The sequence below is a fragment of the Lemur catta genome, chromosome 15 (assembly GCF_020740605.2).
Source record: "Lemur catta isolate mLemCat1 chromosome 15, mLemCat1.pri, whole genome shotgun sequence".
Taxonomy (NCBI): Eukaryota; Metazoa; Chordata; class Mammalia; order Primates; family Lemuridae; genus Lemur; species Lemur catta.
Window position 1 is genome coordinate 4,500,458 of NC_059142.1, and position 72,089 is coordinate 4,572,546.

The window sequence follows — 72,089 nt, forward strand, 5'->3', positions numbered from 1 at the left end:
CCCTGGATCAATATACTTCTATAATGTATCACTTTAAATAAACCCCTTGGCTGCGTTTGGCATAACCAGCCATACTCTAAGCTCCTAAGGGCAACACCATGCCCACCACTTTGTTCTTCTCAGTACAACCACAGTAGTCCCGTAGGAAACGAGATTAACGTCACTCCTTGCCTTAAAACCCTCCAATGGGATCAAGGTGAAACTCCCACATCCGGAACTGGCTACATAATTTGAGGCCCAGTGCAAAATGAACATGCAGGGCTCCTTGTTCAAAAATCAGTAAGAATTTCAAGATGGTAACAATAGCACATTACAGCAAGCACTGGCCTTTCCGAGTGCAGGGTCCCGCGCATCTGCACGGGTCTCACGCCCATAAAGCTGGCCCTGGGGCTCTCCCACTGCCTCCACATGACATGCTGATGTCCTACCTTCCAAATAAGGGCTTAAATGTCACAACTTCAAGAAAGCTTCCCAAGGCCCAATTCCTTTTACAAATCCTCATAATTAGTTTAGTTCTTTGTGTAATTATTTGATTAATGCCAATCTAATCCACTCAGGACATGCCGCACGAAGGCAGAGACCGTTTCCATTTTGTTTGTCATATTAATCTCTAGAGTCCAACACAGCACTCGCACATAGAAGGCACTCAATGAAAACGAGTTTACTGAGTCAATAATTGGAGGAGTTGCGATTTTCCTGATACCATATCTTCGCAGAATTGGCTGGCAGGGGACAGGAAGAGGATGGCTGGAGGAGAACATGCCACAGTTCCCAGTCCACATCCGCCTCCCAGCACATTGTCACTCAGGACACCTGACTCAGCCAGCAAGAGCAGGGAGCCAGGGCGAAGCAAAGGTGTGGGTCTATTCCCGTATTGCTGGGCCAGCCTGCTATTCCTGTTGTATCCTTCCCACCGCACTCTTCTCACTCGACACTGCATTTGACAGGCTTATGTATTGTTTCCAGAGTTTTACTGATTACACAGAACACTTCATTTGCATATTCTTCAAAGTCCTGTGCTTTGAAGGACATAGCAATGGCTTCCAAAAGGTCAAACTAAGCTGTCTTCACAACTATTAATAAAAACATGAGCGTGTCTCACCAACCTGGTAACAGGATTCACTCCAGGGAGAAAGAGGCTGTGAGTGGGGCTGGAGGTCAGAGGAGAGTCTAGCTTCATCTGTAACGCTTCGTCATTTTAAAAGGGCAATGTTCTTCTATGTCGTCATAGCATTTTAAACTATGTTAAAGTATAAAACATTTGTTTAATTTGTTTCATTGTCCTGGCCATAAAAAAAAAGGAAAACCCAAATCCTTAAAAACTAGGGTGCCCTAGCTAAATATATATATATGTGTATATATATATATATATATATATATATATATATATATATATATATAGTTTATATGTTAAAAATAAAAGCTACCTTGATTATATCATTATATCAGTTACATAACTGACTTTACCAAGCTTTTCACCATTGGATTGGTTTTGTTGCCTAGTTTAATTCTCTAGTTGTTTTAATCTCTTTACTGAGTCAAAGGGTTTCACTAACACCAATCTAGTGTCAAATTTTTATTTGATGATTCTTCATTTTCAAATTACACTTCAGCCAAGTAGTCTTCTGTAAAATCATGCAAAGGCAAAGAGTCACTAGACTGTGCCACCAAGTCCTCCACAATTACCAGTTTGGGATTTGTACAAAGTTCTTCAACTACCACGTGTAGCTCATGCCTTTGGCCCACTGTGCACCTCAAGTTTAGCATTAGAGGGTTTCAAGCTTCTTTTACTTTTTATAAGTAGAATTAAACTACACTACATACTGCTTGTGTAAACATGAATGTATGTGCGTTATACTACGGGTTAGGTCATATTTCTTGATTTCTAACAACCATATACTTTTTTTTTGAGACAGAATCTCACTCTCTCACCCAGGCTAGAGTGCTGTGGCATCTTCAAAGCTCACAGCAGCAACCTCAAACTCCTGGGCTCGAGTGATCCTCCTGCCTCAGCCTCCCCAGTAGCTGGGACTATAGGCGTGCACCACCGTGCCCAGCTAATACCATATACTTTTAAAGTTATTTTCATAGGTCTTAGTTCCTCCTGAATGGTGCACTGTAGACTAGTGCCATAGATTAAAATTATATCATACTACCTGTTCCAGCTGGTACATTCTTGCATTTCAGGAGCTCATTTTGTCTCTGGCCCCAATGTAGCCATCAATGTTACAGTTTAAAATATGAATATGATAAACCTAAGCCCCAGGACTGCATGGGGGATCCCCACCCCCACCATCATCCTTATTATCAAGTTGCTTTGTAAAATAAGCGTCTAAGGTACCACAGTGTTATTTCAGTCTTGCCTTCTCTCATCTCCCCAAGCGAGAGCCTCCTGACTCTTCCCAGGGCTTGGATAACGCCCACAGCAGGGCGCAGGAGCTCCAGCCACACCGGCACATTCCTGCATGGCAGTAACCGGCCAGAGCAGAATAATGGCTCGCTCTTCAGTGTGGACACACTCTCCAGGCCTGCGTACCCGGCACACACTCTCTACTGTTTCCCCAGCACAGAACCTCAATTCAGCAGCCACTTAGCCTCATGATTGCACTGTTGTTTTTACTACAGTAGAGTTATCCCAGGAAAGTTAAATAACCTTTACTTACATCTCCTGGTTGGCGCCATAGGCATTTGAGTTTGCCATCCCTGCTCTGTAGCCTTTAAGAATTTTGGCACTAAAGTACCTTGGGCTGTTTTGGCTCTCGTAGGCTTGGAAACACCTGTACCTCTGGGCTGGCTGTTCTACCCTTGGAAGGCCTGGCCTTGTCCTAATCCCTAAATAAGTGCAAAAGATTCCATCTTAGCCTATTTCTAGGGATGGAGTGGTCACATGCTCGATTGCCAGGCCAGCTGCCCTGCCTGCATTCTGGGCAAGTCAGGAGTCTGAATTTCACAGTGGAAAATGACCATTCAGCATGTAGTCCTTACATTCAGCCTGTTCTTGGTGGCTCTTGTATCAGTCAGGACAGGATAGATTAGGCCGCAGTAACAAACAACCCAAAATCATTAGTGCCTTAAAACTACATGAACACATTTCTTACTTAGGTTGCGAGGCTACAGTGGGTCAGCAAGTAAGTTCTGTGTATTGTAGTCTCTCAGGGAATATCTCAAAGGTTCCTGATTGTCATGTCAAAAGGAAGAGAATTTTGGAAAGTCTCATGCTGGCAATTACACACGCAAGCCAGCAGTGACTCACATCCCTTCCGCTCAGTGACGCGGATCCACTCATCCACAAGGGACCGAGGAGGTGGAGTGCTGGAAGTAATTTGATGAACAGCACTGATGACTACCACAGTTAATTCCCAGTGACAGAGTTTAACTAATATGGCAACACTGTCCTCAGTTCTGTCCTGGTCACAGCTTCTGCTCTAGGTGCAGAGCAAACCATCATGTGACTATCTCATTTCGGCATTATGTCCGATGAGTTCCTTCACCTCAGAATTGTTTTATATTTTACAGATAGATTTATCTTAGCCTGAGTCAGGCTAAAATTCTTTCTCATGGAAACCAATCATTTGTCTTTCTTCAAAACACTTCTCACTTAAGTAGACTGCTACATCAAACAGCTATTTGAAGGATAGATCAGTGGCCTGCCCCTGGTGGGTGGCTATTCCTCAAATTTCTCTTCTGCAAAGAAAGGAAAACACTTCTACCAATAATCACTTTATAAAACTGAGACTCCCGAATGAGTGTGATATGAAAATTTTAAGTGAAAAAAAATGCAAAGTATTATTTCCTGTATGTCTAACATGGCTTAAGTGATTTCCCTTCTAAGTAATAAACCAATGATCTCTTTTTCTTTAACAATTGCATTAATTCAAAATCATTATAAATTTCTGTGAGCTCTCTCCAAAAACAAGCCCAAACTCCTAACTGCAGTCAGTGGGTTTACCAAACACTCTCTTGCCAAGGGTGCCAGCTTTGCACAATTCCAGTTGAGCTGGTGCAGTTTGGCTACCTCGGTATCTACTCAAGCTTTCTGAAAGAATGCCCTCCTGCATTGTAGAAGCTTAGAGCCTTACAAATCATGTTTCCCAGACTGTCGTTAGCTCAGATTCTGGATGTAATTTAGGTTTCACTAATCAGGTGGTACTTGTGCGAGGCTTGGATTCGGAACTGAGCTTTATGGGAAGGAACCAAGGAGTGAGGTTTGAATGTCACTCCTGTGGATGAGGAGGCCATGTTCCTGGGCTCAGTGGCTGTGTCTACTTCCTGATTTAGCAAAGGTGGCCTTTTGATCCCATCAGATGTGTCACAGGTGTGGATCTGGTAGCTATTGTGGGGGCTTCTTACCTCGACAGGAAGGTTCCTGGTCCTGATAGAAAAACTGATTCCTTGGTGGCCAAGTTCAGCAAGGTGGCTTTGGGGGTTACTCCCGAAGGTCAGCGTAAGTCTGTCTCTGCAGGTCTGCACTGGCCCTCGAAGCCATTTCACACTATCCCTGTTCTTCCACTCTAGAGAGAGATTCTGCTCTGTCGGAGACGGGTGGGTAGAGATGGTGGTTATTTCACCACTGATGAGTCTGTCTGTCATTCCTGAGCCTTTGAGCTTTACCTTCCCTGGGAGGTAAACATTATCTTCCTCTTCTTGAAGCTGAACACTAAGTACATCTCAAAATTCCTATCCTTGGCCGGGCGTGGTGGCTCACGCCTGTAATCCTAGCACTCTGGGAGGCCGAGGCGGGTGGATCATTTGAGCTCAGGAGTTCGAGACCAGCCTGAGCAAGAGCGAGACCCCGTCTCTACTAAAAATAGAAAGAAATTATATGGACAGCTAAAAATATATATCAAAAAATTAGCCGGGCATGGTGGCTCATGCCTGTAGTCCCAGCTACTCGGGAGGCTGAGGCAGGAGGATCGCTTGAGCCCAGGAGTTTGAGGTTGCTGTGAGCTAGGCTGACACCACGGCACTCTAGCCCGGGCAACAGAGTGACACACTGTCTCAAAAAAAAAAAAAAAAAATTCCTATCCTTGATGGAGACACTCATTCATCCTGAATACCAACTGAGCGAAATTAAAGTGACTCTCTGCTCATTTGATGGCTATCCCTGTGTCTGTAACTTTGGGCTTTCTGTTGACTCCTCACCTCTGTGTTTCATCATTATTAGACTCTTTTCTGCACATCCTAACACGGCCACTCCACAGTGCTCTGGACTCATTCTGTTCATGTGTTGCTGTGTATCCTGGTCTCAGTACGAGCTAAGACATATGTTGGGAACTGAGGATTTTTAAATCCACATGATGAGATGAAGAAAATCCAAACCAAGGTAAGAAAGGGAATGACCTGGTTCTGAATTATCCTTTCTCTCTAGAGGGAGTTAGCTATTAATATTTCTGTAGCTCTTACCCCGGCTCAGATGACAACTCAAGAGGCACTCATACAGGAAAGAACCTATTTCAGTTAACTGGAGTCAAAATGCTGGTGTAAGTGGTTCCTACACCCAATCACTTCCCATTTGAGACTGAATGCTCTTTAGGAGAAATGTGCTGCCAAGAACACGGGCACGGGGAGTGCAATCCCGCAGTCGTCTGCGTCAACCGGCATTGCCAACAAGATGGTAGGAGAAGTTGGGTGAGGTTCAATTACTTGACTTTCAGAATTGACAACCTTTTGTAAAATTGTCAGGGATTTTTGTTGTTGTTGTTGTTCTATGTGAAAAAAAAGAGAGTATGTGTATAATCAGCTATTATCCTCAAATTCTGCTTAAAGATAGAATCAAATAAGTTTAGGGCTAAGACTTTGCAATACTATAATAAATTATACTGATATTATTTAACATATTACACCATCATGAATATCTGCTGGGAGAAATAATGCACATGTTTTAAAATAATTTTCTTTCAAAAAAATGTAACTTTTGAGGATGTCTAATTCATTTTAAATAGCTTAGAAGGAGGCAATTCAGTAACGTAGCAATGACTTTTAGAAACAAGCCTATCTGAGTTCAACTCCTGACTCTGAAACCCGATAGTGGTTTGACTTTGGTTGTTTTCCTTCTTCTTAGGGTTCTTTTCCTTCTTTAAGTATCAATTCTCTCATTTTTAGAATATAAATAATTAATTTTATGTATCTTAACTGTGCTGATGAAATAATATAAGTACACTTCTGCTCAGGAAAAGTTGGCTCTCATTGTCATTATGCATGTATCGATGTCGAGATAAAATCAATGACCCATTCATATTTTAATTTTATACACATTTGCCAAAATTAAAAGTTTCTTAAATGCCTCTGTCCTCAGTTCTAACTCTAGCAATACAATTGTTTTGCACATTTTTTTGTCATGGTTGCTGAGAAGGAAAACCCCTGCCTGAGCATACCCTGCTCTTGGAGACCAACTAACAGTACAGGATAGTAGTTGAGAGCTCACATCCTAGTGTCAGCAGAGGGGACTGAAATCTCCACCCACCATCATTCTATCTGAGTAGTTCTGCACTCATTGCTTAACCTCTCTGGGATTCCTTTACCTCTCTGAGCCTCAGTTTCCCCATTTGCACAGTGGCAATAATTATCTCGTGAGATTGTTCTTCTATATGATGGGAACATAATAAGCACTCAATAACCTTCCCCTCTGGGTATGTGGTGTCTGAGATGCAGTGAAAATTGGTTTTGGTTTTCTATTGTTGCATAACAAATTGCCCCAAAACTTAGTAGTTCAAAATAATAATCTATTATTTCTAGTGACTCTGTGGGTTGATTGGGCAGTTCTTCTGCTCACATGGCATCAGTTGAGGCACCAGGAAAGTGGGAAGATCCCAAGTGGTCTTGTTCACATGGCTGCCAGTGGGTGCTGGCCCAGCCTGAGAGCTCATCTAGGGCTGTTGGCTGGGAACTCAGTTCTGCTCCACATGAGTCTCTACATGTGGCTGCCTGGGCTTCCTCCCAGCATGGCTGTCTCAGTGCAGTCAAACTTCATCTATGGCAGCTACCTTCCAAACCAGAAGCTGCCAGGCCTTCTTACGGCTTAGGCCTAGAATTGGCACAGTGTTGTTTCCACTGCATTTTGTTGGTGCAAATGACCACAGAGTCAGCCTATATTCAAGGAGGGGAGACTTCAAAAGGACCTGAGTATTTGGAGGCATGGTTATTTTCACTCAAGTTCTTGACCAACATCTCTAATATCTACCTTAGGGAACTGGGAAAGTTAGTCATCCCACCCAGCACAGTTACAAAACATCAATGCTTTGATCTCTCAGACTGCGGTATGTGTGGTGTTCTCGGGTCTTCCCTGAGACCCTGGCCCGTCACTGTCCTCGCAGGTTGCCTCGTCTCTCTTAAGGAGCCTCTGCCTTTGCTACACACATGGAGTGGGCTGGGCTTGGAGGATGAAGACACCCAGCTTGCTGCAAATAAGTGGATAGCCCCCAACATATATAGAGATTTGCATTATCAGAAAATGTGCAGGTTTCCCTACAGAGCAGGTTTTCAGGCAAGAAGGGCACCATTTTTGTACAAGTAATGTCCTTATGTCTGAGTGACTGCTGGGCTAAAATACCAAAGATGAGACTTTGGAAACTTAGTCCAAAGATGTTATGTCACCTTAAAGTTAACCTTGACCTTACAGGGAAGAAAGAAAGGAATTGAGCAATAACATCTATTTTTATGGTTCCCACAGCCCTGCCCATACACAAGGGGACGTCATTTAGAATAGCACTGAAAGGCTCCCTGTCCCCAGCAAGCCCCCTCCTCACTCTACCATGATGCTCTCTGAGTTGCTTTGGGGTCACGGTGATGTCCTTAGAGGTCTTTCCTTGCTAAAATGAAAACATGGGCCAAAGAAATGGTCTCCTCTTAGTTCTCAGCAAAAGTAGCAAATGCAAGGTCCCACAGGTATGGGCTATGGATCACACAACAGAATCCCTGTGATGTTGAAAGCTAAGGCTCTACCTGAGCTGAGGAAGAGTTCAGAAATGTGGAAGGAGCAGGATGACAATATGTGTGCAGACCCTTCTCCATCCTGGGCTGCCCCCCCACCTGCCACCTGCCCCATAGATGGTACTATCGGGCCTCTCAGGATCCTTCTTGCCTCGTCGTTCAAACTATTAATAAGCACACCCAGTGGTCCAGTGCTGGCCCCCAAGGAGAAATTGATTTTCCATCCCAGATGACGAGATCAAGGATGGTCTCTTTTCCCCATGAATGCATGAATACTTACGTAGGGCCCAGACAACACCACCAGAGCACTCTGTGTAGAAGGCTGGTCTTAGCAGTCGGTGCCAATCGTGAATCCAGCCCTGCTGGGGACAGTCTGGGCCACGACTAGAAGGGGGAGACTGACAGGGAAGACCTGGGGCACAAGGACGAGTGGCAGCGCCACCTTCTCCTATGTGTTCGGGTCAGCCCTGCAAACAAAGGCAAGGAATCCGTCCCTGCTTTGGGTGCAAAACAAAAATTATAACCCAAAACCAGATCCCACGCTTCAGCTATTTACAGCATGAACTCAGGACTCGAAAGTGCCAGGGGAGGTGTTTATGACAACACTCTCCAGAGACATAAATGAAATTACTAAAATTATAGGCGACTTGGCTATTTAGGGGCAATTACACACATTTCTAAATCTGAATGATGCTTGGGTAAGAGGAAGCCTTTGACATTCCAGCAGCCCTTCTTAAAGCCACATGGTATTAAAGATAGTTTGGGCCTAAATAAATACAGCCAGGTCATGTGCCGGTATTTGCAGTCTTGAGATCCTCAAACAAGATCTGCTCTCCTAGGCTGCTCTCGGGGTGTCAGGATATTTGCCCTCCTGCAGTAGCAGCAGCGTTTTAGACGAGAAACCAAATGTTTGTTTGTGGAATTCAGCCTTGCCCACAGTTTACCAAAATAACAAGAAAACTAGCCTTTTTCTATATCTGAACTACATTTTCTTCCCATCACAGTCTCATAATGCCAGGAATACATGTGTAAGTAAAAGGAACACATAAGCATATATTCCTAAAAAAAAATTGAAACTCATGGAAAAAGTCAGAAAGATTTTCCCCAAAACATATCATAAATAAGAGATAAGTAGAACTTATGTTTATTCTTAATATTGTCTAAAAATTATCACTACTAACATTTGATTACTCTAATTGCTAAATATTTTAGTGGCATTTATATATCTTTGTTTTCATTAGAAGCAAAAGGAAGATGACAAACCTACAATTTGATTTCTAAATTGATATACAGAGACCACAGAAATAACCCTAGTACAAGCTTATTGTCTGTACATCCACCCTTCTGGCATTTGAGATGATTTGTGAAACTGACTAACCAAGGTCTTAAAATACTTTTAAGAAAAAGAGAGAGAAAGAGAGAGAGAAGTGGATTTGGGGTTAATAGACTGGTTAAGGTGGAGCAAACAGTGAGGAGTGTGAGAGAAAAGACAGAAAATCTTTCCCTGAGAACTCTCATCTTCCTATTTCAGAGCTTCCAGACCGAAAGGATTCAAAGCTAGCATACTGTCTATGTCATCTCGCAATAATTCCAGATGGTTAAATGTAGTTTAATAAATTATAAAAGAATGAGAAGAAATTACAGATAAATACTCTTGAGGTGAGGAAGTACTTAAGCATAACTCCAAAGGCATAAATCACACAGAAAACTTCTACACGTTGTTGCTGCTGTACTTTAAAAAAACATAGCCAAAACGTAAAGGCAAGAATGATATGTAAAGAATGATACATTCAGTATATATGACCAAAGCATGATATGATTAATATACAGGGAACGCTTAAAAAATGAATTTTTTAAAGAAGTGAACAGTCAGGGTGGTGGGAAGAGGCATGTAACATGAACAGGCAATTCACAGAAGAAGAAATACAAATGCCTAACGGAAATTGTTCTCCATCACTAGTCACCAAAGAAGCAATAAGATGTTAAAACAGTAAGACATACGTTTTATGTTATCAGTGGCAAAAAAGATAACACAGGTTATCAAGGATGCAGACAGACCGGCCCTCTCAGACATGGATGGTGGGAGCGGAGAGTGACACAGCCTCTCGGGAGGGCAGTTCGACAGCACAGTGCAAAAGCCTTTGTAAAAATGTGCATAACTTTAATCTGACAATTTCATGTCCAAGAATTTATTCTAAGGAAAATATTAAAGGTGTTTGCCAACATTCAGCTAGTAAGATTCAATCATGGCTACATTGTTGATGACAGAGAAGAATCAGGTACAATGTAAATATCCAATAATGGGAAATCGGTTATAGAAAATTCTGAAACCTCAATATCATGAAATATTAAAAAGCCATTAAAATGAAGTTGTGATGTTTCATGACATGGAAAGACTATATATTATTAGATGGAAAGAGCAAAATTGAGTTGAAGCACTGAGAACTTTATCTGACACATAGTAAGTACTTTAGATGTACTAGCTACTATATTCAGTGTGATTCCATTTTTTGAGAGGAAAATATGTGTATAAATACAGAAATAAAAATCTATGATATCAAAATATCTCATTTAGAAATATGGAAGATTTTAATTTTCTTCTTTTGCTTGTCTATGTTGTCAACCGCAAGCAACATTTATTTGTCTTTGGAGATAGAAAAGGAGAGTTTTAAAAAATGATGCTGTAGATAAATAATGACATGGAGATCCATGTATAATATTTGAACAGGAGAAAGAAGGTTATAAGTCAGCAGTATGATCTCAAATATGTTATTAATTATGTATTTAAATATAAACACTATTTATTTATCTTTGTAATATAAACATTACATGTTACCTATCTATGTAAATGAATATTATATATAGTCATGGCAAAAACGACTAGAATATATGAGGAAATGTTGACAAACCTCAGTGATTATTTCTGGGTATTGTGCTAATGAATGATTTTGAGATTTTTTTTCAGGAGTTTGTGTGTATGTTTTCTCTGTTTTCCAAAATTTATGTCATGCAAATGTTTTTCATTTGTAATACAAAAAAAACAGTTCTTTAAAAAAAATAGTGATCTTTGAGATACCACAGGACCCCCTGGAATTTGAGCAGTGCCCCGCTTTTCAGCACATCCAGCGTCCACGCCTCTGTCCGCCTGGACCCCTTGTGGCATAGGTAAAGAGCTTCCCAGTCCTGCTGACTTGTCATAAGTTCTGCACATCTCCTTTCTTTGTCTCCACTGCCATGTCTCCAATTCAGACTGTCATTGCTCAAGCATTGCTTTCATCAAGCCACTTCCCTGCTCAGTGACCACAGTGCCCCGGCCCTGCCCCTGGAGTTGAAACCCCTGCCCCACCTCTTCGGGCAGCTCACCTGCTACATTTCCTCAGACACACCTGCCTTATGAATTGCAGTCAAACTGATCTGCCTACTATTGTTTCAAGTGCACTCTGTCTCTCTCTACCTCTGTTTTTTCTCAAACTACCCCAACCACCTCAAACCCAAGGACTTTTCCCCGTCCCACTGTGGATCCTTTAAGGCAGGGGTCCCCAACCTATGGTGAGTTGTATAACTATTTCATTATATATTACAATGCAATAAGAATAGAAAGTGCACAATAAATGTAATGCACTTGAATCATCCCAAAACCATCCCCCCTCCTTCCGTGGAAAAATTGTCTTCCATGAAAACAGTCCCTGGTGCCAAAAAGGTTGGGGACCACTGCTAAGGCATAGCCGGGAAACTACCTTGTTTGTGATTCCCCACCGTCTAAGAGAAAATGCAGTCCCCCTATCCAGCCCATTCATATCCACACAAAATACCAAGAATCATACCCACCATCATTTTTGCTTTCTCTATTAGACTGATTACATTTGTCTGTATCCTTCCCATAATCCCAATGCCTAGTAAATAGCAAAAAACTAAGGTACAGGCACAAACAAAAGGCAAACAAAGACAGGAGGTTGGTACATTCCTATCAAGATAATCCTTTAATAAGTGAATATATTAGCACTCCGTTCCAATGCTCAGACATCGCCCTGGTTCATATCTAACTTAGGAGTCTCAAAGTCGCTCTCAGTGGGGTCCCTAGCAGAAGCCCACCAGCCGGAGGGTGCTGGGGAAGCTCTTGCGCATGCTCATGCACTTCTCCTGGTCGATGTACAGGGTGTTGGCTTTGACGGCCAGGTCATGCTCCAGGGTGGCCTTGGTGTGGACCAGCGACTGCAAAGTGTCCTCTGCATCCCTCAGGCGCTGCTGCAGGGTCTGGATGGTGTCATCAACCTCATATACCTCATTAACAAGGCTGTGTGAAGGAATAAGCATGAATAGTTAGCAGAGGTCACACTCCTGCAGCTGAATTAAGGGCACATGTGGTTGCTGAGCTCCTACTGGAGATGTGGCTGCTGTGCTTGGTGGCACGTGGAGCCCTGGCAGCAGACGGGTTATATACACCTTTATATAGCAAAGGAAGCAATACTTGTGTATGATTCCAGTGTCATGCCAGGGCCACATCCCTTAACTACACCTCATAATCCAAAGGGCAGAGTAAGCATATTCTTGGGACACCTGCAAATTTTCATACACATATATTTATGTGTATGCCCTTGTATATGTATATTAAATATTATATTTTAAGAGCAGGAGGAAAAATGTTTAAACGTTTGCTATTTTTTAAATAGTAAAAATGAAAAAAAAATAAAAACAAAACTTAGCTGGATATTTTTTCATTTATTTGTCATTGAAAATTATTTTTACAGTTGGGAAGAGAGAGACATCAACTTTTTTCCAGCAGCTAGAATTCAGCCCAATCTGTTAACACATCCTGGTGGGGGCAGTTAATAGGGCTCTCCTCAAAGTCCAATGTCCTTCCTCCCAGCAGTGCCCCAGAGTAATGCCTCCTGGTCCCAGAGTAAACATATTTGTTGTTGTCAAAAACTTAATACAACATTAAAATGATAACATGAGAAATCAGCTACATAAACCGTAAGCCGCAGTTCTAATTGTGTTGTGATGATGAAAAACATGATGCACATTTTTCGTTAAGACAGAAAGGAATAAAAGGTATCATTTCATGGCAAAATCCGGCATCTCCTTTTCAAATCATTTTAATCGATATTGTTTTAATTGTCATGTCTTTCACTATTAGTGGGCCTTTCCTAAATGTCTGTTGGCCATTTGGCATTTCTTCCGTGAACTGCTGCTCCCTGTCCTTGCTCACTTTTCTGCTGGGGTATTACCAATTATTTTCATTTTCTGCCTAGAGCTCTTTCAATGTTGGGCATATTGATTTTTTTGGTCTGTTATGCTTGTGGCAAACATTTTCCCTAATTTGTTGTTTGCCTTTTAATTTTGTTTATGATATAAGATTTCAATGTTTATTAAAGTAAATCTTTCTTTTCCTTTGCAATTTCTTCCATTGTGTTTATATTTAGAAAGTCTTTCTCTTCCCAAAGAGCACTTAAGCTAGGGCTCCTTTTACCCACTGATTTGGCCAGTAACATCCAATGGATGTGACCAAGCGGCACTCAAGAGAAATAACAGGAAGCAGGTTGTGAAAAGATAATAATAATGATAGTAATAATAGCAACTCATTTATTGACTACTTTACCATACAAATATATGTACATACTATTCTAAGTGCCTTACATTATCAATTTAATCTTCAAAACAACACCACGAAGTAGATACTGTGATTATCCCCATGCAACAGAAGAGGCACCAGGAGCTGAAGTAACTCTCCTTACAGTTTACTGGGAGCCCCCACCAGCTGCTTTGAATTACCCGGCTGCGCCCCTGACTCCACTCGGTGGAAAACACAACTCCAGGTATGACAGGTTTTAACCAGTGATGCGAAGCTAAAGTTTTCTTTACTTTGGGGTTCATTTATCAGCAGATGGCGGGTACATGAAATTAATTAAAATACACAGACATACAAAGAGAACAGTAACAATGAACAAATGCGGATACAGATATTCTTGGAGATATAAAAGGATTTCGTGATTATAGGAAAATACCCAGACCATGTTAAAATCATTATACCACAGCAGTTTTATAGCTTCACAGAACTGTGCAACTGGAAGATGGATGCGAGAGAGGTCGTCATGCCCAGCTTCCCTGTTTACAGACCAGGAAACCGAGCCCTGCAGGTTGATGAGCTGCCCTGTCCACTGGCACACGCCCGCATGTGCTTGTAAGCCCTGCCTGGTTGTCCAGGGAGCTCAGAAGGAAATTTGGAGCCTCTGTGCCCATAATGAGGAGCTGAGTCCCATTTCCTGCCCCCATCCTCTCAGGTCCTTGTGACAAAAGGACAGAAGCACAGACGCGGGAGTCGGTATCAGCACACTGGACTCCTCAGCTCATCAGCTCATTCCTGTCTGTCATCCCCAGACGATGCACAGGACGCCCAATACAATCTGAATTTCAGATGAACAAGTAATTTTTAGCATAAGCACTTTTTAATGGTGGTAATACACACTATCATAAAATGTAGCATGTTAACCATTTACGTGGACAGTCCAGGGCGTTAAGTGCATTCACATGGCTGTGCAACCACCACCACCCTCCCCCCACAAAACTCCTTTCATGTTGCAAAACTGAAACTCTGAACCCATTAAACAACATCGCCCCATTTCCCCCACACCCGGCCCCTGGCAACCATCGTTCTGCTCTCTGTCCCTACGAACTTAACTACTCCAGGAACCTCAAGTAAGTGGAACCCTATAGCTTTTGTCCTTTGTGACTGGCTTCTGTCCCTGAGCCTAATGTCCTCACAGTTCATCCCTGTTGTAGCACATGTCAGAATTTCCTTCCGTTTTAATCACTGAATCATATTCATTATGCGTATTTTTACTCAGCATAGGTATTTTTAGTGTAAGTATTCCATGCAATACTTGGGATATACTTATGCAAAAACATTATTCATCGATTATCTGAAATTCAAATTTAGCTACTGTCCGGTGTTTTAATTTGCCAAATCTGGCAGCCCTACGACAGATGCCAGCACTGTGTCAGGCACGAAGTGGGCTCCCGCAGAATGTCAGGGCGCCGCACGCTGTAAGAATTCTACTCAAACCCCCTCGTGTTCTCCGTTCCCCCAAGGACAAAGCGTGAGTGTTTTTAAGGAGAGGCACCAAATGTCAGCTGTTTGGCTGAGTGCGGGGAGGAGACAGCAGGAAAACAGACTCTCTTTTTGTACTCCATATAGATCTGTATTATTGGAATATATTTTATAATCAGAATGTATCCCTATCTTCTTATGAAATTAAACAAACAAAAAAAAAGCTTTTAGAAAAAAAATAAACAAGATGAAAAATATGACCTAAAGATAAAAAGGAATGTTCTTACTGAGTAGTGTTATGGGAGAACAAAAGGCAAAAATACTAATGTCTAATGATGATGTATACTATGCAAGCAATATTTTTTTAAAAAGAATTTATAACTGGCCATGGGAAAAGAAATTAACAATATAAAGTTGGTTGAAAAAGTCAGGATCTAAAACTTTCTCTGCAGCATGATCACAATTTTGTTAACGTGCCTTGTGGCAAATACAATAAAATGATACCATCGGTTATCCCTGGATGGCAGAGAGAATCCAAGTCTTTGTTTTTTATTTCATTTTCTAGATTTTCTAAATTTTCTTCCACGAACAGATACTACTCTTAAGGCCAAAAAGAAAATAAATAAATATTTTTCAAAAAGTAGACACAATTTTGAAAGACTTAACTCTTTTTGACCTTTTACGGGGGTTACGTGAACAGTCCAACTGCTCAAACCATCAGCACCAGGGCAAACGTCTCCACATCTCGCTCGGAGAGCTCAGCGCTCAAATGGAGCCAGCTTGGAAACTCTTCGGGGCCAGTCCGCCGTGCCCGCCTCCTTGCCCACCCTTGCAAGTGGACACACTGGCCAGTGGCTGGCCCCGGGCTCTGAGGCTGGCAAGCACTGCCATCCCAGGCCACCTGCACGTCCCATCTCAGGCGATGATGACATCACCCCGCAGATGTTGGAATCAGAAACCTTCTGATCATCGTTGACCCCGCCCCTTCCTCCTGTCTCTACATCCCTAAATCGTAAAATCCTGTCTTCCAAAGGGCCACACCACACACCATTGAGCCCTCCCCTCTCTGCTCTGCAGACACATCCTTAGATGAGCTTACACCTTCTCTGACCTCAAGGCTGTCACTCTTACTGTCCCCTCAGCTCAGAATGTTCTTAACCTCCATTTCATCCCTCTGATTGATGCCACCCTCAAATCCCAGGTGAACTGACACCTCCGTGGGAGTCCCTCCCTCAACTCTGGGCTGGCTGCTGCCCGATGTTGTGTGTTCCAAGAGGACCGAGCCCTCTGTAGCACTCAAGCGCTTACGACTGCCTGCTCATGGCGTCTGCCCTGCAGACTGCCAACCCCACGGAAGCAGCGTCCACCAGAGGCGGCCTTGCTCAAGGTTGTGTCTGCAGTTCCTCCTACAAAAAATACAGGTGTGCAAAACATACTTATTGCGTGAAGACCAACTTCCATGCCCTAGGTGAAGGAGGTGGTCTTGGGAGGTAGGGAATTGCCAAGATCTGAGTCCACAGGACCCACCCAGAATAAGAATCAGACCCAAGCGGATATAAAGGAAGCAAAGGCCCGAAGGAGCGCAGCGCAATCCGCTCCTAAGCCACCTGCAGACGGCCTGAGAGGAGGAAAGTGCCAGGAAAGGCCCCACGCAGGCTCGGTGGAGCAACCCCAGGCAGCTGGAACGTATCCCACCGTGCTCTCCTTTCATCTTACAAACCGTACGGCTTTCTCCCTTCCAGCGGGGAGGGAAGGAATTAAAACTTACGTGCTGAAGTTTCACTTGGTCTGGGGGTAGTAAACACAAAATCTGAGAACTCATCTGAAAGCATATTTTTTGGTGGTTGTTTAGATCAAGTTGGATTACAAAGAAAGCCCTTTTTAAAGATCCCAGGATATAAAATATCCCTAGCAAAGAAACAGATCTCCGGCGAGGCTGCTGCAGATGTCTGGTAATGAGTTTTCCGACAGCAGGTTGTTTATAATCACGCCGGGCCTGCCTCTCGTCTCCCGCCCTCCCTGGCTTTAGAAGAACCCCCGAACCCCAACGTGGGAAACAGAGCAGGATGATGTATGAGTCTTTTTGCCTTGCAGCCAAATACTAGTCTGGTGGAAAGTTTATCTGGGAAGGAGTGCTTGAAAATATACATGTTAAAATATCAATGTTTGAAAATAAGAATTCAAGATTACGCAGAATGCAGGCAGCGAGAGCCCTTGTTTTCAAACTGCTGTGTGAACAGGGCTGAGGAACACTCCACTCCCCCTGCTTTAGCTACTGGAGACGGATTCCCGAAGGCCACATTTCACTCCTAGTTTCCCTGCTCTTGGCTGATTGCAGAGAGCTATTCTGCTGAAGCTACTCATTTGTTTTTGGAATTACAGAACTGAAAAACATTTTACATTCAAATACAAATAAAGCTACCACAGTTATTTCTTTTTTTTTTTTAAGTATCAAGATTATTTAAGTAAAGCAGAGGCTGGTCTGGCCTGCCACCAAAGATGCCAAGAATGTTTAGAATCACTTTTGAAAGAACCCGTTTAGAACATTGTAAATGAAAATAAAAGTCTTGAAAGGAAAACAGCAATTTTTCTCAGTTCTCACTCCCCTGAGTTTATGATCTTTATTTTTTCTTAATCTAGGCATCCAAAGGGTTGCATTCAGAATGATCCATTTGAGAAGCAAAATAATCCCCTCCCCCAATAATAATCCTAAATATTTTTGGCCAGGATATTTTAATAAGAAATCTTGACAGTAACAAAAGTAGGTTTTGTCCTAAAGTCAATAAAGGAGCAGAGGAAATAGACATAGTATGAAGTTGACAGGAAGTACAAGAAAAGCAAACTCTGTTTAGCCAGGAAAGGGAAAAAAAGAGCAAAAGTCATTCAGCTTCTCAGAAGCGGCTGTGAATGCCTCATTGTTTGATAACTCCAAAGTCATATCAGACCACTACTCAAAACCCTTTTAAAAAGCAACATTGTGCCTGTTTAATGGCAGCCTGAACAATTTATGTGTTCCTCTCTCTACTTTTGATGACTCTGCAGAAAGTTTTGGAGAATGAAAATGTCAACTCAGCTTCTCCTAATAATATTTGCACAAAATCACAATTCACCATCTAATCCTAAGGGGCCAAATGGCTGTGCTCTCACTGCTGGCTTCTTCTGAAGCAGAGCGACACCCCAGGCTGGCTGCCCAGGGGGCTGCCTAGCCTCAGGAGTAGAGCACAGCCTAACCCTGAACAGTGAGCTGTTCACCAGAGGGGCTCTATGGATCCCACTTTGAGAAACGTGCAGCCTGGGTGACATCCTATATAACTATGGCCCAGACGACAGCTGCACTGGGAGAAATGCAGCTAATCCGGGAAAGGAAGGCCGTTTTTAAACATTCTAAAGCACGCTTCCTAGCACCCGACACAGACATGCGGGGTGTGTTGCAATGATGCTCTCCTCTGTGAACCTCGGTTTCATGCTCCATGTGAGAGAGATGAGAATGCAGCCCTGACTCTGCCAACTCGCTTACATGGGCCTCGAGGAGGTCAAGCGGGATCAGGAACATGGCAGGCAGTGGTAAAGAGTTATGCAACGTAAAAGACAGGCAGAAGTGGATAGCTGGCTCAGTGGAAGAGAGCTCCGCGGTGAGACAGCAAGGACTCCAACCGTGGCTCTCTTACCACCAGGTGTGACCCGGGCCGAGCCACTCAACCCACTCCTGCCTCAGTTTCCTCATTTATATTTATGAGATACTATAAAGTGCTTAGGATAGAGCCCAACACAGAGTAAGATCAAGAAATGGCCAGGTGCAGTGGCTTATGCCTGTTATCTCAGCACTTTGGGAGGCCGAGGTAGGAGGACTGCTTATGTGGCCAAGACTTTTGAGATCAGCCTGGGAAACATGGAAAGACCCCATCTCTACAGAAAAAATAATTTTTTAAAAATCAGCCACTCACAATGGTGGTATCCCCCTGTAGTCCCAGCTACTAGGGAGGCTGGGGCAGGAGGATCACTTGAGCCCAAGACTTTGAGGCTGCAGTGAGCTATGATCACACCACTGCACTCCAGTCTGGGCAACAGAGTGAGACCCTGTGTCTCAGAAAAAAAAAAACCAATAAGACATGGTAGCAGCTATTATTACCCCTGCTTTTATTATCACCATCACTGTCATTGTCTTTATTATTATCATAATTGTTGGCCTCACAAGGAACCCCCTTTCCTTTTGCTCCAGGAAATCCACGGTTTCAAACCCCCACTTGTTTCTTTGATGGAGCCCAAAGAAGTCTTATCCTTAGGATAAATCCTTCCAGATGCTCAGGGAATTCTACCATGAAACCAGGTAGAAGACAAGGCGAGTGGTGTCTCCCTGCCACAGGAGAAAGGACGTGGAGTCCGAACACTGCCCCTTGGTTCCTCCAGCCGCTGTCAGCTGGATTCGCTTCTGCACGGAGCATTTCGTGACCTAAGAACAGCACTGACGAAACCCACAAAGAAAAGGCAGACCGGCAGATATTGGGAAATTGGAAATGAAGCCAGAATGTGGCAGGGGTTGGCGGGGGTGGATCTTGGCCAGTTCCTTAGGAGCCCATCCTAAAAGAAATCTTCAAAGTTATAATAACAATATCATGTAGTGCTTAGTAGATAAACTGTGGCGTTAGATTCCTCCTGTGAGTGTATGTGGGAGCTGTACTTGATGAAAACCATCTGGTTTTGATTTCTACTGAGAACAAAACACGCTGAAATGAGCTTAAATGAGGCCCTCGGGGGTCTCAGGGGGTCATGGGGATGGCCTCAATGACAGGAGCAGATAACCAACCGCCAGGAGGGGCCACAGAGAGCAAACGAGCGTGGGGGGCAGTGGAGTTGCACGGAAAGGCCCTTTCCCATCGAGTGCCCCACCCGGAGAAACACACGGACGCCGCAAACTCTGCTGCTTGCAGAGAGGTGGTCTGGCAACCAGAGGTGCCAAGGAAGGGCACGGGAACCCGAACACCACCTTGGCCTCGCCGATTGAGCCAAATGTTTAGTAACACTGTTAGTGTATGGTGTCGATAGCCTTTCCTTTCTTTAAGATTGATGATAAAATATATGTAACATAATGTTTACACTTTACCCTTTGCTAAGCGTGCAGGTCAGTGGCGTTAACTATCAACACGTTCACGCTGCTGTGCAGCCATCGCCACCATCCCTTCCCAGGACTTGTTCGTCACCCCAAACTGAAACCCATACCCATCGCTAGCACTTTCAAAGAAGGCTCCCACACGACGTGCTTTGGCAGAAAGCATCTCTAGGAAGAGCCCAGAGCTGCAGTCGGGCCCTTGCCTCCCCCAGCCGCCCCGCCTTACCGCAGCTGAGCTGTGTCCCGGCAGAGCTCTATGTTCGGCCTCCTCGTACGCTCGTCCAGTCTGGTCTGAGCCACCTTCAGGAAGGCGGTCTTGTCCCGGATGGCCTTCTTGATAGATTCTATGGTCATTTCAGTCTGGAAAATCTCCTGCAGGGTCTGTGACAAAGAGAAGCAATTGCCTGAGGCCTTGGTGCTGTCCCTTTGGTAACCCGCATCCCGCCTCTTGCCTGCCCATCGGGTGCCAGCACAGGCCTAGCCCTCCCGGATGAGGACGTCACTCACTGAGAGCCTTGTTCCTTGCCAGCCCTGCCCCAGGGCACCTGCAGTGTCACGTGGCAGTTGGCACAGACCCGCTCTGGAGAGCTGATGGCAGCCTCTCTCCCCAGCTCTAGGTTCAGTGGCCTCGGTAGCTTGAAATCGGCCAGGGTGGGAGAATTTACACCACAGAAATTGGCAGATGCTACAAATTGGGGCTCCCCCACCACACCCCAGATCACTCATTGTTAATTAGGTACCAGCACACATCGCTGTGTGACTCTCACAGAAGTGGCCACGAAGTCTGAGCACACCGACCACTCTCCTCACCTCGGCGTGTCCTTGTGTCTCAGTCTCCGGCTCTCTCTTCCTACCAGCTTAAGAGAGTCGTCTTCCCCTAGGGGGGATCTTCCCTGAAGCTCAGCAGGTTCAAGCTTCAGGGGGCCTCACTTGCAAGGGAGGAGCACCAGCAGTTTTGTGTTCCTGGGTTTGTATTCTTTTTTTGTAAAAGAGGCTCCCCCTAAATTGCATAAATGTGGATCCCACCCCGGTTCCTCCTCCTTTTCCTCCTCTGCAGAAAGATTCCCTGCCCCATGCTGTGAAGCCCTCATTCTCCCAGGGCCTTGATCTCTGCACTCCCATTGCCACGTCCTCCCGTTACTGCCCCTCTTCCTCAGTTCCTGTCCTGGGGCCTGGAGACACACTCAAGGATCACCAAATTTTTTGTAAACCTCATGCTTTTACTACCACTCACTCACCCAGTCCCAGCTGGGTCCTCTCCAATCCCTCTCTCATGTCAACTGCCAGATGTACTTGCCATGGCTGTGCCCCTCTGTCCACTTCCCACCCACCAGCCTCCCGGTGGCCCCGTATTCTGTCTCTGGCCCTGGTTGTTCTCATGGAACTGCACTCTGAAAGCCCACACGGGGGCCTCTCTGACACCTCTCTCTCCTTTAAACCCTCAACTTGCTCATTTCCTCTGGCCACCTGCCGTCCTGACTCCTTGCCTTTCTAGCTACTCCTCATTCACCTCCAGTGTAAGGTTTTGTCCTTGGGCAACTTCTCTGCCACATCCTTTCTCCGCTACAGACACCTCATGTAACCACACAGACTTAGCACTCACTTGTGTAATCCAGGCACTCTTAAATCTGTCACTTAAGCTTTGACCTCTCTCTCAAGCTTTCAACAACCCACTAAAAATTATTACACTGATCCTACCCCCAAGGCCTTCTTCAGATGTCACCCAACCCAGGACTCCATCCCTGTCTCTTGCCCATGGAAACAACTGCTCCTTCTATGAGAGGATGTTAACGTCTTTGTTTTTGTTTTTGTTTTTTTGAGACAGAGTCTCACTTTGTTGCCCGGGCTAGAGTGAGTGCCGTGGCGTCAGCCTAGCTCACAGCAACCTCAAACTCCTGGGCTCAAGCTATCCTCCTGCCTCAGCCTCCCTAGTAGCTGGGACTACAGGCATGCGCCACCATGCCCGGCTAATTTTTTCTATATATATTTTTAGTTGGCCAGATAATTTTTATTTCTATTTTTTAGTAGAGACGGGGTCTCGCTCAGGCTGGTCTCAAACTCCTGACCTCGAGCGATCCACCCGCCTCGGACTCCCAGAGTGCTAGGATTACAGGCGTGAGCCACCGCGCCCGGCCTGATGTTAACGTTTTATCTGTGTTTCCAAAGGGTTCTTTCTGCAGCTTTCTGACTGCAACTTGCCTTTTCCTATGTGCAAGTCTTGTCTCATTTTAAGACACGTGAAGGCAGGGTCAGTGTGACATTCACGTGTTTACACCCCCAAGTGCCAGAAACAGAGCCCCGAATGTACTTGTTATGGGCTGAATCATGCCCCCTCCTCCAAAAATTCATATGTTGAAGTTCTAACCCCTACTGCCTCAGAATGTGACCACATTTGGAGATAGGGTCTCTGCAGATGTGATTAAGTTAAAATGAGTTCATTAGAGTGGCTCCTGACCCAATATAACTGGTGTCTTTATGAGCTGAGGAAATTTGGACAGACACACACAGAGGGAAGACAATACGAAAACACAGGGAGGAGAGGAGGCGTGAGAGGAAGCCAACCCTGCCACCACCTTGATCCCAGATTTTCGGCCTCCAGAACTGTGAATTAATTTTGTGGTACTTTGTGTTCTGGCAGCCCTAGAAAACTAACACAGTAGTAAATAAAAAAATTGTTGAAAAAGGAACTTTATCACATCAGCCTCCTAAAAGGCCTTTAGAATGGCTTCCTACTGCCCAAAGGATGGCACCTAACCCCGTTAACCTTCCCATCAATGGCTTCTACACCTGTGTCCAATCCACTTGTCCAAATTTCTCTCCCAGGACATCAACCATCCACACCAGCCACACATCCTTCTGTGTGCAGACCTGAACGCAGCCTCTGGTTTGCTACCTTCAAGGCTTTGTGTTCAAGATGTGGCCCCACCTGGAATGTTCACTTCTCCCACCAAACCCTAAAAACACTCCTAGTATTTGTTATTTGGCGATCATGATTTGCAGTTTTCTGTTGGTATGAATTGTTCATGAGCTTTTCACATGCAAGCAACTCTTGTCCACAAATATAAGCTTCCTGGGGAAAAAAACTACATTTTACATTTCTCTCTGCCCTTTACAGCATGTAGTGCACCGTCTGACTTAACTAATATTTGTTGCCTAAAGAAGATACCATGAAAAGGACAGGTGCATCCCTGCGCCCTGGGAAACACGGAGCCCTCAGCTGGGCACCACCACCTTGGGGCAGCACGGCTGATGGCGTGAGGTTCCCCAAAATAAGAAACAACACACGACAGGCAGCAGAATCCACAGAAGTAGTAAGAGCTACAAGGCTGATACTACATAAAGGAAGAGTTCCTTATTTATCTTGAAACATATAGATTCTGCTTGAATCCTTCATTTCGCTGTCATTGTAAAACTCTTATGTGTAGAGCACTCAAAAAATTTCAATATCAGAAACACTTTGAACTACCTAATAGTTTCCTGTATTTGGTTTTGTATTCCAGGAAAAGGGTCTGAAATAATTTAACGGAAAACATTCCTACCATATGTTCTAATAATAAATTTACTTCCTAGTTATATACAGTGATTCATTAAACTTTAATAATAATATTTTTGTTTCTATTAAAGACTAAGAACCTTTCATTACATAGTGCCTTCTTTGTGTTCCAAACGCTGGTGGATTCCAATTTCATTTTGACACCTGGCTACCTGGCTGAAATAAATGGCATGCTTTGTACTGTTTTTAATTTTTCTTGCTCTGTATGGCCAGGAGGTCACGTGCCTTAGGTGTCTCTCCAGGAGTGGTGAGAGATTTGTGGTCCCAGAGCTGCCTGCTCTGTCCAGGTCAGCTAAGAGGTACCACCCGTGGTTGATTTACCTTGGCTAAGTGAATCTGAATCTTATTCTTAGCATCTGCAGTCTCAGCAATGCGACTGGTGAAAGCCAAGTTCACTTTGTTGAACTGATTCCACATCTCATTGGCAGTCACAACCAAGAGGTTTTCGGTGTCGTCTCTTAACTTTGCAGAGGCAGCCCGCTCACTCTGGGAGCAGAGAATATTATCATCTGTAAATTTGGCCCACGACTCGGGCACTGAGATCCTGAAAAAGAGAAGTAGAGCCAGACAACGGTGACAATGATGAATCACCCTGAACAGTCACTAGGCAACAGTTTATCCTGGGAAAGAGAAACCCCCAAGTCACTGATCCTAATTTCACTGCATAAAATGTAAATATCAGAGCAAAGCTTATTTTAAGCTTAATTGTTTCTTATTTTACTGCTAATTAATTTCCTATAAATCCACAGCATAAACTAACTCTTCTGCCAGTTTTGAGGGGAGGGTACGTGGGAAGGACTAACGAAAAGTATGGTTGTGTTCATTGCAAATGTGTCACACCAGCCCAAACAATAAGCATATGAAGAAATATTCAACCTCAGGAGTAATCAAAGAAGTACTAATGAAAACAACAACACACTAAGAACCTTTTATCAGAACAGCAAAGAGTAAAGAGAATGATAATTTGCAGTGCTGACAAGCATGTTTAGGAAAAGATTCTCTCATATCCCACAGGTGAGAATGTGGAATTGGTACAACCTTGCTAGAGGGTAAAAAGGCAACAGAACCCAGAAATGCCACTTCTAGAAGTTTATTCTAAAGAAATAATATTCCCAAAGATGTATTACATATGTAAGGATATTGACTTCAGCAATATTTATGCCAGTCTCTGAAAAATTAGAAACAAATGTTCAAAAGTAAAAAAAAAAGTTAATTATGCTACATTCAAAAAAAATCCATGTATACATGCAAACTTACAGAAGAATATTTCACAGTGTTAGTGAAAACTAGACAGGCTATACAAACAATGTGTGTGTAATAATACTATTATTTAAAAGTACAAGTCTGTATCTATCTGTATTGTGGAAGAATGCTGGAAGGAGTAGTGGCAAACTGCTAATTAACTTTGGGTGTTTCTAGGTGGTAGGCTTACAAGGGACAGCTGCTTGCTTGTTGGTAGACGATATTAACTAAGACTCTTACTGTTGGCTACAGGTGTTAACTGATGACCAAAACACCATCGTAGATGCTCTGTACCCTGACAGTCCATAGGAGACGGTTAAGAATTCACACTGGAAACAGACGAGGCCTTTTAAAGGGCTAAGTGGTCCGAGTGTGTGGTTTGAGCCCAGCCCACCTCCCATCCTCCAGGAAGGAGAAGAAAACGCTTCCAGTTCACCTCAAGCCAATAATAGGTATTTCATGGGAACCACCTAGGACATAGGGCCTGAACAAGATTCACACCTAAAGAATCTAAAGGTCCAAGCTGGTGGCTGGCACTGTGCTTCTCACAGGAGAGCCACGGGAGGGGGCTGCCTTGCGGGTGAGCAGCCCTGCAGGAGAGAATCCACTTGGAAGTCGCTTTAAAAGTAGGCGGGGACATGAGTGTCAGAAGGAGGACAGAGAACTTTTCGATAAAAATACTCTATATCTCAACTGTGCTTGTGATTACATAGGCATACGCATTTGTCAAACCCCGCAGAAAGGTACATTTAAACTGGGCATATTTTATTGTATGTGAAATTCCACCTCAATCAAGTTGTCTTTTTTAAAGGGATTGGCTGGAAAAGACCGTGGACCCTGCCAAGACTGTATCCAGGGGGCTGGCAAAGAAACCACTGATGGGTTTCTTTGAGCACACAGAGGTGACAATGGCATTAGGCTGCTTCCACCTGCCTCCCACAGAGCACACGGCATCCTGTACAATGGCAACATGTGATTTTCCTTGTGCTTGTCTGTGTCTTTCTACATTTACTGCATCCAGTAGGGTTATTTTCATAGCTAGCAAAATAAACAACAAATATTCTTTTACAAAAGATTGTAGGATGCAATTGTCAAGGCCTGACCACAGAACTTATTTATTGAAGATGTGTCCAAACCTGGGAGTCCCTCACCTTGTGACGTCATACCACACTTTCTGTTTTAACCTGTAAGCTGTATCCTTCTGAAAGGAGAAAGAATTAAATACCGTCAAAATCACAGAAGCGGTATGTGCTGACTTACGTCGCATCAACCCTCTCCACTCCGCGGAAGAAGCTGATGCCCTCCGAAGTGTTGCGCAGGTGCTGGCATTTGTCGTCGATCCGGTAAGCCGTCTGTTTGTCACTCAGGTCTTTCTCCAGCTCGTGCTGGGCAGCTCTGTCAGATCTGCAACAACACAGAGTGGGGACATGGAGCTTCACACGCTGGTAACAATTTCCTACAAGGATGTGTGATCTCCCTTTTATGTCGGGACCCTCTCTCATTGCTCTCGGAACCTCTAAGCCTTCTCAGTCAAAAGGAGCAATATCTGGAGGTGTCCGTACATGTGAGTCCTTAGAACCCTACTGCTGCCCTGTGCACACCTCCCCTTCCGTGGGCTGCGGTGTGAGTGGGGAGGGAGGTGCAGACAAACAGCAGTTGGGGATCTGGAGCCCTGGCTGGGGCCCAGCTTCCTAACACACAGACTCTTCCAGAGAGGATGCTGGTTCAAAGTAATCTATCCATTCTTTCAGTACAATTCCCCGAGAAATTTTGAGCCAAGCCTTCCTCTATCCATTGGTGACCTTAGTTTGTGGTCATGCTAGAGCTGAGAAGTTTGCCAGGAGATATAAACCAAGGGTCAAAATTTACCTCCAGGCCAGGAGTGCGAGAGTGCTTGACAAGAGATCGGGAATCGGTGGCCCACCCAGGCCCATGCCCTCTCGCAGCCGCCCTGCTGGAAGGAAGAAGCCTTGCTGAGCTCTGAGATGCATGGTCTTGCCTACCCTGCCGGGCAGAGGGGGAACATGAAGCTCGCTACCAAAGAGGCATGCCCCGGGCAGGCCCGGGTGACAGGTGAGCCACATCTTCACCCACAGAATAGTTCATCTGACAAGCAATCATTGAATGCCTCCTGCGTGCCAGGCACTGTTCTGTGAGCCTGGCATGCATCGATGGACAAAACAAACATCTCTTCTCTAAGGAGCTGGCATTCCACTGGGAGGAGACAGACAGACAGCACTTATAATGAACAGGCAATTTGTGTGATCAGGAGAAAAGGGTCCAGGAGTGTGAGTGATGATTTTAAATAGGATGGCCAAGGCTAGGTCTCCCCAGGTGACACTGAGCAAAGAAAGGCTTGAGAAGCAGTGGATTGGGTTATGCAGGGCCCCGTTGGACACTGGAAGGAGTCAGATTTTCCTCCCAGTAAAACTGGAGACCACTGACTTACAATTTAAAAGAATCATTCTGTGTTGGGCTGAGAACAGGCTGCAGGGGGCAGGGAGGCCCGTTGGAGGCCACTGTGGTCACTCGGGTGAGAGGTGATGGCAACTTGGACCAGGGGTAATCAAGGAAGTAGGAAGTGTGCAGATTCTGAATGTGGTTTAAAGATAGGACCCAGAGACTCCCCTATGAGATGGGAGGAAAAGAGCTTAAGTGGAGTCATTGGAATATCGGGATTCCACCCGCCAAGGGGGAGGCTGTGGGAGGGGAGGCAGTCAGCACTGAGTGCTCACTGACCATCCACGTGGAGGGACCAAGCAGGTTGCCGGAACTGGGGGGAGAGTTCTAGGCTAGAAGTAAAGTTGGGAGTCATCAGCATAAAAATAGTATTTGGCAAAGCAGGATAACTCAACGACCTTAATCATTTCTGTCTTCTTGGCACCTAAAAATGGTCTTGGCAGACTGGAGCCACTCGGGAAAGATGGCATTGAACTGCATGAGCTAATTCTCACTGCAGGTTCCCTTCAACTCAGCCTGTGCCTTCCAGCAAATCTCTTGATCTGTCAGAGCTAAATTTTTTTATTTGTAAAGTGGAAAGCAGGGTAGCCACATGCAAGTGGTCTGCATTTTGTGAATTCTTCAACAGTATACATGTGCACAGGATGGGAAATGGAAAAGCTGCCTCCCTGGCTCCTTCTGTGTCCAGTCTCTTGCCTTAGGTGATTATGTTGAAACTCTGGGACTAGAAAGCCCTTCTCCTTTGTGGTCTGGACCGAAGATGCCCCACAAGCTTCCCCTATTGGGCTGACACGCCCTGACCTGGCCTCAGGCTCGTGGGGGAAGGCGTGTCAGGCCGCTGCCTGACTTACAGGCCCCCAGCCTGTCTTACAGCTGAAGACGGGAAGAACCTTGGCTGCCATGTTGGTGCCTAATAACACTCTCTTTTCAGATGGGATCCAAACTGAAAGCTTCATTGTTCCTTCTAAAACAAGTGGAGTTGAAAAACTCTCTCTCCGTCACCTTCGCTGGACAGAGCACAGTGGCTCCCCATGAATCCTGGAGAAGCCATCTCAGGAAACAAAGTAGTTTTGCTCACTGTGTATTAAAGGAAAGCCAAGCTCCTTGAAGAATCACCCACAAAGAGCACACGCGAGAGCACACACACGGACAGTGAGAGTACACACAGACAGTGAGAGTGTTAGAGCCAGTTCCCCTCGGCCCCGGGAATAGAAAGACAGAGTCACTGAGGCTGCAAAGGCAAAGGAGTTTTATTTTATTGACTAGCTCGAGCTAGGGTCCAGGTCCCAGAGCACCAACGCAGTGGTCTCTTTACGAACCAGGACCCCGCCCTGGGGTAAAAACAAAGCTTTTATACTTTTTTTTTTTTTTTGCTGGAGTCTGTTGCTAGTTATTTCCGATAAGAGACTCTTTCCCAAGAGATTCCCTCCCAGGAGATTCTCTCCCCAAGGACACTCGCCCTGCACAGCCGCCTCCCTATCAGGAAGCCACCTGCGGTGCGTTTTTTTTTTTTTTAACTGCATTTGAGCATGGTTTTAGCTCTTTATCGTAACCAAGCAATAAGCAAGCAAGCTTTGTGTACAGAAGCGGAATTTGGCTGTTAGCTAAGAGCAAAAAACAAGTCACCATCAAACAAACTAAAATATTGTTTTAGTCCTACTCTACAAGAGTACACACACGGTGCAAGCGCACACACAGAGACAGAGTAAATGCACAGTGCAAAGAGCACACACAGTGCGAGCACACACACAGTGAATACACACAGTGCGAGTACACACAGCACGAGCGCACACACAGAGACAGTAAGAGCACACACACACAGTGCAAGCACACACACACAGTGAATACACACACACAGTGCAAGCACACACACACACAGTGAATACACACACACGGTGCGAGCGCACACACAGAGACAGTAAGAGCACACACACACAGTGCGAGCACACACACACAGTGAATACACACAGTGCGAGTACACACACAGCGCGAGTGCACACACAGAGACAGTAAGAGCACACACACACAGTGCGAGCACACACACACAGTGAATACACACAGTGCGAGTACACACAGCGCGAGCGCACACACAGAGACAGTAAGAGCACACACACACAGTGCAAGCACACACACACACAGTGAATACACACACACAGCGTGAGCGCACACACAGAGACAGTAAGAGCACACACACACAGTGCAAGCACACACACACACAGTGAATACACACACATAGTGCGAGCGCACACACACACGGTGCGAGCGCACACACAGAGACAGTAAGAGCACACACACAGTGTGAGCGCACACACACAGTGCAAGAGCACAAACACAGATAGAACTTCTTGCGAAAGCCTGCAGTACAGCCGGGAATGAGGCCATTTGCAGTGGGGACTAATATGAGGATGTGGCTGTTCCAGGACGGAACGATCCAGGCCAAGAAGAGCCAAGGACATGAAACATGGGCAGCAGATTTCGATTATGAAATAAAATGAGGATTAGGAACTGGACCAGAGAAAACAGAACAGAAACAATTCTCTGAACCACCCTAACCTGTGTTTCTGCAGTTCCTATGGAGCAGAAGCCAGAAGTTGCCATCAGAACTGCATTGCCTTGTATAACTGTACAACCACCCAACCACACAGTCATCCACAGCCGACCTTCTGCCTGTCCTCTCCGACGTCTGAGCTAACCCTTCTAACCACAGCTCAGAGCAGCCCAGCGTGTGAACCTCACTAACCTTCGCAGTGTTCACCTTGATGCTCAGGGCAGGTGAACAAGTGGGCAGTGCTGACACTCTGTGACACTCATTCTTTTGGGGGCATCACAGCTGCCTCTGACAACATTAGTGTAAGTATAAACATCTTTTCTTTGGGGTGGCATGTTTGATATTCCTTCGTTCTAGACCATAATCAAACGAACATTGGTCTTTCTATTCATGTTAGGCAACAGGCTTAGACAGTAATTTTTTTATGCTGACAGCTGTTGTGATTGCTTAAGACCTTCCTTTGCTTATTAATCTTCTTCTCCCCACCCTACCCCCTACCACTGCCATAAATATTAGGTCCCTACTATTGCAAGGAAAGAGAGCCAGTGCTCTGGAGGAACGTGCGTTCTGGAGGGGGATGGGATGGGCAGTCACAGCGCAGTGGGATGTGACGACTGCTGCAACAGTGCAGTCAGGGACGGCTGCTCCCCAAGAAGGTATAGAAATAAACACAAGAGTCAGCTACAACTCATTACTTCTCCAGCTGTGAGTGCTGAACGTATAGGAGCCAATCTCTTTTCAAGGGATAAAAGTCTTCTGAGTTAAAAGAAATCTTATCCATATCCCACCTGAGGGCAGAAATCCTTTCCACAGCATCTCAGAATTATTTCTTTAAATTACAATTTAAAGCAAGCACTCCGAGGCCTCATCTTAAGCTTTGGATAAAAATACATATGTGTGCCCAGGTGTGTGTATGTGTGTGTGCATCCTTATAAAAAGCTAAGTGAAATCTAAACAGAAGGCATGAAAGTATTGTTCAATGATAGATTTTAGATCACATAGACAGGTAAAGCTCTTACGCAAGTTGGGCAATAGCCTTATCCAAATGTAGCTTCATTCTTTCTTGACAACACAGAATAGCATCAACTTCCTATTCAATTGGAAAAAAAAACATGTTAATGTTTTCGTTATTGAGTATAACATCCAAAGTCAGCAATGTAACAAAACATCAATGAAGGAAAACTTTTGTTTCTTAAAAGCCGTGAATTTAAACAGGAAAACAATTTTACATCCATTATTTATCTGTATGTCCCATGATAATACAATCTAAACATTAGACTGAGATGCTATAGGGAAATTATTAATATATTATGGAATAAGTTTGAACATGTTTAAAATCTTATGGGTTTTCTCTCTCTCTTTTTTTTAATCTTTTCCTTAAAACAGTAAAAAAAATAAAAAAGGAAGGACCAAAATTCTGGTAACGTGCAAAGTCGAATTTAAATGCATGGATTCTTCTACAATAGGTATCCTTCCAAGACTAAGTAAATTAGAGAGAAAAAGAGCAGCCAAAGGAGCTTGTCTCTGGCAGGGCATGTACCCTCCAGTAGACAGCTTGCCGGTCCAACACGGAGGCTGACTTCCACCATGGGAGGTCAGCACCACCCCCCACCACCCCCGTCCTGTTTGTGTCCTGCAGCCCGAGCCCATCCACGTACAAACACCTGTGCTAGCCAGGCCTCTCCACTGGACCACACATGTGGCCTTTTGATGCTGCTAGGATGGGTGCACTATTACATAGCATATGTTGTATCAGAAATTTTTAAATCAACATTTATTTCTCTTTGAAATTCCTATTCCCATTAGAAAGCTTAGGAACTCAAGATAGCACCAAGAAGATATTTAAAAAGTGCACATAATCATTGTTATCATTTTCTTAGGTAAAAAGTGATCATACTATACATACTGCTTTGTAGCATTTTAAATGTGAACATCTTCCCATGACATTAAACAATACTGTCATGAACAACTTCAAGTCAATATTTAGGCACCACCACAGAGTGTACCTTTTTCCAAAGTTTTGACAAGTACAGACCTGAATGATGGCTATAAAATGATTACTTGGATGTCACTGTTAAACCTAGATGCTGCTCCCAGCAGGTTAAGGCTTTATAGGAGGTTCTATTTATCCGTGTTAACTGAGTCTTTTTGTTTGAGGAAAGTGGGTAAACTGCCACGATCCAACAGGTGGAATAGACTACTCAAATCAGACTTTGCAAATCAAACTGCACATCTGGATTGAATCTAAGGAAAGGTGAATATCAAGGTTGGGCACAGGCACTCCACCTCTCTATACAATGCTTTTTAATGATGCAATCATCATCAAATATTCTCGTATTCACACTTATTCCTGATTTGGTGAGCAGAAGCGTTTGCTTTCATTAGAGACGTGCATTCTCAGCATTTGTTCCTGAGTCTGTGAGAGATGATGGATCAGCTGCCCTTTCCAACACGGCTGGTCGTAAGAAGCCTCGGTCCTATCACCTGCTTAGAGGCAGAAACCTAGGTGGGGACAGCAGGGCCCACCCAAACGCTCCTTCTGTGCTGGTAGCAGGTATTCACTCAATCCTGGCTCAGAGCAGAACCCTCCTGGGCTGCACTGGGCTGAAATGCTGAAACGTCTCTCTAGTAGCAGGTCTGACATCTCTGGAACCCATTGCTTGCACATTCTCAATAAACCTCTGAAACTGGAGTGTTTTTGTTTTCTGCTTCTGCTACATGAAGGAAGGCAAAGCCCCTTGTGGGAAGGAAACTGGCCAGCTGGGGCCAAGCCCAAAGCCTCAGCCTGAGTTCTGAGCCGCAGTCCCAGCCTGCATCACGGCGAAAGGCCAGGCCAGGCTGCATATGAGATGACTCTGCAGGTTCATTTGGCCCCGAAGTCCAAGGAGTTAGCGTGGTCTGGGAGTGCTAAGAGCATGGTACCATGACTCATTCCCCAGCAGAAGCTGCTCTGTAAGAATTTGTTGAATATCACTGATTGACTGTAGTAGTCAAAGAATTCATGAAAACATATTTCACTGCACCAGTGTTTTTCAAAAGTAGACCTCTTAAAGCTACTTCTTGTCTTTGCTAATGCACATTTAGTTATTCTAAAACGTGGGTAAAAAAGTAAAACATGCTAATATCACTACCTTGAGTAAGCTACAGGATACATTCACTACTTGAATAAATTGGCAAGGAAAGCACCCCCGTCACCCCCCGAACTCAGGAACCATTACTCTAATTGCACATTCCATTTCTGAGATAAAGTGACCTCTGCTACTGACCTACAAAGTATAAACCTCTAATGCAGAGGTTCTTGTTTTTAAAAAACAGCTTTATTGACATATAATTCACATGCTACTTAATTCACCTACTTAAAGTGTACAGTTCTATGGTTTTTAATATATTCACAGTTACATAACCATCATCAGAACCAAATTTAGGACATTTCATTACCTTCCTAAGAAATCATGCACCCCTTAGCTGTTACCCCCCAATTTCCACTCCCCCAATCCTCCCTTTCGTAGGCAAGCACTAATCTACTTTTAGTCTTTATAGATTTCCCTATTATGGAAATTTCATATAAATGGAATCATACAATACATGGTCCTTTGTGACTGGCTTCTGTCACTTAGCATAATGTTTTCAAGGTTCATTCATGGTGTAGCATGTACCAGCACTTCATTTCTTTTCATGGCTAGATAATCTTGTATCATATGGCTATACTACATCTTCTTTATGCATTCACCAACTGATAGATGTTTGGTTGTTTCTACTTTTTGGCTGTTAGGAATAATGTTGCAATAAATATTCATGTACACCTTTTTGTTTGCATGTGTTCTCTTTTCTCTTGGGTAGACAAGTAGGAGAGGAATTGCCATATCATATAGTAACTATGTTTAACCATTTCCAAAGCAGCTGCACCATTTTACCTTCCCACCAGCGCTGTATGAGGGTTCTAATTCCTCCACATTTTCACCAACACTTGTTATTTTTTGTATTTTTTATTGTGGCTATCCTAGTTGATGTGAAGTCATGTTTCATTGTGATTCTTATTTACATTTCGATGATTATTGATATTGAGCATTTTTCTTATGCCTATTGGCCATTTGTATATTCACCTTGGATAACTGTCTAAGATCCTTTGCCCATTATTTAATTCACTTATTTATCTTTTTTAAAAAATTTAAGTTATTTATATATACTAGATATAAGCCCCTTATCAGATACATGAGTTGTAAAGATTTTCCACTTTCTTGATAATGTTCTTTGAAGTACCGAGTTTTTAATTTTGATGATGTCCAATTTATCTGTTTTTTCTTTTGTTGTTTGTACTTTTGATGTCACACGTAAGAAACTATTGCCTACTCCAATGTCACAAATATTTATGCCTTTTTAAAAGAGTTTTACAGTTTTAGCTCTTACATTTAGGTCTTTGATCCATTTTCACTTAATTTTTTTATATGTTGTGATGTAGGGATCCACTTTCATTCTTTCACATGTGGATATCCAGTTGTTCAAGCACCACTTATTGAAGAGACCATTCTTTTCCCGTTGAATTATCTTGGCACCCTCGAAGATCAATTGATGGTAAATGTGAGGATTTATTTCACAACTCTCAAATTATGTCTATCTCTACGTGAGTACTACACTGTCAAACCTACTGTAGCTATGCAGTAAGTTTTGAAATCAGGAAGTGTGAGACCTCCAACTTTCTTCTTTTTTAATACTAGTTTGGCTATTTTGCATCTCTTGAATTTCCTTATGGATTTTAGGATCAGTCTGTCAATTTCTATGAGAAGTCAGTCAGGATTGTGATAGGAATCGTGTTGAATCTATGACTCAAGTTGGGAAGTACTTCCGTCTTCACACAATGAAGTCTTCCCATCCACAGACATGGTATGTCCATTTATTTAGATCATCTTTCATTTCTTTCAACAATATTTTATATTTTTAAGGCACTGGTTCTTAACTCTGCCTGTTCATTAAGGTTATCTGGGGCATGTTTTTAAAATATGAATGCCTAGTCCCCACTCCAGATTTGAATTAGAATCTCTGGACATCGGACCCAGTCATTGAATTTTTAAAACCCTCGCCAGGTGATTCCAATGTGCAGCCACTACTAAAATAACGGACACACCAAAGGTAGTCAAGTTTCAAGCAGATCTCTTGGAAATACCACAGTGTGCTTGTAGGCAAACTGATGAAGTTAAGGTGTTAGAACTGGCTTGTAATTTACTTCATACAGAACATCTCCGGGTCAGTGAGAACAAAAGGCCAAGGGACAGATAATGGTAAATTCCTACCTATTTAGGATGACAAAGTAGATGACAGATTATTTTTTTAAGACTTGTGAGAGTCATCAGAGGCTGGGAAAGAAGCAACAGATGAGCAGGGACCCATCATTGCAAAACTATTTCACGCAGCCTTAGGGGACAGTGGCTTTTACCGAGTAGATTGCATCGGCTCTCTGCATAGCCAAAGCTTTCCTGAGTGTATTATTTCAACTTGGATTTCTTTCAGTAGAGGAAAGGAAAGAGCAAAGAAAAAACTGCTTGTCTTCCTTAATGTGATGGGCCACTGAGCAAATGCAAAGGAATGTTGAAGGGGATGATGATGGGGGGTGAGGCCCAGCTGCTGCATCATTAGGTATAGTTTCTCACCGAGGACCAATCAAACAAAGGCAAAGAGGGGGACCCTGCCAAGCTGGTTCCGGGATGGAGAATGGATTCGCTACAGCAGAAGTTCTGATTCAGACAGGGAAATGAGGCTGAGAAGTGAGGAGGAAGCCAGAGAGCAGAAGGCTGTAGTGGATTTTCTCCTGTAGGAATTAGGGAGCCCGGGGAGAGTTTTCAGCAAAAGGAAGAAACTGGTGACAATGTATAGCATAGATCCAAAGGAAACTCAGCAAAGGGAAAGTGTTGGGAATTTCACATTAACAAGACATAAAGAAGAGCTGGAAACTGACTAAAGAGTCCCGGGGGCCGTGCCCAGCAAGCCCAGCCGTGGAGCTGAGAGACCATCGGTACCATCCATAGAAAGGGGTGGATGATAGAGCAGGCAGGCACCGAGGCAGAAGAAAAGTTCACTTTTAGGCCTCATGAATGTGAACCAAAAAAAAAAAAAAGAGTTACCAAACTAAAAAATGTTTGGTAAGCACTTAGGGATGCAGAACTAATGCTTCATAAAGTGTCTGGGCAGAAGAAAGAAATTGGGAAGGGCCTCAACTACATGACAGCTGAAATCTTAAGAAATAGCAGAAATCTGTGGTAACAAGTCTGGGAAGTGAAGGTCAGAGAAACTAGCACCAAACCCGACTGACTTGGTGGGAGGGGACTAGTGAGAGCACCAGTAGCGGAGTGCGGACACAACCGGATGTTTCTGGACGGCAACTTGGTTGTGTATCAAAAGCTTTCCACATGCCTAGACCCTTTGTCCCATCAGTTACATTTCCTGAAATATATTCTAAGGAAATAATCAGAAGTACCTACAATTATCAATAATATTTTTGTACACTGAAGTGTTAGTTAAAGAAGAAAAAAGAAAGGGGTGAAAGAGAGAAACAACCTAACCATACGGCAAGAGAAGATTGACTTAAAAAATTATAGCACCTTTACATTGAGTTACACTGTAAAAACTCATGTCTTAAAAAAATCTAATGATATGGAAAATTATCCCAATATAATTTTAAATGAATAAAAGCACTTTTCAAATTTGTAAATACAGTATGATTCTAATCTTGAAGACATGTCTATGTGTCATTGTGTGAGTTGGGTGGTATCTAAGCATGATTAATAAAAAGGCTGAAATACTCCAAAATTAATTAGTGATTAGTGATTAGAAATTAGTGATTTCTGTCTAATAGAGCTTCGAGTGATTTTTATCTTTCTTTATTCATTTTTTTACATTTTTGAAATTCCCAATGAAAATGTTACTTTTATAACTAATAAAAATGTATCTTTACTAAATGTTATAAATATCTGATATGATAAATGTTTACTTATAAGTGTTTTTTTCTCTTTTTTTTAGAGATGGGGTCTCACTCTTGTTCAGGCTAGTCTCGAACTCCTGAGCTCCAGCGATCCTCCCACCTCAGCCTCCCAGAGTGCTGGCATTACAAGCATGCGCTATCAGGCCCCACCTATAAGTGGTTTTATATAACATCATTTTTTATTTCTACATATTAAGCACATGTTAACAACTAAGCTTCTTATCACTGAAGCACTTCCCCCATAGTTACCGTCAGCAGTTCTTTTTCAGCTTCATCATGAACTAAATCGATTCCCATTCTCTTCTCTCGGTGAAACAGACATTCTCGGGCTACCTACAGATACAGAAATGATTGAAAACACTAATATAACTGACTGTACTCAGTGACTAGCAGTTCTAACAACTGGTTTCAAAAATAAGTCAATCGATATTTCCAACACCAACTTCTCAAACCATTCTGTAGAAATCTAGCCTGAAACAGACTGTGACAACTAAGTAGATCTCTGCTATCAATACTAGTTAAAAGGTAAAGAGTTAGCTCTTCAAAACAGTTTGAAAATATTCCTAATTTAGAAAGTTGACAAAATGAAGCAGATGGCATCTACTTGATCCCCACCAATTAGTATCTGAGAACACTACTTCAGCATTAGTTTCTTCAAGAGAAATCGTTTGGTAATGTGAAACAGTCTTCAAGACGTTATTTTGAAATATTTTCTACTGAGAAGAGAAAGGAAGAAATGAATGATTATCTTTAAAGACATGGAAATATTTGTGCAGCCAAAACTCCAAGTGATTATTTTTAAAGTGCCATTTATTGCTTTCCCAATTATAAAAATAATGTCTTTATTTACGAAAGAGGAAAAAATATAGAAAAGTATAAAATATGATTTAGTTATTCTCCTGTTACTGTTTTGTTTGTTTTAACAAAATGGAGGTTATAATGTCCCTACAATTTTATATTATGCTTTTTAGGATTGACATTAAATAGTAAACTCAAGTCATGAAATATTCTTTGAGACAAAGTATGTTAATGACTCCAAGAGAAAACAGCTTAGATTGCTAATAATAAATTATGTATGAAAGAACACTATGTAGCAGTTAAAATGCTTTTTTCAAAGACTGTTTCATGACATAGGACTACTGTAGAATGTTAAATTTTTTAAAAGCATATAATATCATGAAGAAAATCTTTGAGTGAATCTCTAATTTTTAATAGTATAATTTACATTTACTAGAAGAAGAATTAATGGATTGAGGGGAGCTCTGATTATTTTAATATATATTACTAAATTGCTTTCCCAAGAAATTTCCAGTAATGCACACTCCCACTAGTAATATAGAAAGTACGCATTTTGTCCTCTTTTGCCAACCCTATATGTTTTAAGTTTTCATTATTGCAAGTTTGATAGGCCAAAGATGGTTACCTCATTGATTTAATTGGTATTTTATTATTAATCAGCTTCAACATTTTCCCCTTATGACCATTCATCAAATGTATTTTCTCTTTTGAGGCTTATCTGTTTATGTGACTAACTCTAATTTTAATCAGGACCTTCTGATACTGTATTGACAATAAATGTCAAACACACAAGAACACACGTCTGGACAAAAACTGCAGAAAAAAATTCAGATTAGGACCATCTCACTGAAAGTAGCCATCACTGAAAGGGGTACTAAGAGAAGGAATCGAGTCCCCTCTGGAAATTAAGTAAGAGGGTCAGTGGCTATCATTTTACGGATACTTTCAATCTTTGAAGACCTCAGGGCAGGGGGCGGGGTGGACTGTAGAAGAAACCAATAATCCTCAGAATGAGCCGAGGCTCAGAGGCTCAGGGAGGCCCAGAAGACCTTCTGATTCCAAACCACAGCTCATGACAGGCTAATTCAAAAAGACATCATTAGCATCCTACCAACCTTTCTCTCAGAACTTCTGGGAGCTGTGTGTATCTGTATGTGCCTGTGCTTAGTGGCGGCGGGACGGGGGGTGAACAATAGGGAGTGACAGTGTGCAGGGACCCCCAACCAACTCCATGGTAACATGGCTACTGGCCTGACCTCAGTCTCATCCCTCTGTTTAATCAAATGCATTCCATCTCCTAAGATGGTCTCATGCGATCATTTCACTGTGCCTCGAGATGAAATCATAACGTACACACAGGAGGCATTTCATGACACAGACTAAAAAAATAAAGTTTTTTCTCAAATATTTGTTATCTTAATCTAGGGACAGCAGTGATCAAGCAGCCTACTTAAGAGATAAGAAGATGGCATTTTCACTGTAAAAGTTGTGTGTCCTACTGATGTCTCTTTAATTAGCCATCTTTGCTTTGCATTTAGAATTCTTCCTTAAAGTGGTTGTTCTGTATAGTAAAATGGCAGTGGTTTTACCATTACTGAAACCAGTTACTGATTCATTGATAGGGGCTGGGCTTCTACAGATGAAGCAAAACATAATTCAATATATAAATAGCCTCAGTGGAGTATCATAATAACGACACAGTACTTTTATCATGAGGCCTTATATTTACCTGAAGAGGGGCTTCCATCTCCACCAGAGCCCTCTCTAATCTTTTCTTCACATCAGTAAGTGCATTTGTCTCTCCAATCATTTCATCCAACTCATGGATGATTTCAGATTTCCAAAACCCTATGTCATTGACGCGTTCTCCCAGATTTTGTGTGCTGTCTGTCTGGGTTTTTCTTGTTTGTTGATATTTGTCTTGAATCAGGCGAGATGTATCCACTCTTAGTCTCTCTGAATTATGTCGGGAAGTGTTGGATTCTTGATAGTTGGTTAAATTGGACCTGTACCAGTCATCAGGGGTGTATCTAGTGAACAGAGTGGTTCTGTTGGAGACAAAGGGAGGCACGGTGCTCTCGGACACCCTCTCTGATCTGGTGCAGTACGGGGCCAAGGTCGGTAAGTTGGAGGCTACTTTGTAGTACCTGCTCGGTCTCCACGGAAGGCTCAAGCTATGGGTGAAATTGGAGTGGGGAAAGCGGTTCCTATAGCTTGACGTTATGGTGCTGATGGCTGGTAGAAAGTTGGTTGGCGTTGGTCTAGGGTGGGCATAAGTTGCCGTTAAAGTAGAGCCTAAACACTCCATGATACCCAAACGCTATTCATAAATCTCTCCTGTTTAAAAAACAAAAAAAGTTAAAAAAGACAGTCACATACATTAAACTCTGGTGAAACATACAAATAAAGGCCACATCTGACTTAGTATCAGTTGCAGTGGTCCTAAACACCTTAGTGGTTTGTTCTAATTTACATGTTATCCACGTTTACCAGTGATAATATATTTCAAAAATATTTTTTTCATTTGTTCCTCTAGATTGTATTAAGATCGCCTTATTTTTTAGATTGCCCATTTGAATTTTTGAATGTTTTAGAAGGCAGTACTGGAAGAAATTTATAGCTATAAACGCTTACATTTAAAGAATGAGAAAGACTCTCTTCCATGCTATATAAAAGTAATATTGTCAAAACAAATATTGTTGTAGCAAATTCAAATTAAAAGCCTGAACTATGCATTTTAACAAATAAGGATTCCAATCCTGGCCCTGCTATGATTCACTTTGTGATACTGGGAAAATTGCTTAACCTCTCTATGCCTCAGTTGCCTCATCTATAAATTATACGGACAATAATAGGACTTCCTTCTTTGGACTGTTATGAGTAGTATTAGCAGCAGTAGGGAATTGCTTGGCAGACCCCTTCCTGCCAGGTTATCCTAAATAAACACACACTCTAGGTAACAACGGTGTGGTTGGTATGCAAACACAGCTCACGGCAAGCACCCGGGTCTCTTTTCCTGGCAACTTGCCACCTCTAAGCACCTCCCACATAGAAATTCTAGGGTAGCAACAGGGTTATGAGGATTAAGACAATGCTAAGTATTTGGAATGCTTAGCACAGTGTTGGGCACATAGTGAGTGCTCAATATATGTTAGCCTTTTTAATCAGTGGTCCCCAACCTTTTTGACACCAGGGACCGGTTTTATGGAAGAGAATTTTTCCACGGACCAGGCGGGAGCGTGGAGCTCAGGCGGTGATCAGCAGAGAGATGGGAGCGGCTGCAAATACAGATGAAGCTCACTCATCCACTGCTCACCTCCAGCTGGGCAACCCTCCAGGTTCCTAAGTTTCATGGAAGATATATTTTCCACCGATGGCTGGGGTCAGTGGCAGCAGGTAGGGGGAGCTCAGGCAGTGACTCAAGGCCCGGTTCCTAACAGGCCACAGACCCCTGTACCGGGCCACTGTGGTTTTAAATTACTAATACAGAGGAATATATAAAGTAAAAGGTAAATATCCTTTCTCCCCCCAAAAGTAAGCTCTTCAGAAGCAGCCACTGTGAATAGTTCATTAAAAGTTGGACCTTTCCAGATTTTTCCTGTTCATGGACTAACATACGTATTCTTTATATACTATATACCTCTACCTGTATACCATTTATATATATACACATACATAGAGCTTTATAATATAAAAACTGAATTATTCTAATCATTGTACATGTCACTCTAGATCATGCTTTTTTTTACTTAAATATATTTTTTGGATGCCTCCCCCTGTTAGAACATATAAACCCACTTCATTCTTTTTACCAGTTCCACTGTCTGGAACTTTTGGCCATTATTATTCCAGAAAGCCAAGAATGCCACAAACTTTGCCATATTTTTCAGCACTTTTTCATTCTGTTTTCGGCTTAATGTCTACGGCCCTGCTTACTAAAAATGAAAAATAAAATTAGATCCTATTCTATGCACTGCTCAGGAAAAAAAAGTCCTTCAATGATTATTTAAATAGCTATGCCTTGAGGCCTTTGAGACACAAACCACAGAATAATATGTTTGTAGAATTGTGTTCAAGTCAAAATCCACTCAGACCACACGATGAAATACCTGCCCATGACCCTGTGGGCCTGTATGACCCGCCCACCTCTCTGCCTGTTTCCCAAATTCTTCCCTCTTACGGGCCCCAAACACCTTATACTGGCCAAGCTTAAAGAGTGATGGTGAAAAAGAAAGCCTTAGTTACCACTTGCAGTTCTTTACTTCAGTTTAAAACTTAAACTATTTCCAACAGCAAAGCAAGTACTTGAGGCCTTAGGGTCCTTATTATTGCCTTTAGTTCAAACTCCTTCCCCATGTCAGATCTATAAATAATCTAGTTTTCTTCTAGCAAGAAGTTCAAGTGGGGATGGACCACTCCTACTTGGCTTTGCTTAATTCTTGACAATAAGAGATCCAGTGGCTCATGTGGTCCTTCCGCCATGGAATTCCAAGTACAGAGTGCCAAGTGAGGTTTCCCAACACCTGTTATGTTGGCATCATGAAACATTTCAACCCCTGTTTGCCAAATATTGAACTATGAGTCATCTGCTTGGAGGGGTGATATGTAAAGATGCAGAGGTTGATAAGCCAGATGAGATATGTGGGCTGAGATAAATCAACACAGTTTATAAAGGTACATAGTGATTTGTTTTTTAATTAGGGATAGGATATAGCTTTGAATTTGGAATCTGAAGCCTAAAGCTCAGTTGTTTAGACATAATCAAGTAGAGCTCCTCATGTACGGCAGTTTCATAGGGTGACACAACATTTTACAGCCACAACTAAAGTTTTGGCTCCAGCCAGCCATCTTGTAAATTATTCAGGAAGACTGAACAAAAGCCATCACACGGGGATATTTCACCAAAGTATTCCACTGTCATGTACTTTTGGTCATTATTGGCCAAGAAAACCAGGAGTGTCATGGCCTAATAAATACTTAAAAACTCAAAATACTTTTCTGCCTCCAATCATAATAGACTAATAATAACTAGACTTAGCCCCTTACTTTTAAAGATCTAGACAAAATATCTAAAAGAACTGTTTTCAGACATTGGCAAACAGACAGCACATGACTCTGGTCCCTGAGAGAAGAGAACGGAGTAAGGTGAGCTCTCAGATTGGCGTGGCATTGTGCCTGGAGGCAATTTCCAGACCAGGGGAAAAACAGATGAAAACCAAATAGAGCCTGGCAGTCTTTGTGAGTTGAGAAAGTGGTCAGAATTTGGGGAGGCTGAGACAGCTAGATGTGAGGAAGGACTCTGGAATAAAGTGAATCCATGTAGGGATCCCTGTGAGTCTTTGCTGGGTAGTAGGCTACACACATATCTAGGGATATTCCACAAACCTTGGCAAAAAGTGGTGGTACAGCTGTTGGCTGAACAATTTCTAGAACTCACAGAGGTTAGAGATACATTATGAATTCAGACTAGTCAGAATGGAGAGTCATTGGTGATTACCTAGAGCATTCAAGGGAGACCCCTGAGAAGCCACACATTAGAAGTAGGGCCCAACTATCCCTGGAGTGAAGGCAATGAAGACTCACCCTAGCAAAGCTCGGAAATAACCCTCAAAGAGATCAAATCAATTCACACATAACTGTGTGACATCCTCAAGACACTCAAATATGTAACATCACGATTGTCTAGCACCCACTCAAAAACTACCAGACATACCAAGAAGCAGGAAAATGGGACCATAAAGAAAAATCAGTCATTGGAAGCAAGCCTAGAAATGGCAGAGATGATGGAACTAGTGGACTATGTACAAGTATTTAATACAAGAATATAATGAAGAGAGAAATGGAAGATTTAAAAAGAACCAAATGGAACTTTAGGGATAAAACATACAATATGTGCTTACACAATTTCACCATATGGGATTAACAGCATATTAGAAATTGAAGAAGTAAATATTAGTGAGCTCAAATCTAACTGAATTGAAAACACAGAGATTTTCTTTAACTAAAAAAAGAAATGAAAAGCACCTGAGTAATCTATGGTCTAACATCGTGTATTTGCAGTGTAATAAAGAGAAGGCAAGGGACAAAAATATTTGAAGAAATAATGGCTGAGTATTTTCCAAATTTGATGAAACTATAAATCCCTAGGTCCAAAAAACTCCACAGACTCCAAGAAGATAAACATACACACACACACACACACACCACTGCCATCACCACCATCCTAAAGCTCATCATGATCAAAATTTCTGAAATCAATAATAAAGAGAAAAACTTAAAAGCAGAGAAAAAAAAGGATACATTAAGTAGAATGGAACAAAGATAAAAATTAGTACTGAATAATTGTCAGAAACTATCCAAGCCAGAAGACAAACATTTTTGGAAGAAAGTGTAATTCTAAAATTCTGTATCTATGGGAAAAATCCTTCAGAAGTGAAGATAAAATATTTCATAAAAATACAAACCAAAAGAATTCAGCTGCAGCAGACCTGTAATACAAGAATTGTTAAAGGAAATTCCTCAGGCAAAAGGAAATTATACCAGATGGAAACTTGGATCTATACAAAGAAAGAAGAATGTTAGAAATGGTAAGCATGTGTGCTAATATGAAAAAAAACACTTTTCTAACTTTCAAATTTCTTTAAAAGATGATTGCTAAAAGTAAAAATAATTTTAAAAATTGTGGAGTTTATAAAATAGAAGTAAATTATATAGTAACAATAGCACAAATGATTGGAGGGTTTAGATCGAAATATAGTAGTACCATAAGGGTCTTGTAACTGAAATGGAATAATGCTATTTAAACATATACTGTGATAAGTTAAAAATGTATGTTGCAAAATTTACAGTTTACAGCTCTCAAAATGTAAACTAAAGACCCATGGGCATGCCTAAGACATCTTCAGGGGTGAAGAGGCCAAAATTATTTTCATAGTAAATACTCAGATGCTGTTTGCCTTTTTCACCCTCATTCTCTCAAATTTACATTTATTATAAATTTACAAATTTACAATAGAGTTTTTCTGAGGTGACATAATAGGTAATATCACAACAGACTGAATGAAGAAGATATGAGAACCCAATTACCAACCTACAAATTAAATAACTTTGGCCAAAATATAATTCTTCTTACTAAACTTTTTTTTGTTTAAGAAAATAGTTTTTTTTAAAAAGTTACTTTTCTTAATATATATGGTTTATCACAGCTATTTTTAATAAAGAATTCATATTTTTAATTTCTGTTTTAATTTCTAATATAATAAATTTTAATAGGTACAATCCACATAAATAAAAGATCTTTGAGTTCCTTAATACTTTGTCAGAGTGTAAAGGGGTCCCAAGACCAAAATGTTTCAAACTGCTGACCTGGAGCAATCTCTAAGAATATTATAAAAAATTTTTAACTAATAAGCCAATAGTGAAGAAAATGATGGAAGACAAAAAAGACACATAATTAATCCAAGAGAAAAGAGGGCCAAAAATAAGAAAAAGAAAAAACAAATATTGATAATTACATTTATAATAAATGGTCTAAACAATCCAATTAGAAGGCACAGATTGTTAGAATGATTTTTAAATAGCAATATTGAACTATAAGCTTTCTAAAAAAATCTCATTTTAAATAAAGATAAGTTAAAAAAATAAAACTATGGAGAAAGACATACCATGTAAACGCTAATCAAAAGAACACGAAAGTGGCTAAATTCTAATATCAAATCAAGTAGAATAAGAAATAGAAATATTATCAGAAATAAAGAGAGAAATAAAAATAAACAGATCAATCAAAGCGACATAATCTTGAATGTCTATGTAATCATTAACATGACTTAAACACCTGAAGCAAAAACTGGCAAAACTAAAATGAGAAATAGACAGATCCACATTATAGTCAGATATTTCAACACTCTTCTGTCAGTAATTCATAAAACAAGTAAACTGAAAATTGGTTAATACATAGAATATTTGAACAACATTACAACTAAGTGGACCTAACTTACATCTATAGAACACTCCATCCAATACAGCAGATTACACATTGTCCTCAACTCACAGAAAACATTCACCAATGTAGACCATATTATGAACCGTAAAACACGTCTTGATACATTTAAAATATTGAAATCATACATGTTCACTGATCATATCAAAATTAAATTAGAAGTCAATAATAGATATTTGGAAAATCCCAAATAGAAAATTAAACAACTCCTTTCTAAATAACTCATGAGTCAATGAAGAAATCACATGGGAAATTAGAAAATATTTTTCATGGAATGGGAATAAAAACATAGCATATCAAACTTTGTGAGATGCAACTAAAATAGTGATTAGAGGGAAGTTTAAGTGCTCATCTTAGAAAATAATAATGAGGTGAAATCAGTAATCTGTGCTTTCCTCTTAAAAGGCTAGGGAAGAAAAGCAAAGTAAACACAAAGTAGAAGGGAGAAAATAATCAAGAGAGAAATATCAATGAAATAGAAGATGAATAGAAAAAATCAATAAAACCCTATCAATAAAATTGATAAACCACTTGCTGGAATCATCAAAACAAGAGAAGACAAATTACTAATATCCAGAATGAAAGAGGGAATGTTACTGCATATCACGCAAACATTAGAAAGTTAATAAAGCAATATTGTTAACTTTATGCCAAGAAATTTCATAACATAGATGAAATAGAGAACATTTTTGAAAGATACAAATAACCAAAACTGACTAAAGAAGAGATAGATATCCCAAGTAGCCCTATCATAATTAAAGAAATTGAATCTATAGGTTAAATCTTTCCTCAAAGAAAAGTTTTGGCCTAGATGTGTTCACTGGTTAATTCTACCAAACTTCTAAGGGGGAAAAAAAAGCTGACTCTGGCTTATTTTGGTGGTATGCCTTTCACGATGTTTAAATTATTCTCTAAATTCTAACTCAGTCACTTCCTAAGAGGGTATGTGTAGCACATACTAAGATCATTACCTGTTGCTATAAATATCTCACATTTGCAAAAATAAAAAAACTGAACAAATTCTTTGGAAAAATGACTGAAAATAGCTATGGAAAATCTCCTAAATCATGCAATTGTGTTTTTTTAAATTATACTTTTAGTCATAATGCTATGGTTTGAATGTCCCCTCCAAAACTCATGTTGAGATTTGATTGCCACTGTGACTGTATTAATAGGTGGGACCTTTAAGAAGTGATTAGGTTCTTGAGGGCTCTGCTCTCGTGAATGGATTAATGCCACTATCTCAGGAGTAGGCTCCTGATAAAAGAATCAGTTCCACCCTCATTTTTTTTTATCTCTCACACACTTGCCCTTCCACCATGTTAGGACACAAGAAGGCCCCGCCCCCAGATGTGGCCCCTCTATTTTGGACTTCCCATCGTCTAGAACTCTAAGCCAAATAAACCTCTGTTCTTTATAAATTACCTGGCCTGTGGTATTCTATTCTAGCAGCAGAAAACTGACTAAGGCACATGACCAGAAAGCATTTTAAGAAGTGAGACAAGTGCTACAAAGCCAAATACAGTGTTTGACCAGGTTCATTTAGTGTGTGGTCAATAGTTGTTTACATACAGAAAAAAATGCTTTAAGAGTCTCTATAAATATCAGCATGCTAAATATAGAATCAATCACACAAGAGATTTTAAGAACTGGAAAGCTCCATTTACAGTCTAAAAGGTGGCCTCAAATTAGATAAACATATTTCATTAGAACATTTGGGCAAGACTTTAAGATCATAAATATTTTAAAGTACAAGAACCAATAAATCATTTGCTGCAGAAGACACAGGTAAAGAAAGTTTACATGACTTGCTCCACACCCTGCCCCAGATCAGGGACCAGCATAGACCTGAATGTCTCACAAGCCCCTCTAGTTCCTTTGGTCATATTTACTTAATTATAGCTTCAAATTGGAGCAGACATAACACACTGCTGCCAATACATTAACAAACTCCAGAGTTAGAAGAAATTATATCAGATTTTTTGTTTAAGTAATTTCTCTTTATGAATATATTAAATAAGAATGCACGAAAAGTTGATCTCTCTCTTCCAAAAGAAAAAAAAAGTTTGGTAAGGAACTCTATTCATTGATGCATACATTACTACACATTGGAGCACTATGTCATAGTAACTATTAGTAAAGCTGAAACCACACATTGCCTGTGGGACTTTTTTGAGACAGAGTCTTGCTCTGTCGCCCAGATTAGAGTGCAGTGGCATCCATCATAGCTCACTGTAACCTCAAACTTCTGGGCTCAAGCGATTCTCCTGCCTCAGCCTCCCTAGTAGCTGGGACTACAGGCACGCCACTATACCTGGCTCATTTTTCTATTTTTTATAGAGACAGGGTCTCCCTCTTGCTCAGGATAGTCTTGAACTCCTGGTCTCAAGCAATCACACACACACACACACACATCCTGCCATGCCCGGCCACTTCCTAATATTTTTAAAGGGAGTGAGCTAAAAGTCCATTAACAGAGGAGGCATACATAATTTGTGGTAAATTCATATAAGAATTACCATGTAACAGTTACAATTAATGACCTAGAGCATGTACAGCCTAATACTATTATATCAATTTAAAAAATAACACTACATATTGGCTTTTGGAAAAATAAATTAGTAATAAAAGTATAAAAATGTGCAGAGTATAAGTCAACACTAAAATCTGGTAGGTTAGTACCCACAGGGAAGGAGTGAGGGAAATGGGAATTCCAAGGACTACATAGGAGGCCTCAGTTGTGCCTGTAATAGGTTTTTTTAGTTAGTTTTGTTTGTTTGTTTGTTTGTTTGTTTGTTTTTAAGACAGGACTGGGTACATGAATGCTTGTTCACTCTACTTATTGTGTGAGGTATTTCATCTTAAAAAAGAAAAAAGAGAATATTCTATCAGATACCTTAAAACACCACCTATGAAACTATTTTCTTGCTTTTTTCACAGTGACCAAACTAATTATTTTATCCATTTCTAAAATGTTTATTTCTCTAAAACACCGTACTCATCTAGGAGAAAACAAAGGGGCTTGGTCTAACTAAACTGCCAAAACAGGAGTGCGAGCTTCACAACCAGAGCTAAACAGCAATGGCCTTGGGCAGTGAGAAAGCAGTGGCTTTGATCTGAATTTCAGGAACGCCTGCCTGAGTGGCCAGGTGTTTGTACTGTATCCCCTCGGCTGCGGATCAGAAGACCCGGGCAATGAAGCAGAAGGAACAAGAAACAGTGTTTGGGGCGCCCAGCCCCACACTGGAAAGCACAGCACAGCTGACAGGTGTAAGAAAGTAAACGTTAGTGTGGAGGGTTCCGAAGCCCCTTTTCTGGGTCCGAATTTAGAAATGATTTCTCAGTCCCCGAAAAGCATCAGAAAGGTAAATTACGAGAGAATGGGGGACTGGGTAGAAGATGCCTGCGGGTTTGTTCTGTTTTGGGGGGGAAGGGAGGGCGAGATGGAGAAGTGGAGTTGGGGGCAGGAATTTCAGGGTCTCCGCGACCTCCCCGCGGATCCTGAGGCCAGATGCTGGAGCCCTGATGGGTCCCAGAGGCAGGCAGGAGGCGACGAAGCCACTCACCTGTCAGCAGATGCCTGGCGAAGGGCGGGGAAGGGAGCGGCGGGAGGGAAGGGTCGCAGCCCTGCCCCCTACCGCCCTCTGAGGCTCGGACCCCTACCCAGCTGCCCGGGACCCGCCTCGCCCACCTGTGACGTCAGCGCCAGCGGGCCACTCAATGACCGCCCCGGCCGGCTCGCCGGGAGCCGATTGGCTGGTCGGAGGAGAGGCGGGAGGCGGAAGCTGCCAGGCAGGAGGGAAACCGGGCGAGCGGGGTTGCCATGGACGCTCTCACGCTTAGTAACCGTGCCCCCGGGAGACCTGCTCAGTCCCAGAGGTGAAAGGCGAGAAGAGCAACCCAAGGGAGAGGCCGCGGTGATTTCCCCGCCCCTCCCGTGGCACCTGATTCGGAATTCTTCCAGCTCCGGAGAATTTGGCGCATCCTAAGGCGCACCAGAGCTGTCCGGGACGTGAACACCAGTCCTGGGATGTGCCAAAGCCCCCACCCTTACGCCTGTCCTCTCTCCAGCGAAGTTCTTCCCATGACGGGGTTATCTAATGATCTTCCCCTCCTTCCTCACTCCAGGGAAAAGTTTGGGGGCTTTCTCTCTCTCTCTTTAGCAAATATTTCTGTAAACAGTAGCCCTTGCTATTTCATCCAGGCACTGGGCCACGTGTTTTCCATAAATCGTCCTTCATCCATGCAACCTCCTTCCAACTCTGTAATAGGAGTTTATATTTTACAGATGAGGAAACTGAAGCTTGGAGAAATTTATTGACTTAGACAAGGTCACCCAGTGGCAGAGCTAACACTAAACTCCCATCTGTCAAACTTCAAGGCACTTGTCCCTTGAGGCAGCAGTCTGTGCGAGCAGCAAGAGAATTCACTGAATTGCTGTGGTATCTATTAATGCTAAAGAAAATAAAGCCCTCAGTTAATCATTTTTGTTTTTCTGGAAACCCCTGGGTGACACTCCATCAAAGGGTGAGGCTGGGGGACTTGCCAGAATAAGGCAGGCTGGCCAGGCCCTACGAGGCCTTAGTGAAGTGACTATGGGTTGGGGGCTTTGCCAATTAAGAAACTTGACGCCATCCATGTACCAGGTTTATTAGAGGCTAACTCAGGCCAGCTAAAGTAGAAAAGTTAGAACTGAGTTTACACTCAGCAACATGGCCCCTCTAACGAGGACAGGCCCAGAATATTTTCTCCAAGCAGGAAAACTACAGAAAACACCCAATGCTCAGAGGCTACTCATTAGGCTGAACAAGGCTCCCATCACGCCAGGGCACTGCAAATTTATTCCTTTTTTCCCCCTACGTTCCTCATCAGTAACTCTTTCTATATCTGGCCTAAGAAACATTTCACTCTGAGCTATCTTTTTTATTACTTCTTCTCATGCATAATGCTCTGCATTTTGCAATAATTCTCAGAATTCAGGATCGGCCTTGCTGATGCCCATAAGCTGTAGACAACACAGTAAATGCTACCATGTTGGTTCTTTCAGCCAAAATGTTGGCAGCCATTTTAAAATACATTTAATTGCCTGCAAACTCTTTAAAGACAATGCACAGTCTTTGTGCTTTACACACATCAAAATGCCCAATGTCATTGCTAACTGAATGTCAAATTTATTCAATGAATACTTTAAAAATAAACAGGTGAAACTATAGCAGAGTTTGGACTTTTGAAGGATATATTGTGTTAGTGAATTTTAAAAACTTCAGGTTTTTAAATTTTCAGGTTAATTTTGGACCCCCACAGAATGAACTGAATGATTTTTCAAAAAAATAATTTAGATAACCTCTCAAAAAATTGTGCCATGATTATCACATCTTTGCCAGAATTAAGAGGTTAATTCTTACCCTTCAGCTTTGTTTTACAATGGAGACTTCCTGCAGTACTTATTTGTCTCTGTTAATAAAGAGAATAAAGCCAAACCACCTGCTTTCAGCTATGCAGCCTCCCCTTTCTCAGCAGCTCTGTAAGTTCAGGACTGAGTCCTTAACTGTCCATCACTGTATGCCCAGTGTGTGGCTTCCCACCTGCCACAGAGGAGGTGCTCAGTCAATGTTTGTTGAATGAAAGCAGGAATGTGTGCAAATTTTGCCTATTTCGTAACTCTGCCTAAGGGGCACCCTTGCCTGAGCCATCATTATAACTTCCTTACCTGGGGCATTTTCACCCCTCTGCCCTCTAGTTACCTCATCTCCTCTCTGGTCTCTCTGGGGCTTGCTATCATTCAACCCATCACCCTTCATCAAGATGCCATCAGCCCCTTCTCAGCCATACGTCCTCCTCAGAAACCGAGGCCGGGCCTACCGTCTTCAGCCCTAGACACCCACCCACTGTCTCCGTCCTCATGGCTGGCTCAGCCACAGCCTGCTTCCTCCTTGTCTCCTCCAGCACTGACGCTAATAATCACAGCCTTCCTGTTCCCCTGAGCGCATCCCCTGCCTCCCTCCTCCTCACTCACTGCGTGCTGCCGCACTGGCCTTCATTCAGGGTTTTCAATGCTCTGAGCTGTTTCCCACCTCAGGGCCTTTGCACATGTGGTCCCCTCTGCATGGACCCCTCTTTCCCCCCAAATGTCATTACCTCCCAGAAGTCATGCCTAGTCACTCACACTCAACTGGGCTACCCGCCCTACTATACTCCCCCAACTCCTTTCCTTTGTGGCATTTATCACAGTACCCAGGGTTTTTTTAATTATTATTTATTTGTGTGATTATTTAATTAACATCTGAGTTGCCTTCCAGAACACAAGTGTCAGAGGGGTGAGTAGGAACCAGGGCTGTTTGCCCACCACTGGCTACTCAGCAGTGCACCTGGTGTGGCACTGAGGGGGGTGCGATCTGTGAGGACGTACATGCCACCTCTGACCACTTCAAAGGGGTGAAAAAATAAATAATAAAAAACCTGCCCCACAACTGAGCTCAAAGTTCTACAGAGGGAAGGGGTTAGAAGCCAGACTGTTTCTGGTTCCAAACTGTGACGTGAGTGGTGAGAAGGAACCCCTGGCTTTGGCACAGCTGCTCCAACAGTCGTAAGACCCAGCGTCCTGACAGGAGTTCCGTATGTGTTTATTTGGTGTCCTTGCTACATGTCCGGTCCTTTGCCAAGTGTTATAACAGAAACAAAGAAGAAGTCATGGCCCCAGTGGCAGAACAAGAAGATCCTCCAAAGTACTGGAGGCCAAAGAGAATGCGGATCTGAATTCATTCAGGGGTAAATCTTATCATATTATTATCCTGCTCAAAACCCTTTGCTAGTTACTCAGAGTTTAAAAAAGGAGGTCTGAAGTCCTCGGATCAGCACCCAAAGCCCTCCACAGTGTAGTCCCAGCCTGGCTTTGCAGCCCCTAGTCCCCACGCCAGGACCCAAACATGGGTAAACGCTTGACCCTGCTCCAGCCTCTCCACGAATGTCCTGGATCTTTCTGCATCCATGACTTGCTCATGCTATTCCCTCTCCCTAGAGTTCTCTTCCTCCTCAACTTTGCCCCAATTTTGTAGAGTCTACTCATTTTTACATGTCAAGGTCAAATGCTACCTGCAAAACATTGTTTGTTTTACTTGTCAAAATTAATGTATTCTTCCGTGCGTTTGTTTTCATAGCATGTATAATCCATTTGATGTTAGACTCGTTTACTGACGTTTCTGTGTCAGTAGACTGAGCACTCCTTGCATCTGTGCATGCGCACCCTCCCCCCGCCATTGTACTGCACTAATACAAATCATAGTTAATATTTATTGAACCCTCACTCTGTGCCATATATCATGCATTATGCTAGGGGTTTACATACAGCATCCCATTTATTGCTCCTAATAACACTATGGGATAGGCTATTATTATTTCAATTTTCTAGATGGAGGCTTGGAGAGGTGAGGTAGCTTGACCAATGCCACACGGACGGCAAGAGGAAGAACTGTGCTTTGAATCCAGATCTGCCTGTCTTTTAAGGTCTGTTTTCTTTACCTCTGTAAGTAAATAAACCAACTTGAACTAAATGATAAATTAAAAACACAGTAACAACCATGAAGAAGTAGCTTTGAGAGATTACACCATGCCAGGTACCACCCTTTACATCCAGGAATTCCTTTGACTTTCCCAGCACCTGAGAGGAAGGCATCACTGCTCTGGCACGCGTCAATACATGCTCATGGCCTGTTGAATTACCTAGTCTCTGAGACTGACGACAGCAGATACAGCCAGCACTGGGATGGAGGTCCTCTGTTAGGAGGTTTTAAAGTCAATTTTTGTAGGAGTAAACACCTTTAATAAGGCAGTCTAAAGAATACCAGTCTAAAGAATAGAAGAGCGAGTAGCCCACAGAGCAGGTTACAATGGCCAGTCCAGGAGAGTTTAAGCAAAACCTCCTGCAAGCTCTAGGATTGGGGTCATTATGGGCAATGTTTGCTGTTGGCACAAAGTCTGATGCGACCAAGACAGCATGGGCTGAGATGCCTGAAGGAGGCCCACAGCTACTCTGTGAGATCCTTGAAAGTTCACAAGATCATAATAGAATGGTGGGCAAACTTCTGCTCCTCCTGGACGGCAGTGCTGAGACAATGAGTGGGCTGCTTAGCAAACGTGCAGGTGGACAAGAGAGCAAGCCCAGAGCCTGCTGCAGCTGCATCCAGCAAGACAGGGGCAGCTCTGGGAGGCTGAGGTGCAGCCAGTGAGTTTCCTTTGCTCTTTAGTATGGAAAAAAGAAAATTCTTATTGCATTAGCTCAGTGTTTCCCAAAGTGAGTTCCCTAGACCATTCAATCAATTAATCAATTAATAATAGTTCTATCATCAAATAAATGTGTGAATTTCTGGCACAAAGAGAGTGAAATGGGTTTTTGTAACACAGGAATTCTCAGTCTGTAATGTGCCAATTTGTATTTTCCCACAGGATTCTAATCACAGAGTTTTTTAAACTCAGTAGCATCTCCAAGGACACTAATGTTCCACAGAACACAGTTTGAGAAAGCTGCTTTAGCATTAATGCAGCAGTTCCAAAGGTTAGAATTAAATGTGTCCTAAAAATATGTTTCAGTGAGAAAAAGGAAAATTTATGTCTATGTCTAGCTAACTGCAGACATTCTCCAAAGCAATAACTGATTTATCTATGTATTCAATAAGAGAAACTCCATTGTGGTTTGATGACAGTTCTCCTATTAAGTATCTAGTCTCGGAGAGTTTGTGTGTGGGTATGGGAAACGGTGGCTCATAGAAAAGTAGAAGGAGAAAAACAGTAAGAGAGATGAAAGAGGCACAGTCGTCCCTGGGTATCCTGGGGGAGGGGGCGGTGGTTCCAGGACCCTCAGGGACACCAAAACCCTCAGATGTTCAAGTCCCTTATATAAAATGGTACAATATTTGCACATAACTTACACACGTCCTCCTGTGTACTTTAAATCATCTCCAAATTACTTATAATACCTCATACAATGTAAATACTGTATAAATAGTTATTATACTGTATTTTTATTTGTATTATTTTTTATTATTGGCTAGGTTTTTTTTTTTTTTTAATATTTCCATTCACAGTTGGTTGAATCCAAGGATGTGGACCCTGCAGAGACAGAGGGCTGACTGTGTGGGAGCCTAAGTGTCTCAGAGGGGAGGGGAATCTCTAGGAAAAGGAAAAAGAAAATATTGCCTTTATAGCCAACTGTGTCTAATCTGCTTATTCCTTCTAAACCCTTTTAATTCCATAATTACATTTTATTGCTATTTATACGAGGAAATTAGAAATATTTGCAAAGTGGGAGAGGTAATAGAAATGTTTGCCACCTAAATTTTAGAATAATGTATGTTCTAGAAATGTATTCTTTATCATTCTTCTTGGAAATTGCTTAGGAAAAAAATTGTGACATTTTATTCAAATTCATACCAATATATTGGTTTGCATAAAGATCAGTGGTGCTGTTTTCCTTGAGTTCCACGTTAGGAGTCAGAGATTTTAGAAACAGCAATGTCAATCTGTGAACCGGATGTGGGATCCAAATGGATTTAACATACAGAATAAAATACTAATATTTACAGGAAAGGGTTTCACAGAGGACTAGTTAGGAAACTCGATTGGGTGTATGATACATTCATTGAGAAATTTTATCTTTGACAACGGTAACGTGATATCAGTTGTCACTGTTATGTTTTGTTTATGTTACCAAGCAATTTGTAGGGGTGTGTATCGCAGTCAGCTTCTTTAATTGAACAGACGTTTTCACAGCATGAAATTGCAGGGCACACCTTCTCGGGAGTGCTTCCAGAGAGCCAAGGTGTGTAGACTCAGTCAAGGTTAGAAATTACTACCTAGGCCCCTTGTTTAGCAGGTGGAAGAGCTGTGATTTAAGAGGTTACATGACATGCCCAAGATCCCATTTTCATTTGTGATCAGTCTTCTGACACAGCAGAAAGTAGTGGGCTTCCACGGGGCTCTCTTCCTGTTTCCATGAGAGCCATTATGTTATTGTCATGTTTTCGCATGTTGTTTCCCTGTTAGACCATGAGGATAAAGTCAGTGCTGTTCCAGCCCTAGTCACAGGAACCGTGTCTGAAGCGCCTGCTCTGTGCCAGCTTCATACAGATTGTCGATACCTTTCACATAGCCCCACAAGATTGATAATAGTTTTGCCTTTTACAGGGACTTAGAGGTTGAATAACTTGACCACATTAGCTAGAAGGTGGTAGAGTTGGAGTCCAACCTAGGACTGTGTGACCCCAAAGCCTGTGATCTTTCCCCTACATCAAATGGCTGTGCCCTCTTCTTTTTATCCTTAACAACTACCGTCTACCATCCAGCTTCGCCTGTGGTGCACTCCTGGTGCCTGCTGAATGCGCGAATGAATGAATGAATGAATGAGCGCCACACTCGGAGAAACCCGGCTTTCCTCCCCCACTGGTGATACGTTATTGGGCAAATCCCCAAATCACCCCAGGTCGGTTGGCCTTCTCCATCAAAAGGGGATATAATATTAATAATGCCTCATGGATCTGAAGGGAGGAGAATTAATCAGATGTTCTGTTGAAGTCCTTTCCAGAAAGTAGAGTGAAGTTTGGTGCTCACTTGTGAACAGTTCTGGGGGAGCCCCTCAGGAATGGCACCAACTTCTATAGGAGTTTCCTGCTTCTCTTTTTGCCCTGGGAGAAGCAGGATGCAGGGGAGAAGAGCTCCGGCCTGGGGTTGCCAGGTGAGGCGCATTACATACAGTCAGCAACCGCCCAGCCGCTGAGACGGCCGGACAATGAACTGATCTCCACGCCTGATGGCTCTTCTGATATGATGTGGGACTGCCCTGGAATTTAATCTCAGAATTCCATTTAGAAGCTCCTGGTATTATCTATTGATAGTCCTATGTCATAAATTAATCACTAACAGCAACAAGGATGACTCATATTAAGCACTGTAGGGAGATTCTTATAATCTAAAGAAGGAGATAGAGACACAAACAGGATACTTACAGGGAGAACATTTGGTTTAATGTTGCTGAGAGTCATTAAATGGTAAATGTTGAGTTATGAATGGTATTGGGTTATGGATTGTATTTTTTACTATGTATTGCAAAAACAGGGAACTATATCAAGGGTACTGAAAAGATCTGACATCCGAGGGAATTTTGTAATAGGTAAGATTCTATAGAAACTGTGTGTTATTAAAAGAACATGGCTGTTACTAGCAGGACACTAACTGGGCTGAAAGGCTGATTTTTATCAGAGATACACTGTATTTCATCCAGATAAGCCAATAGGAAAATTAGTTTTTAAAAGTAACTTCTGAGCTCAGCTACCACTGGGAGAATGTTAAAATTGTCTTAAGGAGACAGAGCATGTCAAACAGAATTAGAGAGTCAACATCTCTAATTTATCATCATTTATCAATCACTGAACAAGTTTTAGCCATCAGTAGCATGCAAGGCAATGAATTCTGAGAGGCGACTGGCAGTGGTGTGCTGGAACTGGCTCACACTGGCTTGCAAGAGCCTATTGGTAAATTTTCAGGAATTTCACAAGCTAGTTAAGCACAACCATTATAAAAACTCGAATTACATAGATTTACAATGTAATAAATGACATTAAAACAATGGCAATAAGTACTCAGAACTCATCACTTTCTAATTGTTTCACAATATTTTACTATTTTATATCCTTGAGCTTATTTTCATCTGTAGTATTTTTATGATGGAAATACTTCGTAATGATGCACTACAGAGCACCTCTTTTTGACTCTGAGTTCAGCAACATTACATTGGTAGCTTGAAATTGACTATGGTGGAAGTATTTATACCATGGAAATCATCAAAAGCTACAAATCAAAGTTTGGTTTACCGTTTTGTTGACTGTCTAGACTCAAGAAAGTGATAGAAAAATGCTATAATGCACATTAAACTTAAAAGTGTCTCATGTCTGTTGCCATTAAATTGTGACAAGTACAAGAAAACATTGAAGCTATAGTCTCCCACTATTTGAAAACAATTATTTGATCCACTGAAGAAGTCATTCAAGTCATCGAGTGAAGTTCCAACATTTGTCTTTGTTTTTGTCTTACTTGTTAACATAAATGAAAATATCACCCAACATTCATGCTGGAACTCCTCTTGTTCCCCAATTGCAACTATAGGTTGGCTAGAGATACAAGAGTTTAGCAAAAGCCAGTAAAAGAATTCTGTATAAAATCCATTGGCTACGTGGAATTTATAATTGAGTATTTGTATATTTTATTATTATTTATAAATTGTATGCTATTCATCTGTTAATATCATTAAAATGTGTAATAACTTTATGTGTATACATATGCCTACGTTTTTTCCCCAGAGAGCCAGCTGTTAAATGTTAGCAGCGCTGTGACCGGGCCCCGTTCCTGTCCTTAGGAGATTACTGCCTGGAGAGACGGTGCAGGCTCCGGGGTGGTCAAAGACATCAGCAAGAAGCCCAGTCTCTTGGGAGATGGGAAGAGGAAAAAGCGTCGTCAGCCAGGGGAGCCTGAAGCGTTAGTTTACAGGCTGTACAGAAAATCCTGTAGGTCTCCAAACTGACAAGAGTTTGTGGAAATAAAAGTGGAGTTAGAGATAAGTAATATGCCGTATTTTTATAAAATATTTGAAATGACATTTCTCATTGGAAAGTTTATTTTTGTTGACATTGTTGAAAATAGTTTATCTTTTGTTTATAGACGGGAAACAGCCAGAGCCTGGCTCATGCTCACTAGAGTCTGATTTGCCTCGATCTTTATCTGATTTATGTCGCTGCTGCCGGTTTCTGAGAGGCCGGGCCGAGGACAGGAAAGTGGCAGAGAGCAGACTGTGTCTCCCACACCCTGCGCGTGAGCGTCCAGTGCGGTTTGTGGTTGTCACAGCCGGGCTGTCTAGGACAGAATATGTTCAGCGCCAGCCTTGCCCACAGCCCCTCGGTGGAGGAAGCTCCTCTGGCTAATTCCTTAGGTGGCCGTGGCAGATGCTGTCAGTGCTCCAACACAAGTCCCCTCAGATCCGTTGGTTTTTTTTTTTTTTTTTTGAGCACGGACTCGCCATGAGCTTACTCCTACATCTCCTTGAAGAAGGATTTTCCTCAGGCTGCCAGAATCTACTTTGCTTAAACAAGAAAACCCAGAAGTGCCTGGAAGTGTGTGCCCCAGGCCAATCCGCAACCAAGAACTGATGAGTTCAGGGGTACAAATACCCCAGTTCCTTTACTCCCGATGAGCACCTCTCTGACGTGTGACCTGTCCTGTCTCCAGAGCGCTGCCGAGAGGACTGAACCAAAGTTGTCCTCCTGGGACTTCGCTTGACATCACACTCCCCCTTCCCCACATCTCTCCCAGTTTTCCCCAGTAGAACATTTCCTGATAAATCACTTTCACACTCATCCTCAGGGCCTACTTCTGGGGAGCCCAGCCTGAGACAGTGGCCGTGTTTCGTAGGACGTGCTCCCCATGCCTGTCCTGCACTCACTGGCCACGACTGTTTGGACCACAGATGGGCACCCAGCACAAAGGTGGCCCCTCTCTAGGCTGGTCGGCAGACTGAGGTGGCCTAGCGTGAAAGCCAATCCAGGCAGAGCCTCTCTCTTGGAAGGCTGATCTTGAGTCACACAGAGTGGCTGAGGCATCATGTCTGATGTTGCAGAACCCTAGCTGAGATTCATCCGCTTGGTCTGCAGGGAGCAATGAGATAACCCTGCCATTGGAGCTGTGGACTAAAAACCTTAAGGCTTTCCCTCTCTCTCCAGCTGACTGAATGGACCCTCCTTGGCAAGGGGATACCCTAAAACTGAGTTACTAGCCATGAGAAGGAGACCAGACAGGCCTCATCATGCCCCCCTCCTTCTTGCAGATATCCTTTGAAACTCACTAACAGGCCCAACAAACCTGCAGGCCCTTAATTTACACAACAAACATATGGGTGGTAGATTGTCTCTGATTAACAGACTTCCTTATCTTAACTTAAAACATTCCAAGCCTGTAGACAAAGCTTCATCTCTTTAACCAATTACAAGTCAAAGAGTCTTTAACCTTATATAACCCACCTATAACCCCCCACCCGCCCACCCCGATTTGAGATGTCCCATCTTTTCAGGCCAAACCAATATATGCCTTCCATGTATGGATTTATGACTTTACCTATAATTCCTGTCTCCCCAAAATGTATAAAACCAAACTGTAACACAGCCACAGCAAGTTCACTTGCTCAAGGCTTCTTGGGCATGGCTCCAGGCCATGGTTCTCAAATTTGGCTCAGAATAAACCTTTTAAATTATTTTACAGAATTTGGCTTCTTTTCTGTTGACAGAGCCCTATTGCTTTCTGAATGACTTTCTGGTTTCCAAGCCTTATCCCGTTTCCATGGGATTTCTTGATTCTCTATAATCCTTCCTATAATCCTCATTACTTAAGGGAATTGGATGTCTCTGGTTCTCAAAAAGCCTAAAATACAAGCTAGGAATCACCTCATTGATAGACCCAATTTTCTGGCCTCTCATTCTCAAATTCTTTAAGGAAAGGGCCCTGAAAGTTATCAAAGGGGCCATAATGATTTTAGTAGAAGCAACATGGAGCCAAGTCAGTAATCAAATAAGTTAAAGAAAGAAGAGATGGAAGGAAATGTGTTCAAGATATTAAAAAGCTGAAAGGAAGTAGACTAGTGCTTTTGCTCGCGGTAGAAAAAGCAACTGAACCCCTTTTGTCTTCCACATCCCCTTCTCTACTTGCAGCAGCCAAAATGAGGCCATCAAGTTGGGGAAGAGACAGCAGAAACAGTGAGTGAAGAGGCTATAAACCAGGAGTGTTGAAGAAGCTACGTAAATGACGGATGTTGAGCCCTTTGGCTTGGAGTTGCCTTTGGAGCCTTTGTATGCCTTTTGCTCAAGAAAGCACGTTAGTTCTCGTGATAAAAGGACCAGGCTAGAACAGAACTCAAAGCACACTGTCCGAGCTCTAGTCTCTACCTAGATTCAAAAGGAGCTTCTGACCCAGCCCTGCTCACAAGAGTCAAAAAAGAGACAGTAGCTCCGGGCAGACATCTTCGTACAGAAATGCAGGCTGAACAGTCTTTGGGGTATCGGGCGAGGTCGGGTATGGAGATGACAGTTCCCAACACTACAACCCTCCGTATGGAAAACGGAAGGCCAACATTTCACAGACACGAGCAAATGCAATTCATGTTTGCCTGAAATCAACATCCTCTCCCCCACCCCCACCCCACATTTCTCTGAAAGGCCCATAGAACTCCTAATGCTCCTCAAAGGCCAATAACTAGCTCATCAGAGCCACAGCGCATAAGCATTTCTGCTCTGCCAGAGTATTCCCAAGTGCAGGGCATGACACATCAGAACTGCCCAGAGAGCTTTTAAAATGTAGATTTCAGGGTCTCATCCCTCCAAGAGGATCTGATTCAGTAAGCCAAGGGTGGGGCCTGGGAAGCCGTACAGATTTTATTACAAATGAGAAGTTGACTTGGATTTGAGCAATGAAACCAGATCTCACATTTTATTCATTTTACTTACAATCATCATGAGGACTTTTAAAGACAAAGAAGCCACCCTGCTTACTGATTTCCTTTGCTTGAGATGGATATCATTATATGTACGCAACCTATATTATATAAACAGTTGCCAATATTTTCGCTTGTGAGATTTTAAAAATGGTTATTTATAGGTATATTTAAGTTTAAATGTTTTAAAGTCTCTAGGAGGAAGCTTCACATCTCTGCTGTTTCTCTCTCATCTGCCCCACGAAGCATATGCTGTCTTAGGAAAGAGGTTTCAGGTAACTGAATTCAAGTCACTCAGATCATACAGAGTAAAATCTAGAAGGATCTTGGTAGCTCCCCAGCCAAGGCCTCTTTATTAGATAAGGAAACAGAGGCCAGCAACCTAATGGACTCCACTCGGCTTGGCACAACTGTCTCCCACACCCTGCGGTCTCTCCTTTCTACCCAGGAGGCCTGGCATGAGTATTCGCACTGGAATTTTATTTCTGGTGTGTTCTGCAAACAGCACTCCTGGCCAAATGGAGCAGAAATGGGCAGACTATCCCCAAAATCACCCACCTAGGCAGCTCCGCCTCCCATCTACATGATCAGACCCTGCTACAAAGGATCTACCCACCACTGCCTGGAGTTTCCCCTAGGAAAGAGCCATCAAATTTAAAAACAAAAACAAAAAGCCAAGAAGTAAATTTCATCATGTCTTCAAATACCCAAATGTCTACTCATTTACCTAAAGCTCTGGGGCTTACAGATGGCTGCTGAGCATATGCACCTACATAGTCTCTTTGTATATACATATATACATACTTGTATCCACATACATACACATACACACACACATACTCATAGATAAATCTCCCCTTCTCTACAAATTATCTGTCTGAGTCCAAAGTGAGAGTCATAAACTCCACACTGGATTACTTCTTATCTCTTTCAGTACAACCTTTGGATTGTCATCCAGATTAGAAAGAAATGGAAAACACAGTGAGCAATGTGGTGATCTGTAGGTAATCTTAGGCCATCTCTCCACTTCCAGGGACGAGAGTGTTACTCATAGCTGCCCACGAGCCAAGTGTCATTCCACTTGCTTCCACCCCACCCTTTGAAGTCGCCAGTGCTCTGAGGACACTAGGCATATCACTGCTGTGAATTCAAAGAGCGATGATCTGTTACCCCCTGAAGGGATCCAGCCCTGTAGAAGCCCCAGTAGAACAGTGGCTGCTTCTGTGGACAATGCTTGACGTGCGTGCACACACTGCCGGGTGCCGGGGCACCAGCACCCATGCTTTGGACAGGTTACTGGTGTGTTCGTGTGTGGATCCTTCAGCCCTTCAGCCGCTGGGTCGGGGTCAGCCCCTTCCCCCCAGCTTTGGATAGCTGCGTCTGTATGACCCAAATTGCCAAATAAATGCGTCCTTTCCTCTCTGTGCTGCGTGTGGAAAGGGTTGGGAAGTGCTGCCCTGGACACACATCTGCTGAGCATTTCTGAAGACACAGCCTCCTGCTGTAGCAGCTTCCCTAGCCGCCATCTGGGGTCCCTAGCCGCCACCGGGGGTCCCTCACCACAGCCAGGGAACTGCGTGCTCCAGTAGAAGAGCCACAGGAGACAGTTTTCCATCTAAGGTGGCCCGTGTGGCATGTGGGAAAGAACACGGGTTCAGGAAGGAAACAGACCTGAACTGGTAGTCTTGGTTCTGCCCGCTACTGGCACAAGACATTGAACAAGTCATTTTAACCTCTCTAAGCCTCAGTTTCCTTTTCTATAAAATTGGGCTAATACTTCCAACTTCACAAGTTGCTATGCAAATCAAATAAGAACACGGGTGAAATAACATCTCCCTTTCCCTCTGTAGAGCACATTGTTGCTCCTGTGGAGCAAGACAGGGATAATTGGGGGAAAGTGTGAACCTATACGGCTGCACACAGCAGCTATTTTCTCCTGGTCTCCTCCTCCCACGGCGGGAAGGGAGGCGCTGTGTCATCTTGCTGCAGAGCCCGGCAAGACAGAATTTAATTATACATGGCTGCAGTGTGGCCGCAACATTGAATGAGCTCATCAGTTCTTACAGAAAATGACCCAGGGCTTCTTAAAAGGTGACAACTATTTTTAAATAACTAGACTTTTTAAAAAGATGTTTTCTTCTCTCTCCTCTCAGCTTAAAGCAGATTGGCCCAAGAAGTAATTTAGATCAGGGTCTACTGTGGGTCCCATAGCTGCTCTTTCTTCCCTGGGTCCTGTACCCCTAAACTCACACGCAGTTCCAAGCACACAGCTTATTAGCAATAGCAGAAACGTACTACCTGACTCCTGACATGCACACACAGGAAAATTAAATAATTTATCTACTACCGCATTTTTTCTTTGGAGTATCCAAGAAAAGACTGCCAAGGTCAGTGGCATGAGGAGTCTACCTTGCTGTGAGAGTTGTTGCTGGTGAGAAGAGGCGATCGTCTCGGCCCGGTCTGGGCCGTCATGTGGGATGCAACACAGCCTCTGCCTCTAGCCCAGTGGAAACGGCCGGACGAGACTCCGGGAGGTGCCGCAACGCTTGACAAGGGGCACACGGCGCTCAGATGGCTTTGAGGCGTCAGTGTCCAGACCCCGACTTCAGTATGCCTGCATACCTATGACCGACCTCCCTGGGAGAAGCAGGGTCAGGGAGGGTCAGGAACTTCCTGGTTCTGCCTCTTCCACAAAAATTCTTTTTCCCACCAATGGTTGCAAGTTGCCCTCAGGTGTAACAAAGATTTTTTATTTCGATGCGACTGCCTTCATGATTAGACAGAGCTTTGTTCACAGTAATTCAGTAACCAAAGCACCAGAAAATTCAGAAATGATAAAGGGTCAATTCAAAAACTTGGGACTGGGTTCAGAACGTGTACCACTCTAATGACTCGCTCGTGAATTCGTTTGCCAGTCAAGTGGTTTTCAGTTTGCTTTCTACAAAATGGAAGGAAGATCTACACAGTTGTCCACTCGTCCAGTAACTTTTGACCAGAGATGATCTTGTTATTTTTGGCATATAACTCAGAAGGAGTTGTATTTTAAAGTAACATTGACATAAGAATATGCCTTCCTGGCCAGGCGCGGTTGCTCACGCCTGTAATCCTAGCACTCTGGGAGGCCGAGGCGGGTGGATCGCTCGAGGTCAGGAGTTCGAGACCAGCCTGAGCAAGAGCGAGACCCCATCTCTACTAAAAAAAAAAAAAAATAGAAAGAAATTATCTGGCCAACTAAAAAATATATATAGAAAAAATTAGCCGGGTATGGTGGCGCATGCCTGTCTCAGCTACTGGGGAGGCTGAGGCAGGAGGATCACTTAAGCCCAGTAGTTTGAGGTTGCTGTGAGCTAGGCTGACTCCACGGCACTCACTCTAGTCCGGGCAACAGAGCAAGACTCTATCTCAAAAAAAAAAAAAAGAATACACCTTCCTATCTATTAATCTCTTGAACAGTTTCTTAGCACCAACATCTGTAAAAACAAGACATTGGGATAGAATTGATACTGACACCCATCTCAGCTTAGCAGTGATAGTTTACAGATGTGTGTAATAATAGTATGGTAAATAAATTTATTAATGTCTCATCCATCTGATTCAGAGACAAATAATCAAATTTGGCTTTGGGAGTTTACTAATAAAATAATTGTATATTTTTAGATCAATAGTATATTAAAAATAAAAAAAATTATTACACTTAGAGCCTTATTTAAAGGGTCTATTTAAAAGGCTCTTATTTAAAATTCCTTATGAAAAATTTTAAAATTTCAAATTTCATTTATATACATATTTTTGCAGCAGAGAAATAGGATGTTCCATAGGAGATTTTCAAGCCTAAATATATAAAATGAAATTCTGTGGAGGAAGTGGAATAGGAAAATGAGTTCAAAGAATGATATAAAATTCTAACCATTAAGCTTTCTTAAAATGTCCATTTATTTTTAAATGGATGACAGGAGATGTCATCCACTGTGCGATTTCACTGGACACATTGAAAAGAATGATATAACGGCTTTACTTTTAAGTATCCATATTTTCAGTACATAGAAAATAATTTCTTTGCAACTACTTACACTTATAATAATTTTTTTTACATGTCAACTATAAAAAATGAAAGGGAATATGAAGTTTTTCAAAATTCTTCTAATTTTACTCCAAAACATTGAAGATGGAGGCTCTTGGCTCCCCCCATCCCTGTGGACTTAGTTACACTTTCTAGCTTTCTACCTCAAGGCAACTGGTGACAATTCTGTGACCCTGGCATAGCCTAGCAGCACTTTGTTGAATGAAGAAGATACATTCTTACATTATACCTTTTGGTCAATGTCTTTCTACAAAAGGTAGAGATAAGAGCCGTTGTGGGACTTTTTCAGGGCATAATTTTGAGATAAGGGAGGTGACAAAAACTGTTATCCTGATACTAGATAAAATAAGAGCAGTGTCCAGGAAACACGAGCTACACCTAGGGTAGAAGAAAAGATGACTCTGGGGCAGGGAGCAGGTGGGTGGCCCCCACCTGAGCTTGGGCAGGACTTAGAGGGAGAGAGAAAGGATGCAGACAGCCAGGGGCTGTGGCCCATGTGCCCCTCCCCCACCCACACTCGGGATCCCCAGCACCTGCAGCCAAACCTCCCCTCTCCCTGATATCCCCAGGGGTCAGGACCCCCTTTTGACCTGTAAGGACGGCTACAAAGCCATCACTGAAAGAGGCTTCTCTGACTTGCAGGGAAACAGAAACATGGGTCCCGGGTTGAAGCTGCATGCCTGAAACTGAGCAAGCGTGTGCCACAAAGTTGGAACCCCGGCCAAAATGTGGCTACTAGAGCTAACGCAGCTGGCAGGCGACAGACCCATCCCAGTGTTGAGAAAGGAGCAGGAAGCAGCAGGCAGGAGGCTCTGAGCCTCATGAGGTCAGGGAGGGGCCTCCATTTACTAAAATAGGCCACCAAAAGCAGAAGCTGGACAGGCGGGAGGAAAACTTGGTCAGCTGGATTGCCAAGGCCTGGCCCTGCGTGCTTTCGGCTGGGTGGAAGCAAGGAGAAACTGTACAGACTGGTGGCTTAGGTCATGTGCAGAGTCATCAGTGTACTGCATTACAAAATCCGTGCTCTTCTTACACAGCACACAGGCATACACGCATATTCACATTCCTTGCATGACTGTGGAAGAGTTTCTGTTTTAACGTGGCTGCCTTCATGATTAGAGAGCTTTGTTCACAGGTAATTTAGTAATCAAAGCATCAGAAAATTCAGAAATAATGTTGTTGATACAATTAATAGTACAGATATTCCCTAATTATAGTAGATACCCCTTGGGATACCTGCCTAGGCCCTGGTTTTTAGAACAATTCCCCTGCTCTGCTTTCTAAAATAGGCCCATGCCCAGCCCTATGGCCACATCCTTGCTACTCAAAGTGTGGTCCCTGGACCAACAAAAATGGCATCCCCTGGGAGCTTGTAAGAACTGCAGAACCGAGGTACTGCATTTATGACAGATCTATAGACTCAGAGCTTTAACAACACTTTTAGGTGAGCTGTGTGCACACTAAGGTTTGAGGAACACCTAACAACATAGCACAATGCTCCAGATAGAGTTCATTAGATGATGAGTGAACACTTGATGAAAATCGTGTCAACCAGAATCTTCCTTGAGACTCTTAACTGAGACACAATAGTGGCAAAGGATTCTAGGTCACATTCACAGCACAGCTCTGGAGGAAAGGTTTAAACAGCCCTTGGTTGCCATCTTCCTGGGATGTTTTATAATAATATACTTATTTGGACAAATATTCTGTTTCAAGTGATTTGGAGCAGCTTGGATTTTTGGTAAATCATAAATATATGTGACTATATTGTGTACAAATGCATATAACATGTAAAATGTTAATCCAGAACACAAGAAATGAAAATTACAGATCAGTATCTTTTATGAACATAGGTGCAAAAATCCTCAACAAATTCCTAGCAAACCAAATCTAACAACAGATTAAAAGGCTCATACACCACAATCAAGGAGGATTCAGTCCAAGAAGTCAGGGGTGGTTCAACAGTTTTTAAAAGGCAATAAATATAATACATCACATTAATAGAATGAAGGGAGAAATCACATGATCATTTCAATTGATATATAAAAAGCATTTGACAAAATTCAACACTCTTTATTGATTAAAAAAAATACTCAGCAAACTAGGAATAGAGGGAAACTTCCCCAGTAGGATAAAGGGTATTTATGAAAAGCCCATAGCTAGCATCATATTTAGTGGCAAAAGACTGAGAGGTTTCCTCCTAACATCAGTAACAAGACAAGCATGCCAACTTTAACCACTGAGACTCAGCTTGTACTGGAAGTTCTTGTCAGAACAATTAGACAATAGAAAGAGATAAAAGGCATACAGATAGGAAAGTAAATAGTAAAACTGCCTCTATCTACAGATGACATGATTGTATAGAAAATCTCAAATCCCTATATGTAGAATCCAAATAAAACCTACTGCAGCAAATAAACAAATTCAGCAAAGTTGTAAGTGTAATCAACACACAAAAATATGTTGTGCCTCTCTACACCAGCAATGAATAAGCTGAAAGAAAATTAAGAAAACATTTCCATTTAAAATAGCATCCAAAAGAATAAAATAGCTAGGAATAATTTAACAAAAGAATTAAAAGACCTCTACACTGGAAACTACAAAACATTGCTAAAAAAACTAAAGAAGATCTAAATAAATGGAAAGACAACCCATGTTCATGGATTAGAAGACTTAATATTGTTAGGATGGCAATATTACCCAAAGTAATCCACAGATTCAATGAAATCTCTATCAAAATTTCAAAAGCCCTTTATGCAGAAATGGAAAGCCAGTCCTCAAATTCACATGGAATTGCAAGGGGCCCTGAATAGCCAAAACAGTCTTGAAAAATGTAGAACAAAGTTGGAGATGTAAATAAAGTCCTCAATTTCAAAATTTACTACAAAGCAACAGTAATCAAGACGGTGTGGTACTGGCACCGTACTTAGTACGGTGTGGTACTAAGAATAGATGTATAGATCAATGGAACAGAATTGAGAGTTTAGAAATAAACCCACATATCCATGGTCAATTGATTGTCAATAGGGGCCAAAACCATTCAATGGGAAAAGAATATTCTCTTCAACAAATGGTCCTGTGATAACAGAATTTCCACACGCAAAAGAATGAAGCTGAACCAACTCCTACCTCACACCATATATAAAAATTGACCAAAATGGACCAACAACCTAAATATAAGAGCTAAAATCATGAAACTCTTAGAAAAAAATATAGGAGCAAACCTTCATGTCCTTGGATTTGGCAATGAATTCTTAGATATGACACCAAAGCCATAAGTAACAGAAGAAAAAATTAAATTTCATCAAAATTAAAAACTTTTGTGCACCAAAGGATACTATAAAGAATATGAAAAGACAAACTACAGAGTGAGAGTATAATAAATATTTGTAAATAATATATACGGCAAAGCTCAACTATCCAGAATATATAAATAACTCTTACAACTCAACAACAAATGACAAACAAAGTTATTTAAAAATGGACACAGGACTTGAATAGACGGTTCTCCAAAGAAGACATACAAATGCTCAACAACCATGTGAGAAGCTGTTCAACATCATTAGCCTTTAGAGAAACGCAAATTAAAACCACAATGATGTATCATTTCACCCCTATTAGCATAGCTATAAGTAAAAAATAATAATAACAAGTGTTGGTGAAGATGTGGAATAATTGAAACTCTTGAAAATTGCTGGTGGGAACGTAAAATAATGCAGCCACTGTGGAAAATAGCATGGCAGTTCCTCAAACGTTAAGCATAGAGTTACCATATGACTCAGCAATTCTCCTCCTTAGTACATACCCCCCCAAAATTGAAAATAGGTCCTCAAAAAATACAAGTACACACACATTATAGTAGCACCATTCACAATAGCCAAGAAGTAGAAACAACCCAAACATCTGTGGAAGGATGAATGGATAAACATATTGTGGTATATACACCCGCTGGAATATTATTTATCCATAAAAAGACATGAAGTATGATACCTCCTGCAACGTATATGAACCTTAAAAACATGCCAAGTGAAAGAAGCCAGACACAAAAGGCCACATATTGTATTATGACATTTATGTGAAATATCCAGAATAGGTAAATCCATAGAGACAGAAAGAAGATTGGTGGTTGCCAGGAGTTACAGAAAGGGAGGAATGGGGAAAAAACTGTTTAATGGGTATGCAGTTTCTTTTTGGGGTGATGAAACAATTGGAACTAGATAGAGGCGGTGGTTGCACAACATTGTGAATGTACTAAATGCCACTGAATGGTTCACTTTAAAAGGGTTAATTATAAAAAAATAAAAAGGGGTTAATTCTTTGTTATGTGAATTTTGCCTCAATAAGAATTTTTTAAATGTATGTGTATATAGAGATGAAGAGAAAGATAAAGAGACATATCACATAGTACTTATGTGATTATATGATTTTGTATAGTACTCTGAAATAACATCAAAGTGTATATCAAAAGTCCACGTAGTATCACAAACAGAAGACTAAAAGCAAAAGGTCTTTTCTCCGCAGTATTTGCTGACTCATGGTTTTTGTCTAGGCACCAAATTACTTTGCACATATATTGCAAATTTTTCCACACCTATACAATTTTATTGAGCACTTTAGGAAATTTTCAGTTGCTGAAGACCAGTGTTGTGTAACAGCAAGAACACGTTGGTGGTCACTATGTTCCAGATAGCACAGTGTGCCTCATACGTATCGTATTACTGAAACTCAACAACCCTGTTTATAGGGGTCCTGTTGTTAACCCCGTTTTACAGGTGAGAAAACTGAGATTTAAGAGTGACTTTAGTTTGCCCAGAGTTAAACAGTATATGATGGATGACGGTGGGATTTGAATCCACATCTCTCTGATACCTACACCGTTTGTTTCCTCATAAAGACTTGATTTTTACTTAAAGTTAACTGACGGCAGAGACAACAGAACACATGCCACCACTTGTCTAGAACCCAAAGTTGACAGCATTAACTGATCGTTCTTTCCTACACAGGGCTCCACGTGGCAGCCCCTACCAACAGGGACTAGCACGTGTTACAAAGCATCACAGGCTCTGAGTTTGGGTATACTGAGGCAAAGAAGGCATTGCCTGTTTTTTTCATGCAAGTATGGTTTTTTTTGACTAAAAATAATAAGATTTAAGAACATGTTTGTGAATTAAATATTAGCTAATTTAATGAGTAATATGTTTGGTAGAGATGCCTCAGCGTCTGCTGGTCTCACCTGAGGAGACACTGGACAGCGCAGCATGGCCATTTCAGGACCTCAGAAAAAGATGATAATAAGTGCATTTTTCCTCATCTTAGTTCTGTTTCACAGTAGCCACACATATAGACCATGCCATATTTAGCTTCAATAGTGACTCACACAACCGAAAGGATACTAGACTTTCAGAACTAGAAAGGATGCCAAGCAGTTTTTTTTTTTTTTAATTTCTGTCTTATTCTGGCATGGATATTTTGTTCCCCAGGAAGTGAAAAGTATACATGCTTGCACATTTTTTTTCTGGAAAAAAAAATCACTGGCCTCTTCCTCTTGCTCTACAAAGCATATTAGAAATCTAAGGAAATTAAAAATTGTCCAGTTCAGTCCCATTTCTTTACAAACAAGAAAACCAAAGTGAAGCCCAGAGAGGTTTAATGAGTTCCCCAAAGTCACATGGTTGCAAGAATCTGGACCAGAACCCAGGTACTCTGACCCCAGGGTGAAACATTTCCCAGCCCCATTCAACTTGGCTTTCATAGGGCACATGTGAGCTTCGCTTGATAGCACCAAGACCATGTGAGAGTTCATTATCTTCATGCCTGGCAAATGCATCTAGGCTTTGCTCTGAAGTTTGCAATTTAGCAGTGTGTACAAAAGCTCCATGCAGAAATCCTCCACAAAAGAGGTTCACATGCAAACACTACACTAGATGAAAGTGGAGGGAGGGTGAAGCATCAGCTCACTTTACACAAACTTCAGGGTGTTGAGGGAACACCCAGCGACTTCAGACTCAGATCAAACAAAACAACACTGAGTTGGACAAAATGTGTTTAAAGGACACTTAGAAGATGCCTCGTCCCAAGTAACTTGGTTGTATGATTTTAATTGTTTTTAATTTAAGCTGGTGGAACATGACTATATCCTTCTTGTAGGGAGTCGAGTGATAGATAAGCCTGGGAAAGATGATTTAACAGACCCTTTTACTACTCCCCACTCTCACTCCCTTTCTCAAAGGTGAGCACTATTAACAGTTTATTTGCTTGTTCTACATCATTGAAATGGACTTTTGAAAGTGATGTTACAAATGTGCATAGTTCAAAATCCTTGGCTCCGTGTCCTCTCACCACCCAGGTTGGCGGGAGGAAGCAACCATTCCTATCGGTTCTTTTGAATCCTTCTAGAGAGAGCCTGTGCACTGACAAGCATTCACTTATTTACGTGTCTGACACGAGTGTTAGTGCACTCGGTGTACTATCCTGCCCCTTCCTCCATTCCCACAGAGCCGGGCAGTCTTTTCCTATCAGAGTGTATAGAACAGCTTCATTCTTTTATTGGCGGCATGATTGATTTAACCTGCACTGTTGAAAGATATTTGGATTGTTTTCAAACCGTGGAATTACTTTACAACTCTACACGAATATCTGTAGAATAAGTTCCTAGAAATGGAATTTCTGAGTCAAAGAAGTGTGCATTCATAATTTTGACATGCATTCTAAATTTCCCTCCAAAGACATTGTTTCCATCTGAATTCCCTCTAGGATTTCCTGCTGCCCCCACAACTGCCGCCACCCTCATATCTGTAGATAATATTATTGGGATGGAATTAAATGTCTGTT

General features: G+C 42.2%; 1 protein-coding gene across 2 annotated transcripts; it reads right to left on the reverse strand.

The window, feature by feature from the left end:
* Positions 1 to 11,882: 11,882 nt before the first annotated feature.
* Positions 11,883 to 49,346, reverse strand: TEKT3 (tektin 3). 2 transcript variants are annotated; one of them, XM_045525172.1, is made up of 8 exons: positions 49,224 to 49,346; positions 39,388 to 39,995; positions 37,110 to 37,193; positions 30,907 to 30,977; positions 26,140 to 26,283; positions 23,959 to 24,181; positions 20,311 to 20,465; positions 11,883 to 12,223 (listed from the first exon to the last, which is right to left on the reverse strand). In XM_045525172.1, the coding sequence occupies exons 2-8, from the start codon at positions 39,964 to 39,966 to the stop codon at positions 12,007 to 12,009; spliced, it is 1,473 nt and encodes a 490-aa protein (XP_045381128.1). In that variant the 5' UTR covers positions 39,967 to 39,995; positions 49,224 to 49,346; the 3' UTR covers positions 11,883 to 12,006. The 2 variants fall into 2 exon arrangements, with proteins under 2 accessions (XP_045381128.1, XP_045381129.1); XM_045525173.1 differs by lacking the exon at positions 49,224 to 49,346 and having other exon boundaries at positions 39,388 to 39,999.
* Positions 49,347 to 72,089: the final 22,743 nt, after the last annotated feature.

Bases quoted from the DNA above. Each gene is read 5' to 3' on its own strand.
- TEKT3 (XM_045525172.1), bottom strand. From the start codon at position 39,966: ATGGAGTGTTTAGGCTCTACTTTAACGGCAACTTATGCCCACCCTAGA. The intron at 37,194-39,387 runs GTAAATATAAGG...CTGTATCTGTAG, and splicing joins AGATGGAAGCCCCTCTTCAG to GTAGCCCGAGAATGTCTGTT. The intron at 12,224-20,310 runs GTAAGGCGGGGC...TCCTTCACACAG, and splicing joins CGGGACACAGCTCAGCTGCG to CCTTGTTAATGAGGTATATG.